Raw genomic sequence first — 72,089 nt, forward strand, 5'->3', positions numbered from 1 at the left:
AAGGAACAGGGATTAAGGCATATAAGGCCCACCAGTTTTCAGTAGGTGAGATGGTCTTCAAGAATAAATGCTCCTTGCTAGGGACCCATGTGATGAGATGCATATATGCATGTGATGGAGAAGTTGCAGTCTGGGTGCCTGGCATTTTTCTAAATTGAATTACATGTTGCTGCTAAGTGCCCTTGAGTTGATTCCAACTCATAGTCACCATATGTACAACAGAACAAAATACTCCCCAATCCTGCTCCATCATCATAATCATTGTTATGCTGAAGCCCGTTGTTGGAGCCACTGTGTCAATCCATCTCGTTGAGGGTCTCGCTCTTTTTCACTGACCCTCTACTTTACCAAACATGATGTCCTTCTGCAGGGACTGACCTCTCCTGTTAACATGTCCCAAGTATGCGAGAAGAAGTCTAGCCATCCTTGCTTCTAAGGAGCATTCTGGCTGTACTTCTTCCAATACAGATATGTTCACTCTTTTGGCAGTTCATGATACATTCAGTATTCTTCACCAACACCATAATTCAAAGGCACCAATTCTTCTTTGGTCTTCCTTATTCATTGTCCATCTTCCACATTCATGTGAGGTAATTGAAAACACCATGGTTTGGGTCAGGTGCACCTTAGTCCTTAAAGTGACATCTTTTCTTTTTAACATTTTAAAGAGATCTTTTGCAGTAGGTTTGCCCAATGCAATTTTTCATTTTGCACTGGGTGAATCTTAGATCTGGTAAATGTGCTAGCTTGTGAAGGGGAATGAATTGTGAAGCAAAATGAGTCTTTGTGGGTAAGGGTAGAAATGACAGAGATTCTCAGTGAAGATTTGAAGAAGGCACAATCAGAGAAGAAGGTAGACCTATGAACAGAGGAGTGAGTTAAAGAACTGGATAAATTTTTTAAGAGGCCTTCTGTGAATAACGTGGAAAAAGTAGCATTAGTATCCAGTTCTGAATATATTTTATGAACATGGTAATTTCCTTTAACCATTCTGTAAGTTCAAATACAACCATGGCAATAATGGTGACTCTCGGATCACACACACACAAAAAGAGTTTCATGTTTTACTATTATATGTAGATTTGGTATTCCATTAACTCATCTATCTGGAGGTGAAAAGAAGATTTACAGCAGGGAGAAAACCAGTACAAGAGAAACAGACTGAGTCCTAAATACAAAGGGCAAATGTAAACTGCTACAATTTAATTCAAATTGTACACTCCTTGTGACTGAATACCTCCATATTTCAGACATAATAATTCTTTATATTTATTAGAACCAATTCATATCCTTCAATTCTTCAATCACCTTGTTAGAGAATGCTTGTTTCTAATCTAAATGTCTGTATCTATGATACCGTACTATTAAAGGGATGCATAAATTTACCCTTAAATTCTTCTATGTTACAATAGACCAGTAACTACAAACAGGATTTACAATAGAATAAATTTGCATAATTTGTAGGTGGGAATTGTTGCTGGAGACAAAGATCTGATTATTTTGACTGCTTTGTTAATTATGTCTATTCATACAAAAGAACGAGAGTATTAAGGAAGCCATTCAGATGTATACTAAGCCAAAATGGAGCTTTCATCCCAAACCCCTAGGTTATTTTTTAGATTAAAAAAAACTTTTGGTTTAACTTAGTTTGATTTATCATAATCAATTACATTACTTCCTGTTCTCTGGGATATTTAAGGAGGATAGAACAATCAGAAGAATTCTGACATACTTCAGCACTAATAAAGCAGTGTTTGTTAGATAATTAGATAATTGATAAGCAATACTGTGAAAATGACATGACCATAGTGAGCTAGATTAATAAACAAAGTAATAACTGAGTTTTGACTGTAGGTATTAATTTCTAAACTTTGCAAAGGTTTAAAATATTTAATAACAAAGAAAAATTTACATATGGTATCTTCAATAGGTTAGGGAACCAGTCACTCTTGTTTATTACTAATTAATTTGTACCCAATATAAATAGAGTTCACTTTTATTTTGAGAGTTTATTTCTAAGAGAGTTTTTTCTATGGCTTAAAACTGAGATTGCTGCTAAAGGATTTTATTTTTGAAACTACACCATTGTATCTGGGCTGTAGTCAAATGCAACCGTTACAGACATTTGTGGGAATAAAGAAGTTCCTGGGTGGAGCAAATGGTTAAGCCCATGTGTAAAAACCACTTAGAGACAGTGTCTAACCTCCAGTAAGTGCCCAAAGGCACCCCTCTTGTCAGTGAGCCTAGGGCCAAAGGTGCTCAGCTCTAGCTCCGTGGGCCAGCAAACCTAGCTCCACCAATTTCTCAGAGGCATCCTACTCCTCCAGCAAGCCTCCTGTCTGAAGACAACTCAGCTTTCTAGCTTCATGGGCCAAGAAGCCCATGACACCAACTCCTGTTGGCCTCTCCTGCTGCCATTTCTCTGCCACCAATTCTCACCATCTTCAGTGTTACAGCTATCTCTCTCTTGGTCTCCTGGTTCCAGGAGCTTCTCAGCACAGGGACCCCAAGTTCAAAGGACATGCTCCACTTGTGGTTCTCCTTTCTTGGTGGTGGTGGGATCACCTCCTTCCTGCCTCTAGGATAGCTCTTTTCAAGCTTAGTGAGATGGCAAAACTGACCAATCCCCTTGGTGAGCAACAATTACCGTATGTGCACAGTGTCACCCAATCTTTTGGGCGGGAGCCACAAGACCGTGGTGAGAAAGGCCATATAAAATTGATCCATCATGCCACAGTGTGACTACTAACTGAAAGTCTGGCAGATCAAACCCACCCAGAAGAGACTCAAAGGGAAGGCCTGGTGATCTGCTTCTGAAAGATTGTAACTTCAAATATCCTGTGGAGCACAGTTCAGTTCTACTCTGCAACACATAGGGTTGTCATGAATCAGAATCAAATCAAAGGTAACTGGCCTGTTTTTTGTTTGTCTGTTTGTTGTTGTTGTTTTTGGTGGGACTAAAAGAGTTAAATTATTTCCTAATTGCCTTAAATTGAAAAATATTTCCACATTGCCTTCAATTGCAAAGTCCATGGTTCCAAGTCAGTTAGATAGCATCAGAGGGGACCATTATAAAGGTAAATGGAGAAAAGATCTATTTTTGTGTTTTGTAGAACAGTCCTTAAGTGCCCTCCTTGGAAAGATTTTCCCACTATACACTCCTACTTATGATGCAGGTCTATCCACAATCCTCAGATTTGTACGTCCTCATGCCATACAGAGAGTAAAATTTGGGTCAGAGTTTGGATAGAACATGGCAGTGATTCCTAAATGCGGTGTTCAGGTAGGCAGAATAGCCATGGGTGCTCTTGGAGAATATAGACCTTACTGCCTTAGGGGCCATTTACATGCAGCAAACTGAAAACTCCCACTGGGAGGCTGGAGTGAGGGGTGGAGGGAGTGTCACACAGATTAGAGGGTCCTAGAAAGCTGCATTTAATGAGCCAGTAACATTCTGAAACCATTTAGGAAATTAACATAAAGTATACATTTATATTTTGCTACATGAAGGCATTAAAAAAAGAAACAATAAATGTTAAGATCACTTTGTTAAAGATAGTGTGTTAGTTACGTAGTGCTGCTATAGCAGAAATACCACAAATGGGTGGCTTTAACAAACAGAAATTTATTTTCTCACAGTTTAGGAGGCTAGAAGCCCATATTCAGGGTGCCAGCTCTAGGGGAAGGCTTGTTTTCTCTGTCTGCTCTGGAGAAAGCTCCTTGTCTCTTCTGAGCTTCTGCTTCTGGGTATCTTCATGTGGCTTGGCATTTCTCCCCCACCCCCAACCCCAATCCCATCTCTGCTTTCTTACTTGTTTGTTTAATCTCTTTTCTGTCTCAAAAGAGATTGACTCAAAAACATACCTGCCTCTTTAACATAACAAAGAAAACCCATTTCCAAATAGCTTTATAACCACAGGCAACCAAAAAATAAAAAACAAAGAAAACCCATTGCCATCCAGTCCATTCTAACTCAGCAATCCTATAGGACAGGATAGAACTGTCCCATAGGATTTCCAAGGAGCAGCTGGTGGATTCAAATGGCTGCCATTTTGGTAAGCAGCCAAGCTCTTTAACCACCACAGGCATGGATCTTAAAATTACAAGACATGTTTTGGGGGCACATAATTTAATCCATAAAACATAGAGTAATAAATATAGAGTTATAAACAGTCAAGAAATCAGACAACACAATGCATTGGGCAAATCTGCTTCAAAAGACCTCTTTAAAGTGTTAAAAAGCAAAGATGTCACTTTAAGAACTAAAGTGTGCTTGACCCAAGCCGTGGTGTTTTCAATCATCTCACATGCATGCAAAAGCTAGACAATGAATAAGGAAGAACCAAGAAGAATTGATGCCTTTGAGTTATGGTGTTGGCGAAGAATGTTGAATATATCATGGACTGCCACAGGAACGAACAAATCTGTCTTGGAGGAAATATAGCCAGAATGCTCTTTAGAAGCGAAGATGGAGAGGCTTCCTCTCACTTAATTTGCACAAGTTATCAGGAGGGACCAGTCCCGAAGAAGGACATCATGCTTGCTAAAGTAGAGAGTCAGCAAAAAAAAAAGGAGGATCCTCAAGGAAGTGGTTTGCCACAGGGGCTGCAATAATGGGCTCAAGCATAACAATGATTGTGAGTACGATGCAGGACCGCGCAGCATTTCATTCTGTTATACATAGTGTCACTGCTACGAGCTGGAACTGATTTGAAGACACCTAATAACAACAACAACAATAAACAGGACTGTTGCAGCTATTGGCTTTTTTCCTCAATCTTGTTAGCTTTTCCGTACCTTTTTTTTTCTACTGTCACCAAACCCTTTCCCCTGGGAATTTCTTTCCCTAGCAGAATGGTGCTCATGGGGCTGAGAATCACAAAGCAGGACATATAATGCAAATTACAGAATTTGCAAATTATAGATAAGAGGAGGGATCTCTCTCTTCATCAACTTATAGAATAAGAAGAGGGATTTCTCTCTTCATTATGCACTATAAAGTCAAAAGGTATAGGCTTAAGGTTGTCAGTGCCTCTGTTTCTTGCTCCATGGAGAGCCTTGATATGCATAAGAAAACAGAGATTAGGAAGACTACTGGTGCAATAGAATATTCTTTCAGGTCTTCATACCTTGTTTATCCTGCTTCTTTTATTCTGTGAGGATGGTTCTCAACTAACTAAGCCAATCAATATTTGTTATGGATGGAATCGTGTGCTCTAAAAAGATATGTTGAGGTGCTAACACCTGTATCTGTGAGTGTGGCCTTGTTTGAGGAAATAGGTTTTTCTTTGTTATCAGTTGGCTCAAACAAAGTCATACTCCAGTAAGGTGGGTCCTAGTCCTAATTCTTCCTGTGTGATGTGTTATCCCAAGGGAATGACACACAGTAATCCATAATAAACAGGAAGGCTACAGCAACTAAAATTCAAAGCTTGACTTTATAGTAGAATACTGAAATGGAGTCCTCAACAAGTTCTTATAACTTGCTACATTTAGTTAAAAAATACTTTATTAAGAGTTTTAATCATTAGATAACTGTAAGATTTTAAATAACTTATTTGGTAAATAAATTTAAAAATAAGAATTTACAAAACTATTTAGTCATACAAACACAAGGAAGAATTTACATTTAATAATCAATTTTTAACCCAACCAGTTGATCCTAATGAAGTTAGGGGAATAATCTGAAAATACTTTATAAAAAGATTAAGATATCCCCTTAGAGTTCAGAAGACCAAGTATCAATATACTCCAGAGCTAAAATATTCCAGAGAGGCCTTAATGTTTAAAACCTGCTTTAGACACTACTATTTTTTTTTAGACACTACTAACAATTCTTCGTTCTAAGAACTAACTCATCTAATTTCTTGCCAATTTGGGAGGAGGTCCTCAGAATTCCCATGAAGACCTAAAGATGAAGCCTCTGGAAATGCTTTAATCCTTCCTGTTATTTACAGAACTTGGGGCACTTTGAATTAGAAGCCTAGAGGCTCACTAATCATCCTTTAGATGTATATCATCCTTGATTCCCATGGAAACATAGAAAAATCCATACAAACTAAGCCTATTCCTTCTCCACTCCATTTCATTAAGTGAAAATACCACTATAGCTCCTGCTGAAGCATCTTCCCTTCTCATTTTGCTTTTTTAGTTATGTAAGTGATTTGCAACCAAGATCACCCTATTCACCATTCTTCCCACACTCACCTCAAATGTTGCTTAACTAAATCCAATTTAACCCCAATTTAACCTTGGATAATTAGATTCTAAGTTAATTCTCACAGAAATCTTTGACCTTCAATCTTTAACAGACTTGAGTACCCTTTTTATATTATCTTATCTTTAGTTTTTTTTATCACTATCTACACCCTCAGAGCACTTAAAAAGCTGTTTCGTAATTATTGTCATTGTAGACTATAAACTCAATGTGAGCAATTACTGTATAACCACCTTCATCCCCAAATCCCTAGTTCTTAGTAAATTTTTTATATAGAGAGTGTTGTTGTCGTTACTTGCCATCTAGTTGATTCCAACTCATGGTCACGCCATGTGTGCAGAGCAGAACTGCTGCATAGGGTTTTTAAGGCTCCATAAGTAAGAAAGAAGGAAAGAAAAAATAGATGAAGGAAGGAAGGAAGGAAGCAGGAACGAAAGAATGAAAGAAATCAAATCTAACACAAGTAAAGGAATGCAAAAATATGTACAAGGTAAATGAGCAATGCAGTTATGGCAAGTAATAGTAACATACCCTCAGTATTAATTTCATACTGAAAAAAAAATGCAGACAAAATGTGCAAACTTCTGCAATCAATCACCAAGAACACATGAGTGACACGGATCAGAAGAAGAGCAGATCATTGAAAAAAGAGGCTCAAAACCATAATTAAAAAGACACCAGTCTCAGTAATATGGCGTATGTGCATTAGAATTAATTAGTCCTCAAAGCCAAACTTAACCTAAAATAGGTTCACATGTACCCCTTCCACCGCACTATTGTGGTGGTTGTTATACATAAAGTCCTGAATTAAGGAATATGTTTAGTCAGATATCACATTTAGGTATTGTAAACTAGAAATACCCAAACCAGAAAACTGGAAATCGCCTTGCAAAGCTCATTGAGGGGCATTAAAACATGTACTGCTGTACCTTTGCCCCTTTTACATGGGTAGTTGAACAAAAAATTCTTCCTGTTCAGGAATGATCTTCATCTTAAATATGCTAAGCTGGATCAAGAATTTGGAAACCCTGGTGGTGTAGCGGTTAAGTGCTACAGCTGCTAACCAAGAGGTCAGCAGTTTGAATCTGCCAAGCGCTTCTTGGAAACTCTATGGAGCAGTTCTACTCTGTCCTATAGGGTTGCTATGAGTTGGAATCAACTACACGGCAGTGAGTTTGGTTTTTTTTGTGTTTTATATCAAGAATTTATCTTGAATATACTAAGTAAGTATTGTCCATTTCTTCCAGTGTTTCTTTCTGTGGTATAATAAGCTTTCTGTCCAAGGTAAAGTGATGTTTATTTTCAAAATGTTTAGGTTAATATATGTTAAAAATTTTGATCTCCTTCATTCTAGTTTATTAGCAATATTTTTACAAGTTAAAATATCTTGTTGTTATAGGGTGTCATCCATTCTAGCTCATAGCAACCCCATGTGACAGAGTAGAACTGCTTCATAGGGCTTTTTTCACTGTAATCTTTCCAAAAGCAGGTGGCAAGGACTTTTTCCTAAGGAGCCACTGGGTGGGTTCCAACTACCAGCCTTTCAGCTAGCAGCTGAATGCTTGTCCATTGCACCACCAGGGCTCCTTAAAATATATAACCTTTAAAATTGGCTAATTTATGCATTTTATTCTATTTTCCAAACAGCATTATGCTTTTTCTAGATTATTATGTCAATTCTTTTTAATGGAAAAACCATAGTTTTAAAACACTGGTCCAGCTCAAATCATCACTATATTTGGCTAGTTTTTAAAAATTTATTGCTGGTCACTCAACCATTTATACTACTTACTATAGGCTACTCAATTTAATAATTTAATAGTTTATGGTTATAAAATACTGTTACTTTTAAGAGGCAAATTATTGCTGGAACAAAGTAATTTATGTTTCAGACATTAGACATAAAAAGATAGTTGCAATATAAGGCACACTGAAAAGCTATTCGTCTTATAAATACTTCCTTTTTTCAATACATTTTCTTTCCCAAGAATAGCATAAACTATCCTTTTGGGCAACTGCTATTAGCCTTTCCTCAACAGCGCAATATATATATTCCCAGCAGGACAAATACTTCAGTGTGTTAACGTATATTTCAAACATTTAGTTTAGGCAAATTTTATTTTCTCCTAATACAGTTGTTTTCCTAACAGTGTTGGTTTATTCACAAATGAGAGACTGCAGATTCAGGTAAAATTTTTTCCCAAATAATAGCATTTAACCAGAACTACATTGAACACCTCTATCACACACCCACTTCACATTTTGTAGGTTATTCTCTCATGTCCAAATGGAGTCATGTGGCTTCATTTGTAATTTCACTTTGTCTTGCTATTTTTTTCCTCTAGGCATTATTTTTCTACAGCTTTTACTAGTTGTCAAAATGTGATTTACCTAAGTGTCCCTTATTGTCCTAGTCGTATTCTTAAGTTGTTAGGGATCTAAGTCCCTACCAATTAGTATTATTATGAGTAGCCACATACATGCTATTATAAGTTAATATGCAGTAATACATAATTCTGGCAATATTCATATTGTAATCTATAATAACAACAGGATATACATGTCTGTCAAGGGGAAAAGAATAAATTATCAAGGGCAGAATTTGCTAAAACAGTGGAAATCAAAAATCAAAGAGTACTTACTCTCTTTCCAACATTATGGCTTATTAAGTGTCTTGACTGATTCCTGATTATCCAAGTGAGTATAAACAGCTAAAATCTTTAGTTAAATTATATTCATTTAAAGCATCAGTGGGCTAGGAAATGAGTAATACTTAAAATTCCAAATGAAGAAAAAGCAGGAAATTAGAAGTGAGACCAGCACTAAAACTGACCTTCACCTTGAGATGAAATTTGAACTTTGGTTTTAGAGTCTCACAGAGCCTAAAGGGTAGAAAAAAAAAAAAAAAAAACTCAGGGCTTGCCAAAGTTAGGAAAATCCATAGGAGATACCCTTTACTAAATTAACCTCCTCCTACCCAAAAAGATAGAGTTCCAAAGAAAGATACACATGGTATAAGGGAGAGCAAAAGATAAATCCAATTTCTTAAACTACTGAAAGCAAAATTGCCTGGCATACACCTTGGTGTCAAGTGGGGAAGGTAAATGAAACTCAATGCCAATATTTCTAACCATATGACACCTTAGCAAATTTGCCACAGGAATTCACTTAGGAGGTATGTCTCAGTCGTCTAGTGCTGCAAGTAGATGGCTTTATCAAAGAGAAATTTATTTTCTCACAGCCTAGTAGCTAGAAGTCCAGACTCAGGGTGTCAGCTCCAGGGGAAGGCTTTCTCTTTCTGTCAGCTCTGGAGCAAGGTCCTTGTCATCTACCTTCCCCTAGACTAGGAGCTTCTCACTGTAGGAACTGTGGGTCCAAAAGATGCACTCTGCTCCTGTCACTGCTTTCTTGGTGGTATGAGGTCCCCAACTCTCAGCTTGCTTCCCTTTGCTTTAAAAAAAAAAAAAAATTTTTTTTTTTTAAATAAAATGGTTCAGGCCACACTCCAGGGGAACTCCCTTTACATTGGATCAGGAATGTGACCTTAGTAAAGGTGTTATCCTAATCCTCTTTTACAGAAACTTATGATCTCAAAATGGAGGACAACCACACAATACTGAGAATCATGGCCTAAACAAGTTGACATGTATTTTGGGGGAACACAATTAAATCTGTGACAAGGTATAAAACAAACAAAAATCCAACAAAACAAAAACAAACAAAAATCAAAACAAATGTCTAATCTAAAATGGTGAAGGAACATATGATCCCCATAGATAGGACCTTATTTTTAAATCATGGTAGAATGTAGAAAGTTTCTCAGCATTTCAGAGATTCTAAAATGATTTTCTTGCTGCTACCACTGGAGTTCAACAAAGAGAACATAGTAGTATAGACATTATCAGAAAATGCTATCATAACTGGAAAAAAAAAAAGTTGTCGTTAATTGCTGTCGAGTGGATTCTGACTCATGGTTACCCCGCGGTGCACAGTAGAATTGTTGCAGAGGGTTTTCAAGGTTTGACCTTTCAAAAGCAGATTGTCAGGCCTGTCTTCCAAAGGACCACTGAGTATGTTTGAACCTCCAACCTTCTGCTAGTGGTATGCTTAATGGTTTGTGTTACACAGGTACCCAGGGAAACAAGAGGCAGAGAGAAACTCAGGGTAAGTGGAGTCTGGCCATATAAAACATCTAATTCACAATTTTAATTTCAGGATCATTGGGGCCCTGGTGGCAAAGTGGTTTAAGAGCTCAGCTGCTAACCAAAAGGTTGGCAGTTCAAATCCACCAGCTGCTCCTTGGAAACTCTATGCATCAGTTCTACTCTGTCTTATGGGGTCACTATCAGAGACAGCAGCCATGTTTTTGATTAATAGACCATCTAATTTGTATTGAACAATAGCCTGATCCAAAAGGCTAAGAAATCAGGCTGCATAATGAGGTCTGAGCATTTTTCAGTGGATAGGCCTGACTTCATCAGTTTATTGAATATAAATGAACTAAACTTCAGTTTGTTTAACATGAAATTAATGCGCTCTCCTAGAAGTTGCAAGGGGCAATTGCGTTAAAAATTTTTATTCCTTAAAAATACGCAAGTCCCCACACGATATAGGAGAAGTCAGCACAACTGGACTAAACCAAAAGCAAAGAAGTTTCCTGAATAAACTGAACCCTTCGAAGACCAGCTTAGCAGGAGGGGGGTTTGGGGACCATAGTTTTAGGAGACATCTAGGTCAATTGGCATAATAAAATCTATTAAGAAAACATTCTGCATTCCACTTTAGATAGTGGCTTCTGGGGTCTTAAATGCTAGCACACAGTCATCTAAAAAAAAAAAAGCCATCTGAGATGCATCAACTGATCTCAACCCACCTGGAGAAAAGGAGAACGAAGAACACTAAAGATACAAGGTAATTATGAGCTCAAGAGGCAGAAGGGCCATATAAACCAGAGACTACATCAGCCTAAGACCAGAAGAACTAGATGGTCTCCGGCTACAACCGATGACTGCCCTGACAGGGAACACAACAGAGAACCCCTGAGGGAGCAGGAGAGCAGTGGGATGCAGATCTCAAATTCTTGTAAAAAGACCAGACTTAATGGTCTGACTGAAACTAGAAGGACCTTGGTGGTCATGGTCCCCAGACCTTCTGTCAGCCCAAGGCACGAACCATTCCCAAAGCCAACTCTTCAGACAGGGATTGGACTGGATGATGGGATAGAAAATGATACTGGTGAGGAGTGGGCTTCTCGAATCAACTAGACACATGAGACTACGTGGGCAGCTCCTGTCTGGAGGGTAGAGGAGAGGGCAGAGGGAGTCAGAAGCTGGCTGAATGGACACAAAAATAGAGAGTGGAAAGGAGTGCGCTGTCTTGTTAGAGGTAGAGCAACTAGGAGTATATAGCAAGGTGTATATAAATTTTTGTATGAGAGACTGACTTGATTTGTAAACTTTCACTTAAAGCACAATAAAAATTAAAAAAAAAAAATACACAAGTCCCAAAATCCAGTTTTAAAGATGAAAGAATGTATTCAGCAAAACCGCAACATATGTAACATTGTGATATGAAAGTGTTAGGAAAGTTTTCTAAATTTCTAACTGCATCGTAGTTTAGGCTCTGAAATAATCTGGCTCATTAAAAAATTAAGTCTTTTTAATGAAAACCCAAGACTAACTAAATACTCTTTTCTTTGCGTCTTTATTCATTCTTTTGGCACAAAATTAAGAACAAAGGGAGCGTCTTTGATTAATGACCTCTGCTAATCATTTCAGTAGAACACACGAAGACATTTTTTAAAATTTTATTTCACTAACAAATTAAGTTTGCGTTAATCGTAAATGTCACTCACAAGCAAATTATGCATAAATATTCAGGGTGATCTATATTTTATCAGTAGTAACAGAAAGCTTGCCAGTCAGTGTGGGTTTAAACAAGCAATTAGTGCATAAGTTATTAAACGTTTTAAAGAAATGGGTTGCATCAAACCCAAATTAGGAGAGTTCAAAGAAATGTAACAGGATCTTGATTGCACAGGTGTCTGAACTGCTAAGATTTTTTGCATTTATAAAAGATAAAATGGGTTAGTTTTACATATGTTATAATCCTCTTTTGAACCCTAGTCTTTTGGTAATCATTTTTAAAAACCATTATCATAACTTAAGTCTCTTCTGTCGTCCCTTTTCTTATGTTTATAGCTTCTGGGGAATTCAGGTAAATAAAGAAAGTCCAAAAAGGATCAACTTTTCAACTAGAAGGTACAAACCAGGATTCCAATCACCAGGTTTATTTGCTGAACTTGTAGGACTCACGGAAGACCGGGGTTTGTTGAATGATGGCACTATATTGTAATCTGAAGTTTTATTTCTTTCTGGGTTCCTTTAAAAAAAAAATTTAAAAAGCTTAATTCAAGATGCCAAACTTCTGTACTTCCTTGGTATATTTTATTTTTAAGAAATTGTGTGTCTCCTTGGAATACACCCAGGGATGATAACTCAGGCTACGAAATAACTAATTATGACCATTCTCTTAGTAGCTGGGATAATCATATGATTTGTTATCCCAAACTAGAATAACTTTGAGAATGAAAAAGGTATGAAAATTACTTAAATTATTTCTCAATTATTTATTGGCCAACTAATACATTTAATTTACTGGTGGAATTATAAAATACTTCTATTCAAAATTATGATTATTCCTAAAAATAAAAAATAACATATATCTGTTTCCCTTTATGCCAAACATTATTTGAATTTATTACCTGAACATTAAAAATTACATAAATAAAAGTAAGTATCCTTGGTACATATGTAAGTAGTTTCATATTGTTTCTGTCTCTAATACTATATCACAGTTATTTTTCCTGAAGAAAATATTTTAAGATAATCTATTAGTTTTGTTTTTATAAAATTGCCTCCAATTTTTTTCCAGTGGCATGTATTGATTAATGCATTTTAAATTATTGAGAACCGTAATTTGCTTTGTAAATGGCGATATTTTTAAATCAAAGAGTATGAAAATATGCTCTCTGAAGATTTTGAGGTAACTTGTATGCTCAGAGCAGTTCTAGAGGATATTCTCAATTCTAATTCTTTTTAAAAAATATCTAAATACTTCAGTCTAAATTATTTTCACTGAGTTCTTTGTCTTCTTCTTTAAAAGAAATAAATAAATACGTTGTCTTTATACCTACCTACCTCTCATTTATCGGCTATCTTGTTATCCGATATTTTGCATTTACGACGATAGTAAAAGATCTACTATCTGACTGTTTTGTGCATTAGCAATGTACTTTTGGCAGTGACAAACTCTGAGGTGGGAGGTGAGAGTAGCAATGGCTGTGATGGTTAAGGTTATGTGTCATTTAGGCTGGGCCATGATTCTCAGTGGTTTGACAGTTATGTAATGGTGTAATTTGGCAGTTATGTGATGACGGAGTCATCCTCCATTTTGTGATCTGATGTGGTCATCTATCTTCACATAATGCTGATTTTTGCATAACAACCTGCTCTTTGGAACCTAACCATGTTGATAGGTGATGAGTGGGTGTATTTGTGATCACTTTGAATGTTTTGCCAAATTTAGAGGTTGCAAAATGTAAAATTTATTAAATTTTATCCCATTTTATCACAGAATATAACTATAACCAATTAAAAATGTGATCTCTATCAAAAGGCATCTACCACAAGATATTCTAAAGAGTAATTATAGAATTTTAGAATTTAATTTTGTATACTGTTTGAGTGATAATCATTGATTTTATTACAGTTTTATTGTGTTATATTTCATCTTCCTGTTTACAAATTTGATTTCAACAATCCTTTTTTTCCTGAAGATTTTTGTATTCTCTTTTATTAAATATTTTTATTATTAAAGATTTCTAACAGATTTTGAACATAAATGCAAACAAAAGTCTTAAGACACATTTATAAAAAGTTCAGTGCCACTGTAGAACATATAGGGTGATTTACAAAGTAATCCTTTAATGGCTCAAACATTTCTAACAGCTGATTGATTATAAGCAATAAAGAGAGAGAACATATACTGCCATAGTAAAAACGGCAATTTTTCCTATTGTTTTCCAACATCAGCCTCAATAACAAAAAAAAAAGTATTTCAGTTACTCTTAATGTGGTAATCATAGCTTCTATTTTGATTCATAAAAAAATAACATTGCATCTTATTTGGATCAGTTATGAATTTTGTGTTTAAAAAAAAAACTACAACAAAATTCTAGTACACTTGTGATCCTTAAATTTCTGAACATGGTCAGGAAATTCTCTTTACTATGACACTGTGCTCCAACAAAATTTGTTTCCGTATGAGCACCACAAAGCAAACATTTTTTTTCTCTTATTAACAGCTTTATTGAGGCATAATTGGCATATCATAAAATTAACACATTTTTAGGTCACAGATTGATGAGTGCTTATAAACTTACAGTTGTAGAACTGTCACTAAAATCCAATTTTAAAACACTTCTACTGCCACACTATGTTTCCTTGTATACCCCAAGTAGTCAATCCCCACCCCCACCCACAGGCAAACAGTGATCTACTTTGTCTGTAGATTTGCTTTTTATAAAAGTCATATCCCCTTGTATAGATATACCACATTTTGCCTATTCATTCACCAGTTAATAAGAATCTGCATACAATTTGTGCAGATATTTCTTTTCATTTCACTTAGGTAAAAAAAAAAATACCCAGAAATAAAATTACTTGGTTATATGGAAACTGTTTCAATTTTTAGGAAACTGCCAAGCCATTTTTTTCAAGGTGGATATACCACTTTACAATCCCATTAGCAAAGGGTTCCAGTTTTTCCACATCCTTCTCAACACTTGGTATACTCAGCCTTCTGGATTATAGCCATTCTGATGAGTGTGAACTCATTGTGTTTATAATTTGCATTTCTCTAAACAATAATAAGGTTGAGCATCTCTTCACATGCTTATTTGCCATGTGTGTATCTTTATAGTGAAGTGTCTATTTAAATTTATGGCCACATGATTTATTGAGTTGTAGGAGTTCTTTATACATTCTGGATACAAGTCCTGTATCAGATACATGATTTGGAAGTATTCTCTCATTCTGTATTTTGTATTTTCATTTTCTTAATAGTGACTTTTGAAGCACAAAAGTTGTTAATGTGGATGAAATCTACTATCATTTTTTTCCTATTGATTATGCTCTTGGGATCATATTTTGGAAATGTTTTCTAACTCAAGGTCACAGAAATTTCCTTCTATGTTTTCTTACAGGAGCTTTATACTTTTTTTTTTTTCTTTTTTTACTGTACTTTAGATGAAGGTTTACAGAACAAACTAGTTTCTCATTAAACAGGTAATACACATATTGTTTTATGACATTGGTTAACAACCCCATGACACGTCAATACTCTCCCTTCTCAACCTTGGGTTCCCTATTACCAGCTTTCCTGTTCCCTCCTACCTTCTAGACCTTGTCCCAGAGCTGGTGTGCCCCTTTAGTCTCGTTTTGTTTTATGGGCCTGTTCACTCTTTGGCTGAAGGGTGAACCTCAGGAGTGACTTCATTACTGAACTGAAACGGTGTCCGGGGGGCCATACTCTGAGGGTTTCTCCAGCTTCTGTCAGGCCAGCAAGTCTGGTCTTTCTTTTTGAGTTAGAATTTTGTTCTACATTTTTCTCCAGCTCTCTGTGGGACCCTGTATTGTGATCTCTGTCAAAGCAGTCAGTGGTGGTAGCCGGGCACCATCTAGTCGTACTGGGCTCAGTCTGGTGGAGATTGTGGTAGATGTTGTCCATTAGCCCTTTTAACTAACCTTTTCCTTGTAGCTTTAGTTTTCTTCATTTTTCCTTGTTCCTGAAGGGGAGAGACCAGTGGAGTATCCTAGATGGCTCTTCACAAGCTTTTAAGACTCCAGACGTTCTCACCAAAGTAGAGTGTAGAACATTTTCTTTATAAACTGTTATGCCAGTTGAGCGAGATGTTCCCCAAGACCATGGTCCCCACAGCCCTCAGTCCAGAAATTCAGCCCTTCAGGGAGTTTGGATGTGTCTATGGAGATACCATGACCTTGCCTTGTACAAGTTGTGCTGGCTCCCCCAGTAGTGTATACTGTTTTATCCTTCACCAACATTACCACTTATCTGTTATCTGTTCAGTGTTTTTCCATCCACACCCGTCCTCTCCCCTGTAACCATCAAAGATTGTTTCTTTTTGTGTGTAAACCTTTTCATCTGTTTTTACTGTAGTGGGCTCATACAATATTTGTCCTTTTGTGATTGACTTATTTCACTCCTCATAATGCCCTCCAGATTCATCCATGTTATGATATGCTTATAAATTCATTGTTTTTCTTTAGTGTTAACGTAATACTCCATTGTGTGTATGTACTACAGTTTATCTGTTCATCTGTTGGTGAGCATCTAGGTTGTTTCCATCTTTTGCTATTGTGAACAATGCTACAATAAACATGGGTGTGCGCATGTCTATTTATGGGACAACTCTTATTTTTCTAGAATATATCCCTAGGAGTGGGATTGTTGGATCATGTGGTATTTCTATTTTTCTAAGGAAGAGGCGTATCCTTTTCCAAAATGGTTGTATCATTTTGCATTCCCACCAGCAGTGCATAAGAGTTTCCATTTCCCATAGCCTCTCCAACATTTGTTATTTCCTATTTTTTTTTGATTCATGTCAGCAATGCTGGGGTAAGATTGTATCTCATTGTGGTTTTGATTTGCATTTCTCTGACGGCTAGAGGTCGTGAGCATTTCCTCATGTGTCTGTTGAGCGCTCGAATGTCTTCTTTGGTGATGTGTCTGCTCATTTCATTTGCCCACTTTTTACTTGGATTATTTGTCTTTTTAATGTAGAGGTGTTGGATTTTCTTGTAGATTTTAGAGATTAGACCTTTGTCCGATTTGTAATAGCCAAAATTTTTTTCCTAGCCTGTAGGTTCTCTTTTTACTCTTTTCGTGAAGTCTTTTGATGAGCGTAAGTGTTTAATTTTTAGAAGATCCCAGTTATCTAGCTTATTTTTGGAGTTTGTGTGTTGTGGGTTGTGGTTTGTATCCTGTTAATGCCATGTATTAGGACCTCGAACATTAATCCTGTTTTTTCTTCTATGAAATTCATGGTTTTTGGCTTTATATTTAGGTCTTTGATCCATTTTGAAAATTAGTTTTTGTATATGGTGTGAGATATGGATCCTCTTCAATTTTTTTTGCAGATGGACATGCTGTTTTTCCAACACACTTTGTTAAAAAGACTGTCTTTTCCCCCATTTGATGGACTTTGGGCCCTTGTCAAAGATCTGGTGACCATAAGTGGATGGATTTACACCTGGGTTCACAATTTTGTTCCATTGGCCTATGAGTCTGTCATTGTAACAGTACCAGGCTGTGTTGACTCCCGTAGCTGCATAGTAGGCTCTGAAGTCAGGTAGTGCTAATCCTCCTGCCTTCTTCTTCTTCAATAGTGCTTTGCTTTTCTGGGGCTTCTTCCCTTTCCATATAAAGTTAATGATGTTTTTCCACCTCTTTAAAGAATGTTCAAAGTAAACAATTTAATCATTACAATAATGTCAGATGCTTAACATTCAACAAAATGAACTTCAAAACCACTCTGATTCCATGAATTGGATTTAGAAACAAAGAATTATTGTTGAGATTAAATTTTTATTTGAAGTATCCGATGACACTGGTCTAAAACTGGCATAATTTAACTACTTAGGAAATTCTTCTGCCTCTAATGAAGCCAGCATATTAGTGACTCTGGTTTTCTTTCCCTACATGTACAAAAAAAAAATAAAAAACTTGGAATCAAAATCAAGCAAAATTATTTTATTAAAATAGTCACTTGATGGAAGTGAAAAATCAGGCTTTACAAAGTGATCTATAAACATATCTTCTGCAGCTACTTCTGTTAAATTATCATCCCTAGACATTATCTTCTTCAATAACTGATAAATGTGGAAGTAGATGCTGCTCAGTCAATAACTTTTCGTCCTTTGGTTTTTATATGGTCAGTGAGTGATATGCCTGCCCACCACCATGGGGGATAGTAGATATCAACAGACATTTTGTACTAGTTACAGGTTCGCTGATGTATAAGATATGGAGATCCATTATTTATTTTTTCTTTGCACGTGCAACTTTGATAGCTAGTTGCTAAAATTAGAGCAAAATAAAAAAAGCAATAATAATTAAAAAAAAAAAAATTTGCTGCAGAGTCAATTCTGACTCACAGTGACCCCATATGACAGAGTAGAACTGCTCCATAAAGTTTCTCAGGAACAGCTGGTAGATTTGAACTGCTTACTTTTTGGTTAGCAGCCTGGGCTCTTAACCACTATGCCATCAGGGCTCCAAAAAAAAAAAAAGTAATAGCAAAGAATAAAATAAAACATGAATTTACATAAACCCCATACGACGAATGACAAGAGTACTCTAACTAGAGCTTTTAAATGACTTTCTACCTGCCCTATGGCAGGACTGATCAACCTCTATCTCTTGCATATATTTTGGCTACACTGAGCTTCTAATTATTCAATTTTCTATTGACCTTAAAGCTGGGATTCTGACAGCTCACTGCATCACCTGGGTCATGGCATGATCATGGGTAAATGACTTTTATGCTCATTGGCTGCAGAAGCAACAATATCAAATAATTCTCCTACCACTACTCAAAACAAGAAAGAGTTAGCTAACCACTCTTGCTTACTTTGCTTTATCAGCAAATGCCCTTCATGTCAACCTTGAAATGGGGTGTCAACCACTATATCTGGGAATGCTCAGCAAATGAGAAAGAAGTTACTGCTTTGCTGTACAGTATTTCAGATTTAACCACATATTAAAGAGAGAACATTTACTTCCCCACACTTGCGTTTTAAATCCTATGAAGCTAGGCCAAGGCCAATGGTGGAGCTAAAAAATACAGGGCTATAAGAACCATTCTGGCTTATTTTAATGCACTTGTTAATAATACTTCGTTAAAAATAACTTAAAAATTCAGACAAATTTGTAATTGGATGGGACATCAGACCAAAAGTATGAATTGGGACTGTCAGGGCCAAGCCAAAAACTCTGGCACCCTATGAAGAGCTTTGTTTCCAATCAGAAACTGCAGCACTGAGGAAAGATACCTAGGAACATTATCATAAGCAGAAAATGTACCAAATAAGAGCTCAGAGAATAGATGCATCTGCCAAAGTCAGATGAATACTATACAGGAATCCTGGAAAACAGAAAAAAATACTGATTTTTTTAATACTGAAGAAGGAAAAAATCTTGATGTCTCTTGACATGGACTATAGGCAGAATTATAGGGGAAAAAAAGAAAATAGGAAAAAAAGTTTACAGTTTTTGCAAAAAAACTAAGAAGAAAAAAGGTTTTCATTTTGGGCTAACCTTTATCCCCACTCTGTCATAGACATGTCCTCTCAAAGAATTAATTTAAAATTTCTGAGTCCAGTCCCAATATTTGAATTGCAATAGTTGGACATAATAAAATATCACAAGATTGTTGTGAAAATGATGTTAAGTAAATATAATAAAATTTAAAACAAATGCCTGACACATAAAAAAATAATTCGCTAAATCTTAATTTAGAAATGCAAGGGATATATATTGGAAATGCTAGTGATTTCCTACCAGGCCACACTTTCCTAGAAAATATGACTTGTCCAAACCTTAGAAAAAGAGTTCTCGATAGTAACCCTGGCTCCATTCTCAATTAGGGCTAGTTAGACCAGCTATGTACTCCTGACTCAATTTGGAGTAATTCCATTCTCTTTTCAGAAATTCGGGACAGGTCTTGAGACTAAATTAGTTAGGTTTAGGGTGTCAAACTGGAAGCTCTCTTGCTATCTTGGAAACTCAGCTTGGCCCTTCTTGTTGGTTGTGATGGAGCATCTACAGACAGGTGAGAGAAAGAGAACCTTGATTGAGAAGACAGAAGAAAGAAGTTGAGAGAACTAGAGGAGCAGAGATGTTGGAAGGAAGGAGAAGAAGGAGGGAAGAGAGGAAGAGACAGAGAACAATTTTCTAATATTCAGATGCTATGAAGCCTAGCTATATTTCCTTTATTTGGATTCCTTATGATTCTCCTGTACTTACATAAGAGCCTCCTTTTCATTGAGCTTCTCTCAGTAGGTTTCAGCTCCTTACAAGCAAATTATTCCTGGTGGTTCAAATCCACCAGATGCTCAGTGGAATAAACATGTGGCAGCCACCTTTACAGCCTTGGAAACCCCATGGGGCAGTTCTATAGGGTTGATATGAGTTAGGATCAACTTGATCACAGGGCATTTGGTTTTTGGTGGGCTTAGGGTCTATTAAGGGGCTCTAGTGGTGCAGTGGTTAAGTGTTCAGCTGCTAACAAAAAGGTCCAAGGTTCAAACCCACCAGCCGCTCTGCAGGAGAAAGACGTCACAGTCTGCTTCTGTAGAGATTAAGCCAAACCACTTTGCCATTGAGTCTATTCAGACTCATAGCAACCCTACAGAACAGATAGAGCAGAACTGCCACATAGGGCTTCCAAGGAACAGCTGGTGGATTCAAACTACTGACCAAACGCTGCTTATCTGTGGAGATTACAGCCTTGTAAGTACTATGGGGTAATTCTACTCTGTTCTGTAGTGTCGCTGTGAGTCAGAATGGACTCGATGGCAACAGGTTTCGTTTGGTTAAAGGCAGGTTAGACACTTACACTTAAATAAAAACACTTAGATTAACAATAAGTTTCCAGCTGGTACTCTTCCTATTTTTTTTTTAAATAATTTTTTTGTGCTTTACATGAAAGTACAAATTGTCAGTCTCTCACATAAAAACTTATATACACCTTCTACATACTCCCAATTACTCTTCCTCTAATGATACAGCCCGCTCCCTCCCTCTACTCTCTCTTGTCGTATCCATTTTGCCAGCTTCTAACCCTCTCTGCCACTTCATCTCCCCTCCAGGCAGGAGATACCAACATAGTCTCAAGTGTCCACCTGATCCAAGAAGCTCACTCCTCACCAGCATCCCTCTCCAACCCATTGTCCAGTCCAATCCCTGTCTGAAGAGTTGGCTTCAGGAATGTTTCCTGTCCTGGGCCAACAGGTCTGGGGGCCATGACCACCGGGGTCCTTCTAATCTCAGTCAGGCCATAAAGTCTGGTCTTTTATGAGAATTTGGGGGTCTGCATCCCACTGCTCTCCTGCTCCCTCAGGGGTTCTCTGTTGTGTTCCCTGTCAGGGCAGTCAACGGTTATAGCAGGGCACAATCTAGTTCTTCTGGTCTCAGAATGATGTAGTCTCTGGTTCATGTGGCCCTTTCTGTCTCTTGGGCTTGTAATTACATTGCGACCTGGGTGTTCTTCATTCTCATTTGATCCAGGTGGGTTGAGACCAATTGATGCATCTTAGATGGGCGCTTGCTAGCATTTAAGACCCCAGACACCACTCTTTAAAGAGGGATGCAGAATGTTTTCTTAATAGATTTTATTATGCCAATTGACTTAGATGTCCCCTGAAACCATGGTCCCCAAACCCCTGCCCCTGCTATGCTGGCCTTCGAAGCATTCAGTTTATTCAGGAAACTTCTTTGCTTTTGGTTTAGTCCTGTTTTGCTGACCTCCTCTGTACTGTGTGTTGTCTTTCCCTTCACCTAAAGTAGTTCTTATATACTATCTAATTAGTGAATACCCCTCTACCATCCTCCCTCCCTCCCGCCCTCGTACCCACAAAAAAATGTTTTCTTCTCAATTTAAACTATTTCTCAAGTTCTTATAATAGTGGTCTTATACAATATTTGTCCTTTTGCAACTGACTAATTTCACTCAGCATAATGCCTTCCAGGTTCCTCCGTGTTATGAAATGTTTCACAGATTCACCACTGTTCCTTATCATTGCGTGGTATTCTGTTGTGTGAATATACCGTAATTTACTTATCCATTCATCCGTTGGTGGGCACCTTGGTTGCTTCCAACTTTTTGCTATTGTAAACAGTGCTTCAATAAACATGGGTGTGCATATATCTGTTCATGTAAAGACTCTTATTTCCCTAGGATATATTCCAAGGAGTGAGACTGCTGGATCTTATGGGAGTTCTATTTCTAGCTTTTTAAGGAAGCTCCAAACCAATTTCCAAAGTGGTTATACCATTTGACATTCCCACCAGCAGTGTATAAGTGTTCCAATCTCTCCACAGCCTCGCCAACATTTATTATTTTGTGTTTTTTGGATTAATGCCAGCCTTGTTGGAGTGAGATGAAATCTCATCGTAGTTTTGATTTGCCTTTCTCTAATGGCTAATGATTGTGAACATTTCCTAATGTATCTGTTAGCTACCCGAATGTCTTCTTTAGTGAAGTGCCTATTCATATCTTTTGCCCATTTTTTAATTGGGTTATTTGTCTTTTTGTAGTTGAGTTTTTGCAGTATCATGTAGATTTTAGAGATCAAGTGCTGATCAGAAATGTCATAGCTAAAAACTGTTTCCCAGTCTGTAGGCAGTCTTTTTATTCTTTTGGTGAAGTCTTTGGATGAGCATAGGTGTTTGATTTATAGGAGCTCCCAGTTCCCTAGTTTTTCTCCTGCATTCTTAATAGTGTTTTGTATACTGTTTATGCCATGTATTAGGGCTCCTAACGTTGTCTCTATTTATTCTTCCATCATCTTTATTGTTTTAGATTTTATATTTAGGTCTTTGATCCATTTGGAGTTAGTTTTTGTGCATGGTGTGAGGTATGGGTCTTGTTTCATTTTTTTGCAGATGGATATCCAGTTATGCCAGCACCATTTGTTAAAAAGACTGCCTTTTCCCCATTTAACTGTTTTGGGGACTTTACCAAATATCACATGCTCATATGTGGATGGATTTATGTCTGGATTCTCAAATCTGTTCCATTGGTCTATGGATCTGTTGTTGTACCAGTACCAGGATGTTTTGACTACTGTGGCAGTATAATAGGTTCTAAAATCCGGTAGAGTAAGGCATCCCACTTTGTTCTTCTTTTTCGGTAATGCCTTACTTATCTAGGACCTCTTTCCCTTCCATATGAAGTTGGTGATTTCTTTCCCCATCTCATTAAAGAATGTCCTTGGGATTTGGATCAGAATTGCATTAAATGTATAGATCACTTTTGGAAGAATAGACATTTTTATAATGTTAAGTCTTCCTATCCACGAGCAAGGTATGTTCTTCCACTTATGTAAGTCTCTTTTGGTTTCTTTCAGAAGTGTACTGTAATTTTCCTTGTATAAGTCTTTTACATATTTGGTAAGATTTATTCCCAAGTATTTTATCTTCTTAGGGGCTACTATAAATGGCATTGATTTGGTGATTTCCTCTTCGATGTTCTTTTTGTTGGTGTAGATTAATCCAACTAATTTTTGTATGTTTATCTTGTATTCTGATACTCTACTGAACTCTTCTATTAGTTTTAGTAGCTTTCTGGAGGATTCCTTAGGGTTTTCTGTGTATAACATCATGTCTTCTGCAAATGGAGATAATTTGACTTCTCCCTTGCCAATCTGGATGTGCTTTATTTCTTTATCTAGCCTAATTGCTCTGGCTAGGACCTCCAACACAATGTTGAATAAGAGCGGTGATAAAGGGCATCCTTGTCTGGTTCCGGATCTCAGTGGGAATGCTTTCAGGCTCTTTCCACTTAGGGTGATGTTGGCTGTTGGCTTTGTATAAATGCCCTTTATTATGCTGAGGAATTTTCCTTCTATTCCTATTTTGCTGAGCATTTTTATCATGAATGGGTGTCGAACTTTGTCAAATGCCTCGGCATCAATTGATAAAATCATGCGATTCTTGTCTTTTTTATTGAAGTGATGGATTACATGGATTTTTTTTTTCTAATATTGAATCCCTGCATACCTGGTATGAATCCCACTTGGTCAAGATGAATTATTTTTTTGATATGTTGTTCAATTCTATTGGCTAGAATTTTGTTGAGGATTTTTGCATCTAAGTTCATGAGGGATATAGGTCTATAATTTTCTTTTCTTGTGGCGCCTTTACCTAGTTTTGGTATCAGGGATATGGTGGCTTCATAGAATGAGTTTGGTAGTATTCTGTCTTTTTCTATGCTCTGAAATACCTTTAGTAGTAGTGGTTTTAACTCTTCTCTTAAAGTTTGGTAGAACTCTGCAGTAAAGCCGTCTGGACCAGGGATTTTTTTGTTTGTTTGTTTGGAGTTTTTTGATTACCTTATCAATCTCTTCTTTTGTTATGGGTCTATTTAGTTGTTCTACCTCTGTTTGTGTTAGTTTAGGTAGGTAGTGTGTTTCCAGGAATTCATCCATTTCTTCTAGGTTTTTAAATTTGTTTGAGTGTAGTTTTTCATAGTAATCTGATATGATTCTTTTAATTTCATTTGGGTCTGTTCTAATACCACCCATCTCATTTCTTATTTGGGTTATTTGCTTCCCCCCCTGTTTTTCTTTTGTCAGTTTGGCCAGTGATTTATCAATTTTGTTGATTTTTTTCAAGGAACCAACTTTTGGTCTTGTTAATTCTTTCAATTGTTTTTCTGTTTTCTATTTCATTAGTTCTGCATCTTGGATAGATATCTTCTCATCTTTCACGATATCAGGGAAGTTTTCTGCCAACAAATCTTCAACAACTCTTTCTGTATTTTCTGTTATCCCTCCCTGTTCTGGTACTCCAATCACTCATAGGTTATTTCTCTTGATAAAGTCCCACATGATTATTAAGGTTTCTTCATTTTTTAAAATTGTTTTATCTGATTTTTCTACAGATATATTAGTGCCATGTGATTTATCTTCGTGTTCAGAAATTCTGGCTTCTACTTGCTCATTTCTGGTCCTCTGACTTTTTATTGAGTTGTCTACTTCTGCGATTTTATTGTTAATCTTTGCAATTCCTGCTTGCTGTGGGTCTATGGATTTTTCCAGCTTATTAAACTTCTCATTATGTTCCTGAATAATCTTTCTAACTTATTCAATTGCTTTTTCTGTGTGTTCCTTGGCTTGTTCTGCATATTGCCTCATTTGCTTCATGATGTCTTGAAGGGTTCAGTATATTAAACTTTTGTATTCTGGCTCTGGTAATTCCAGGAATGCAATTTTGTCTAGAAGATCCCGGGATTCTTTGTGTTGAGAGTTTGTTGAGGTGATCATGGTGTGTTTCTTTATGTGACTTGATATTGAGTGTTTTCTCTGAGCATCTATAAGTTATTGTATTAGTTTATGCTTGCTTACTGTGTCGTAGCTGCTTGCTTTGTTTTGTTTTTGATATACCCAAATGGGTTGCTTTAGTGAGCTAGCATGATTATTTTTGTCTTGTGAGCTCTGACGTCCTGTCTCCAGATGGCTAGAGCTGTTTTCAGGTATATCAGTCTAGGAGCCCATTCACTTTTCTTGTATGAATTCAGCTCAGGTGTCCTGGTAGCTGATCATCCAGTGTGTGATACAGGCTCTGTCTTACAGTCTTAAAGGGGCAGGGGTGATTGGGGTACATAATGGTATCTGACTGCAGCAGGGGGTCATGCTCTGAAAAAGGCAGGGGGCTGAGACCCAACCTCCAAGTGTCTCTGAGGAAAGCATGTCCCTGTTCCCTGGAGCATGCAAGTGGGTGGGTTCTGCAGACGGACCATAGGCACCCAATATTTTTGGTTGTATGTACTGGAAGGTACCAGTCATCTCTGGACCCCTGTTGCGGGTGGCTGGTTCAACTGAGTGAAGCTGCCAGTCTTTAGGTTCCTGATGTGGGTAGGTGAGAACCTTGCTTAATAGGCAAAGCATTGCCAAACAAACACCCACCTCTTCACCGTACAGCTGAAATAGTTGGAGTCTGCCAACAAGGGCCTATTCTCCTGAAATAGGCCCACACAGGTCCATGCAGAGGAGAACGGTGCTCAAAGTCCACAGACAGTTTATGCCTGAACAGGAGCCTCTTCTGTCCTGAGCTCCCCTGGTTAGTGGAGCTAGCAAATTATCTTTTCCCCCAACTGCAGTTTTTTTCCTTCCCCAATACTGGGAGGATGGCTCTAGGTGCTCAACAGTGCCTTTCTCAGGCCCAGGGAATTCAGCCACTGAAGCCAGCTTGGGAGTGGGGAGGGCACATTAAAATACACACAAGTACTTAGTTTTTGCTGAGAGCACCGTTCTTCTCTGGTTCAAGAGGTGTGAGTAGGCTGTGTGGCTGTCTGCTTCTCCTTGAGGAAATTGCAGCTGAACGCTAGTACCAGCCTGCTGCTGCCACTCCGGGAATGGTGCCTGAGGGCTTCCCTCGATTCAGGTCCGGTAACTCCTCTCAGCTTCTGAATGGTCTCTTCCTCCCCCTGGCCCTCAGTTTGTGTTTCTAAGCTTGCCTTTGAAGCTGAGGACTACCAGCTTGTCACAAATATACTCGTTTCACTTGTTTTTTTGAGTCTTTGTTGTGTAGAGGGCTCACCAGAAGAGGCTGTCTGTTACGCCATGTTGACAATGCCTCCCTACTCTTCTTATTCTTGATAAGAATTGAGCAGTGTCTTCACTTCTGATATATAAGTGGTCTGTGAGGATGCAGGATAAAGAGCAGAGCTATGCCAGTCAGCAGTTAATAAAATCATTTCAACTTGGAAAAATGTGAGTAAATAAGAAATCGATCCTAAGCTTATGTGTATGTAATTTGAAGGTCTGAATGGTCTTTAATTGCTAAGGAGGAAGCTGATGGCCAAATTTTACATTCTGATTCATGAGTTTTAAATTACAGGAGAGTGGCGGAGGTCTGATTATCCAGACACATTCAGTGTGAGGATTTCTTATGTATTTAAGTTGTAACTTGAGAAAAACCCAGGTTTTTTTTTTTTTTTTTTGGCTTGGTTTTAGATGAGTGAAAGCAGAGTACAGCATGATCACTAATGATTACAGTATGTATTGAAGTAGAAGAGACAGATACGAGGCATGTAACCATATTGATTTATACCATGTTCCCCAGTAGCTGAAAGCTTATGTGAAGAAACGCCCAGATATCAGCTTATTTCCAACCGTGTCCACTAAGTTTTGAATTACCAGAACAGATTCACTGATATTTTGTACCTGTAGGCTATTTTATAGCCCCATTATACTGTTTTTAACTTACACACTCAGTGAAACTATTTCTTTTCATAAAGACCCAGCACAGACTGTCTTAGAAAAACATAGAAACTTTTGTATAATTCAGCAGGTATCTTTACAGACAATGACAACAAAACCATTTCATAAGCAAGATTATTTTAGGTCCTATTCAAACTAAATCATGGTCAAACTTTGTAATTTAGACAGTCCAGAGCAAAGTGATTAAATTTTCTGATTCTGGTGGTACCAAATTATCCTTGGCTGTTGTTGTTGTTAGGTACCTTAGAGTCAGTTCCAACTCACAGCAACCCTGTGTGCAACAGAACAAAACACTGCCCTGTGTTGTGCCACCCTCACAATCATTCTTATGCTTCAGCCCATTGTAGCCACTGTGTCAGTCCATCTTGTTGAGGGTCTTTCTCACTGACCCTCTGTTTTACCAAGCATGATGTTGATTATGGAACCAGGTAAATAGAAATCCTTGACAGCTTTAACCTTTTCTCCATTTATCAAGATGTTGTTTATCAGTCGAGTCGTGAGATTTTTGTTTTCTTTATTTTAAGGTATAATCCATACTGAAGGCTGTAGTCTTGGATCTTCATAAATAAGTGCTTCAAGTTCTTTTCACTTTCAGCAAGCAAGGTTGTGTCGCCTGCATATCATACATAGGTTGTTAATGAGTCTTTCTCCAATCCTGATGCTATGCTTTTCTGCATTTATTCTAGCTTCTCGGATTATTTGCTCAGCATATAGATTGAATAAGTATTGTGAAAGGATACAACACTGACACACCTTTTCTGACTTTAAACCATGCAGTATCCCCTTGTTCTGTTTGAACTACTGCCTCTTGATCTATGTACAGGTTCCTCATGAGCACAATTGTTTTGGGATTCCCATTCTTTGCAATGTTATCCATAATTTATTATGATCCACACAGTCGGATGTCTTTGCAGAGCCAATAAAACACAGATAAGCATCTTTCTGTTATTCTCTGCCTCCAGCCAGGAGCCATCTGACATCAGCAATGATATCCTTTGTTCCTCATCCTCTTCTGGATCCAGCTTGAATTTCTGCCGGTTCCCTGTTGATGTATTGCTGCATCCTCTTTTGAAATGATCTTCAGCAAAACTTTACTTGTGTGTGATATTAATTATTTTGTCCCATAATTTCCACATTAGGTTAGATCACCTTTCTTTGGAATAGGCATAAATATGGATCTCTTCCAGACAATTGTCTTCCAAATTTCTTAGCAGAGAGGCAGAGATAAGTGAGTATTTCCAGGCACTGTATCTGCTTGTTCAAACATCTCAACTGATATTCCATCAGTTCCTAGAGACTTATTTTTTGCCAGTGCTTCAGTGCAGCTTGCACCTCTTCCTTCAGCACCACCAGTTCCTGATCATGTGCTACTTCCTGAAATGGCTGAATGTCCACCAATTCTTACCGGTATAGTGACTCTGTTTATTCCCTTCCCTCTTGTTTTGATTTCTGCCTCGTTTGATATTTTCCCCTAGAATCCTTCAATATTGCAACTCTAGGCTTGAATTTTTTCTTCAGTTCTTTCAGCTTGAGAGAGGCCAAGTGTGTTCTTCCCTTTTGGTTTTCTAACTCCATGTCTTTGCACATGTCACTATAATACTTTATTTTGTCTTCTCGAGACATCCTTTGAAATCTTCTGTTCAATTCTTTACTTCATACTTTCTTCTTTTGCTTTAGTATTTGGCATTCAAAAGCAAGTTTCAGAGTCTCTTCTGGCATCCATTTTGGTCTTTTCTTTCTTTCCTGTCTCTTTAGTGACTTCTTGCTTTCTTCATGTATGATGTCCTTCCACAACTCATTTGGTCTTTGGCCATTAGTGCTCAACACTTCAAATCTATTCTTGAGATGATCTCTAAATTCAGGTAGGATATATTCAAGCTCATATTTTGGCTCTTGTGGGCTTGTTCTAATTTTCTTCAGCTTCTACTTGAACTTGCATCTGAGTTATTGATGGTCTGTTTCACAGTTTGTCCCTGGCCTTGTTCTGAGTGATGATATTGAACTTTTTTTTATCATCTTTTTCCACAGATGTAGTTGATTTGATTCCTGTGTCAACCATCTGAGCAGTTCCACGTGTAGAATCACTGCTTATGTTTTGAAAAAGTATATTTGCAATGAAGAAGTCATTAGTCATGCAAAATTCTGTCATTCAATCTCAGGCATCATTTCTATCACCAAGGCCGTATTTTCCAACTACTGAACCTTCTTTTTTGTTTCCAACTTTTTAATTCCAGTGACCAGTAATTATAAATGCATCCTGATTGCACATTTGATCAATTTCAGAATGTAGAAGTTGGTAAATATCTTCTATTCCATCATCTTTGGCATTAGTGCACCTGTTCTCATTTTGAGTCATGCCACATCAGCAAATGAAGTCCCGAATGCTTTACTCCCCCATCCATGTCATTAAGGTTGATTATTTCGAAGAGACTGCTCTTCCCTAATGGTATTTTGAGTATGTTACCACCTGAGGGGCTCATCTTCCTGCACTATATCAGAAGATGTTCCACCGGTATTCATAGGGCTTTCGCGGGCTAATTTTTTCAAAAGTAGACTGCCAATCCTTCTTCCTAGTCTGTCTTAGTCGGAAGCTCAGCTGAAACCTGTCACTATGGGTGACCCTTCTGGTATTTGAAATACCAGTAGCATAGCTTCCAGAATCACAGCAACACCCAAACCACCACGGTAAGACAAACTGACAGACCTGTGGGGAACACAATACCTTTTGAAGGGATACTGTAGAGCAAATACAAATTGTAAAGGTTTTAAATCTCCCCACCGAAAATGAGGAAAGAGGCACCCCTCCTCCTTTGCTCTTTCAGAATTCACTTGTAATTATAAATTCTTCCTTGTCTTTGAAAAGTATGTAAATCTAAGGTGTTGTCTCAAGGACCTGGCAGGCACCCTCTTAAAATGTAACTTCAGGTAATCCTCTTCAAAATTCCAGTGTCCTGGAAGAAGATTAGCATAACCTCAGGTGGTCCAAAATTGCAAATCTACCTCCAGCCATAAAAGCACAAGAAAATTAGCAATTTTATCTTGAAAACATGAGTGTAATGGGTCGTATTCACTCAGCTATATAAATGGTAAGATTTCTTTCTGTCTTTACAATCTTTTTAGCAGATTGTCTATAGCACATCACTTTTTGGTTTAACGCCCATTCAATAGGAAAACTTTTCTTTCTCTTCCGTTTTTTTTGGAGAGACTTTCTAGGTTGGGAGTAGATTGTTTTTTTCAATTGTATTTCCCCAATGGTGTCTAGCTTAGTGATTGCCTAGCAGAAATCATAACCCTGGAAATGAATGTTACCTATCTCCCAATTTTCTTCTTTTAAAATTATTATCTCTAAATAATTTTAAGCAGAGTATGTTTTATAGCTATCCCACTCCAAATACAATAACATGAATTTGTTCATAATATTTATTTCAGTTTCTTGCATAATTTAGAGGATAGAATTCTAAGGGCAATTGAGAACTTACTGCTCAAACCAACTCATAGCTATGTTATGGCCTACCACTTTCTCTCTCTGACTCTCTTACACACACACACACACCCGTATTCTTACAAAATTGTAGAAAGACTAGAGTCAGGAAGTCAGTGATCTGGTTTCATGCAAACAACTGTGTCATTGTATTGGAGGTCCTATGCATGTTTTGAAGAAGATTCATGGCATAATGTTGAATGGAACTTTTTGGATGCGTACACTACTTATGGTCACTGTGCAAGGGAAAATTGGACTTAATTTCTCCTAGTTCACTATGGTATCTAATACATAGTTTGATCAAATGAACAAATGTCGCTGAATAAGTGTATACATACTTATTTGAATTTGTGAATGATACTGAATAAATACTTCATAAATATTTATGAAGGGATTAACTCAAGCACCTGCTTTCTGTTAAAATCTTTGTTGACTAAGAGTATCTGTCTCAAATTACACACAACTCACATTTGGTAATGTACACGGGTGGCCATTAGCAAGGAGACATGGGAGCAAATTTAGTCAGTTGGTTTGAGAAAAATAAGTGAAACATTTGAAAAAGTAAATTTGTGAAATAGCAAACATTTTAATAAGGAAATCACATCTAAAATATATTAAATGAGAATATAGACTTCATAAAATAGATTCTGTGGAAGAGTTTATCTAGGTTGTTATTAAGCAAATGTGGTTTATGGGATTTGTTTTCCTCATATTAAATATGCAGCTTTTTCATACTCTAAAACATTTCTGAATATTGACAGACTTATTTCAAGTTATTAAGTGTCAGAAAAGTGTCCATGACCAACATGAGAAAACAGACTCTTCATGCTTTTCAATGCTCAAAACATATTCAAATATAAAAATCCAATAATTTAATTGCAATAACAAACTCAGTGATGTGTGTTTATCTTGCTTTTACACACAGGGATTTACTAGAAATCACCTTATGGAAAAGTAGTCCTATGTGCTAAAGCCCAAACTCAATGGAGCACTACACATAAAAGTTATTAAAATCAAATGGTTCTTTTTAAACTTAAAAATTAAACCCAGAGAGCTAGATAATCCAAAAGGAAATTAAGGGAAATGTCCTTCTGGGAAATAGACTACTGCATTGGAGGAAAAAATGTTAAGTGATAGTACACCAACTTTGAACAAAAGAAAATCTCACATTTAGGAGGAGGAATGATATTTATTCATGTGCATTGGAACCACACAAATTTATTTTAATAATTAAATTAAAAGCCTTATATGATGTACTTAAATGAGAGGTTCATTTTTTCTGATATTCTGTGTTTATATCATTACTAATGTCAACTTTTAACACAATTCTTAGTATTAATAATTTCCAAATATAATTCCAGCTTCTTACGATAATAAATAGAATATTATAAAATGCTCCTTTCACAATGAACAAGTCCTGAAGAGATTTGTAGCCTTTAATTTATAGTATCCATAATTCATTTTCTATAAGCTTTTAACAAGAAATTAACAGTGAATAGAAAACAGCAAAAATTATAATTAAACATGATATCACATCATATTTTAAAATCAGATTTTTGTATTTTTATATATATAGTTATACATAGTGTTCTAGTTATCTAGTGCTGCTATAACAGAAATACCACAAGTGGATGTCTTTAACAAAGAGAAATTTGTTTTCTCACAGTCTAGTAAGCTACAAGTCCAAATTCAGGGCATCAGCTCCAGGGGAAGGCTTTCTGTCTCTGTCAGCTCTGGAGAAAGGTCCATCTTATCAATCTTCCCCTGGACTAGGAGCTTCTTCATGCAGAAACACTGTCTAAAGGATGCACTGTGATCCAGGTGCTTCTTTCTTGGTGGTATGAGGTCCCCAACTCTCTGCTTGTTTCCCTTTCCTTTCACCTCTTGTAAGATAAAAGGTGGTGCGGGCCACACCCCAGGAAAACTCCCTTTACATTGGATCAGGGATGTGACCTTAGTAAGGGTGTTACAATCACAATACTGGGAATCATGGCCTAACCAAGTTAACACATATTTTTGAGGGACACAATTCAATCTATGACACATAGTATTTAACTTTTGAGGCTGGCTTAGAATTTTTTTTAAAAATGTGATAATGTACTATGCCAGAAAGAATCCCACCACCGATACTTAAAAAAGAAGCCATATTCAAACCATTAAGTAGTAGCATTAGAAATTAATAGAGAAAAAACAAAGAAAGTCACATCAACTGAATGCTAAAAATTTTCTTTCAAGTAACTATAGTGTCACACAGAGCGTCATGCACCCCAAAATGTGTTAAATACTTGGATATGTACTAAACTCACAGCATCAAAAGCTAGGACATTTACTCAAATGGTACTCAGAGGTAAATTATTGGTTTTATTCAACTTAAAAATTTATAATACTGAGTGTGAAATGTTGGCAAATATCATTTATCTATCTGTCTAATTTTCAGTAGTTTAGAAAAGGATATATGGCCTTATAAACTGGTGAGAAAACAAATATATACATACTAATCCATTGTCATCGAGTCAATTCTGACTCACTCATATATATACTAATAACAAATAAATACTATATTTTTAATTATAAACCAATTACTTACCTTATCAAAATATTGGATTACCTTATAAATGTTATAAAAATGTTAGAAACCTTATAAAATGCTGGAAACATTTATATATGTTGTTGTTAGGTGCCACTGAGTCAGTTCCGACTCATAGCAACCCAATGTACAACAGAAAAAAAAAAAATACTTCCCAGTCATCCACCATAAATATATGAAAGTATCTAAGTATTCTTAATAGGGGAGATAAGCCCAGTAATAGACCCTACTTTTTTCAGTAATTTAGAAAAGAATATATGACCTTATAAACTGGTCAGAAAACAAAGAACTCTACCTAGCTTGCATAGAAATATACATGTTGTTTAGAGTGTAAGGTTTTTTTGTTTGTTTGTTTTTTTAAGTGCTTGTTGTTATCCTTAGGTGCCATCAAGCGAGTTCTGACTCATAGAGACCCTATATACAACAGAAGAAAACACTGCCTGGTCCTGGACCATCCTCACAAATCGTTGCTGTGTTTGAGCCTGTTGTTGCAGCCACTGTTGTCAATCCATCTCTTTGAAGGTCTTCCTCTTTCTCACTGACCCTCTACTTTACCAAGCATGATATCCTTTTCCAGGGACTGGTCCTTCCTGATAACATGTCCAATGTACATGAGATGAAGGCTCACCATCCTTGCTTCTAAGGAGCATTCTGGTTGAACTTTTTCCAAAATAGATTTTTTGTTCTTCTGGAAGTTCATGGTATATTCAATTTTCTTCACTAACACCATAACTGAAAGGCATCAATTCTTCTTAAGTCTTCCTTATTCATTATCCAGCTTTCACATGCATATGAGGTAATTAAAAATACCATGGCTTGGGTAAGGTGCCCTTTAGTCCTCAAAGTGAAATCTTTGCTTTTCAATACTTTAAAGAGATATTTTGCAGAAGATTTGCCCAGCACAATACATTGTCTGATTTCTTGACTTCTGCTCCCATGGGCATTGATTGTGGATCCAAGTCAAATGAAATCCTTGACAACATTAATCTTTTCTCCATTTATCATAAGGTTTCTTATTAGTCCAGTTGTGAGGATGTTTGTTGTCTTTATGCTGAGGTGTAATCCATACTGAAAGCTGAAGTCTTTGATCTTCATGAGTAAGTACCTCAAGTCCTCTTCACTTTCAGCAAGCAAGGTTGTGTCATCTCTATAATGCAGGTTGTCAATGAGTCTTCCTCCAATCCTGGTACCTCGCTCTTCTTCATATAGTCCAGCTTCTCAGATTATTTCCTCAGTATATAGATAGCTGAAAGGATACAACCCTGATGCACACCTTTTCTGATTTTAAACCACACAGTATCCTCTTATTTTGTTCAGATGACTGCCTCTTGGTTTATGTACAGGTTCTCCATCAGCACAATTAAGTGTTCTGAAATTCCCATCTTTTGAAATGTTACCCATAAAATCTTGTAATAAAATATAGATTGAATATTTATTGTAGACTAGGTGAGGACTTTCTATTTTTCAGATTGATGGAAGGAATCACAGAGATACGATAAATTGATCTATACACATCAACCAAAAAAACCATTGCCGTTACGCTGATTCTGACTCAAAGCAACCCTATAGGACAGAGTAGAGCTGCCCCATGGGGTTTCCAAGGAGCTCCTGGTAGATTCAAGCTGCCGACCTTTGGTTAGCAGCCAAAGTCTTAACCACTACACCGCAGGGTGGTCTTTTAAATAAAAAATACCCACTTTAAAAAGAGAGAGCACAATTTTCAATAACTAGTCAAGTTGCAATGTGCTGTATTCATAAGTTTTTAGTCAAGGCTAGAGCAGAGCACAGAGCAGACACTGTTCAAATGTCAACTGACTTTTATTACTTACAGAATAAACAGGACTGGGATGATAGAACAGAATACATCATCATCAGCCAAGGTTTCCTGAAGTTAGGCTTCTGTCCCAGGGTGTGATCTGATGATTGCATCCAAGGGTGCCCCATCTTACACCGTGGAAAATGAATGCCAGAGCCCCTCTCTCCCAAGGTTAATATACTTAATGGGATAGTCAAGTCCATGTGCCAAATAGCATGCACAGAGATCAAGTAGGGGAACAGTTAATTAAAGGAGTAATAAAATGCAAAAGGGAGTAATAAAGGTGGAAGTCCCCTTGCCAGTAATGGATATTAGTCATTGCCCCTGTTTTTGATGGGTGACCATTTCCAGATGGGTATTCTAGCTAGATTTACTGATACCAGGAGCATTCCTTTCCCTTTATCCCACAGAGATAGCTTAACAGACTCCTGGGTTTCTTCAGAGGGTGACCATCTGTCCATAAAGTGCATACTTTACTTTGTGTCCATTAACAGCAATTATGTCCTTTAATAGCTACGGGGATTTTGAAAAGAGATTCCAGCACACCAGTGTGTCCAGCACAAGTTAATACACTATTTTCTGAAATCCAGCACCTCTACATATGATCATGCACCACAGAAAGAGGAAGATATGGAAAGATATTTATTGTAATATATAGCATTCAGCATTTTAAATTGTTGAAAAAAGAAAACAAATTAATTGTTCATATATAAGAGAATGGTTTATTCTTACAATAGACTATAATATATCAGGTAAAAAGAATGAGCTAGTTTTATATGTAACAACATGAAGATAGCTCAAAACTACAGCACTGAGTGAAAATAATAAAGCATAAAACAAACATAAAATATAATGTTATTATGTTAGTTTTCTAGGGCTGCCATAAGGAAATACCATAAAGTGAATGGCTTTAAAGATCTGAAATTTATTGTCTCACAGTTCTGAAGGCTAGAGTCGAAATCAGGGTTTTGGCCATTTTGATTCAATTCCTTCTGAGGGCTCTGAGAGAATAACTGTTCTATGACTCTCTTCTAAATTCTAGTAGTTCCCAGAAATCCTTGGCATTCCTTGGCTTGTAGATATGTCTGTCTCTGTCATCACATGACTGTAATCCTGTGTCTATCTCTGTCTGTCCTCATCTTTTATAAAACATCATTCAGATGAGATTAGGGCTCATCATGTTCCAGTAGGACTGCATAACTGATAACATCTCTAAAGACCCTATTTCCAAACAAAGTCATGTTCACAGGTACCATGGGTTAGTACCTTAACATGATTTTTTTGTTGTTGCAGGAGTGGGGCACAATTCAATCCATAACAGTCATTTATATAATTTTTATGACACACAAAATACTACATAATTATATATAAGTATATATATGATACATAAGTATACTTGATATATGTGTTTTGTACATATATACATGTAAATACATGTGCATACATACCTATATCTATAAAAGCGAACTATATTTACATGAGAATGGTATACAGCAACATCACTATATTGGTTACCTCTGGGAAAGGAATGAGAAAGTGTGAAGGAGCCTAGCAATATCCATAACATTTTTTTCCTCAAAAATAAAGACAGACATCTGCCTTAGTTTCTTAGCGCTGCTATAACAGAAATATCGCAAGTGGGTAGCTTTAACAAATAGACATTTATTTTCTCACAGTTTAGGAGGCTAGAAATCCAAATTCAGGGCTCTGGCTCTGGGGAAAGCTTTCTCCATCTGTCAGCTTTGGGGGATGGCCCTTGTCTCTTCTCAGCTTCTGTTCATCCTTTCCTTGGTGATTTTCATCTGGCTTCTATCTAGCCCTCCCTTTGAGATTCCCTTTCTGCACCTGGCCTGCTTTTTCTATATCTCAAAGGTGATTGAGTTAAGACTCACACTACACTGATATGATCTCCTTAGTATAACAAAGAAAGTCTTTTTCCCAAATAGAATTACATCCACAACTACAGGGATTAGGATTTACAACACATATTTTTGGGGTTCACATTTCAATCCATAACAACTGAAGAAAACATGGAAAAATTTTAGAAACCATCATTCACATGTTGATGTTTTTCTATTTGGTCCATTTTTAAAATCATTTATTCTTCATAATAAAATATCTTCCTCTTCATTGTCAACTGATCTAAACCAAATTGATGATGTAGAGTTGTTAGGTTCTTTTAAATAAATAATGGATTTCATCCTGAAATTTGAGAGTGGAGTGGCTTTCTAAATTCTTGATTCCCCACAATAGAGATTTTTTTTAAGTACTTTAGCCAACCCACCTAATTTGTTGTTTTTATTGTTAAAATAGTGCTATCTAATTTGTTGTTTTTATTGTTAGGTGCCATAAAATAGGTTCTGACTCATAGAGAGTTATGTATAACAGAACAAAACACTGCCTGGTCCTGCGCCATCCTAACAATTGTTATTATGTTTGAGACCATTGTTACAGCCACTGTGACAATCCATCTCATCGAAGGTCTTCCTCTTTTTCACTGACCCTCTACTTTGCCACCTGATTTAAGCACTATTAATTTCACCAACAAAAGGCCAATTCTGACTTTTAGTACCCTAATTAATAAAACTCCGAGCATTGATCATAGATTAAGAGAACTAAAACTCTTGGGCTAGGCAATTTCTGAGTGTAGCCTTTTGATTAAATACTACCTGAAACACCATATGTAAATGCTAGAGCACAATTCTACTCTGAGACACATGAAATAGCCATGAATCACAATCAAATTGATGGCAACTGGATTGGACTGAATTAATAGTATTCACGAGATCTTTAAAATAATAACACAAGAATAGGACTAAATACTATGAATTATTGTAGAAAGTTGTAGTTATATTTGTAGTCATACTCATGAAAGCTACTTATTGACAACTGACTCTCATCTCATTGCTGGCCATACTGTGGTCAGGTGGGTCATGGCAAGTACTCCTAGCCAATGCTGTGGGAGCAAAAGTTGTGTGGATTTCCAGCATGGCACTTTCCAGAGTTGCCTTTGGCTGTTGTGGTGATTATGGAAGCACCAGTCAAGATGACACCTCTGTCATTCTGGATGCTTGAATATGATAGCAGAGCCTCCTTTGAACTCATGTTGGACTTGATATGCAAGAAACAAACTATCACCACATTCAAATTTAAATCATTTTAAATATCTTGGTTATTAAAAAAAAAATTGATATAGTTGCTAATAAACAGTTTACATGCTGTAACTTGTAGAGTATGCATTCCATATCATAATATTTATAATATAGCATGGCAAAGAATATGGCGCAATAACAAGATTTGTGAAGGAAATGCAAACTTTACAGTTAAAAAAATAAGGTAACTGTTTACTAAGTGAGGTAGAGACTTAAAGGTTGAAGAAAAATAAGGAAGAAGATGAGGGTTGAAACTTCATTGCTTATCACTGATTGCAAAAGTGAGAGTGAAGTGGAGATGATAACTAAAGGCTGACTTTAAGCCGCCTATGAAACTTAGAGGAAGTGGTAAGAGAGAGGAGTCTACACAGATTATTGAAGACAAAGGATTTTCTAAATCCAAAGGGGAGGTGATCAACACTTTAGCATAAAAATTATTGGAACTGAGGCTTTGACTACATTCTTGTTGCTTACCTTTGTAAACTTCTTTGGTGCTATAAGTGATATCAAAAAGCCCTGGTTAAGTACTCTGCTGCTAGCCAAAATGTTGATGGTTCAAACACATTCAGTGACTCCAGGTGAGAAAGACCTGATGATCTGCTCCCATAAAGATTACAGCCTAGAAATCCCTATGGAGCAGTTCTACTCTGTCCCATAGCAACACGGGATTGCTATGAGTCAAAATCCACTTGATGGCACCCAACAACAACATAAGTAATATTATGGGTTCCTAGGTGGTGCAAATGGTTTGCCCTCTACTGCTAACAAAAAGTTTAATAGTTCAAACCCACCCACTGGCACTGAGGAAGAAAAGGGCTGGCAATCTACTTTTGTTAAAATGACGGAAGAGAAAACCTGATGGAGCAGTTCTACTCTGTAACAAATTGTATCTCCATGAGTTAAAATCAACTCTATAACTAACAACAGCAACAACAACCTAGTGATATTAGGCCACTTTTGAAAGACTTTTCATTGTAGAGGCACACTGGATGCAACCTTGCAATGACTGTCTTATGGCCAGTCACATTCATGATGCACTTGTTCTTTGTTGATATTAAGAATGCTTTTCAAAAAAAACGTAACTATGTGGTTTGGAGGTTTAGGGCCACGATTTCATGGGACATCCCAATAAATTGGCCTAATAATGTGTTTAGTGCTCTGTTCTACCTCCACGTTCAGTGTTTAGTAACTGGGGTCTTAAAAACTTCTAACTGGCCATCCAAAGTACAACAATTGGTCTCTATTCACCTGGAGCAACAGAAGAAGGAGAGTCAGGACTAGAAGAAGGATATGGAACATGTGGCTAATTGTCTTCATGAACAACCTTTTCTTATGCGTGAGACCAGAAGGATCAGGTGGTACCAGCTTCTGTTACTGAATATTTTGGTCAAAGATCCCATAGAAGAATCCTGATCAAAAAGGGGAAAATGTAGAACAGAACGTCAATTGCTCATGAACTCTAGACTTCCTAGAGCAATGGAGGGTGGGTGAATCTCTGAAGCTATTGCCCTCAAATAATATTTAAACCCACAACAAAAATATCCCTGGGAGACTTCTTAAAACCAAACAATAGTTTAGCTTAACTACTAACAAAGGTCTGGTTTGAGCATTATGCTATTTTAAGAACTACCTATATGGGATCAAATTGACAACAGCAACTGGAAAGATTAGATAGGAACCTTAGGGGTAGTGAGGTTATGTTAATGGGGGGAAAACAACTCATAAAAGGAGAGTGAGAATGTTTGCACAAACTCAAAGAACTTAATCAGCTTCACTGAATTGTACATGTAGAAACTGTTGAATCGGTGTATGATTTGCTGTGTATATTCTCAAAAACAACAAAATTAAAAAAAACACGTAATTATGATACTGATGTATTTAGAATATAGCAAGATGTTTTTTTAAAAATGTACTGTGATTCGGAGATACAAATATAAGATACGTAATACCTGAAAAATATTGTTATAAAGAAAACTATGTTATACGAAGTGTTGATATTGAAAAACAGGTGTCATTCTACTGAGAAAATATTAACTGGAAAGATATTCTGTGGGTTATGCTTTTAGTCCCCTATTGTTGGACACTTAGACTATTCCTATAATTTTTATTATTGTCAAAAATAATTCAATAAATATATCTGAAATAAATATATAAAAATAGCCTTTTTCTGTATCACAGAATATTTATTATTTCTCAAAGAGGAATTATTGTGCCTGTGTGTAAAAAACACTGTTAGGCTTAAAAGAAAAAAAGTCAAAATTTCTTTCCTGGAGCTTGTGTAATGAGACATTCTGTGGAGCCTAGCAGGAAAAACTGCCAATTTCGAAGTCATAAGCATTTTACACCACCTAAAAAGAAGATCAGAATTTACTTTTTCAAGCTAACGGCTCCTTTGTATTGGGAGAATCACCTTATCAGGTTATTTAATCAAGCAGATTTAAAGTAAATGCCCACTATTGTCCTTGGAAAAGATTGGAGTGGTTTGAAAGTAAACCAAACAGAGAGTATTTAAATGTATATGTTAAATGTTCTGCTTAGTAATGAAATTAGGTACACTCCTCAGATTACACAAGAGAAATATTCAGTGTTGTTGTTAACATTTTTTTTTTATACCTGATTGAAACTCTGATGGAGTAGTGGTTAAGAGCTATGGCTACTAACCAAGCAGTTGGCAGTTTGAATCCACTAGGTGCTCCTTGGAAACTCTATGGTACAGTTTTACTCTGTCCTACAGGGTAGCTATGACTCACAATTGACTCAACGGCAACGGGGTTTGGTTTTTGGGGGGTTTATGCCTAGATGCTGCATGCAAAAGCTAGACAATGAGTAAGGAAGGCTAAAGAATTGATGCCTTTGAATTATGGTGTAGGCAAATAATATTGAATATTCCATGGACTGCCTGAAGAGTAAACAAATATGTCCTGGAGGAAGTACAGCCAGAGTGCTCCTCAGATGCAAGGATGAGGAGACTTCATCTCACGTACTTTGGACATGTTATCAGGAGGGACCAATCCCTGGAGAAGGACATCATGCTTGGTAATTAAAGGATCAGCAAAAAGAGGAAGACACACGACAAGGTGAATTGATCCTGTGGCTTCAATAATGGGCTCAAACACAGCAACCATTGTGAGGATGGTGCAGGACCAGACAGTGTTTTATTCTGTTGTATATAGGGTCACTATGAGTCAGAACCGACTTGAGGGCACCTAATAACAAGAACAACATGCCTGAAAATTATTGTTTATTCATAAGGGATATGATCTGTGCTGACAGAAGTATGTGAGGGGTGCTGACCACCTCAGGCAGGAATGATTGGGCTGATCCCTTACATAGGAGGAATGACCATGAAAGTCACAGGGCTGTGATGATGGCTGCATAAGTGGTGTCATTTAACACTGTATAACACATACTCAGGCTATTGTAATTGTCAATTGTAGGTCAAGAGGACATATATTTCTTTTTAAATAGAGGGCAAGCCTTATCTTGAAAAGAATGGATGTGTTTTCTGACCACCTTTCTTTGGCAGAAACTAGATAGGTGCCGTATTGGGGGGCAGAAGGTGTACATCAGAAAAGAGGGGGAAAAAAACTTTTTTTTTTTGATCAGAGAGTCAATTGTTCTGATATCCAAGGCATTGAGGTGGTTTAGAGCAGTGATTAATGAACCTAAATGTGCAAGAGAATCTTCAGAGAGGAAAAATCTGGAAAATTCAGAAGTTTCTTTCCGTATCATAGAAAAAAGGCTTTGGTATATTGATTATGATTGTAGCATTTGACACTACTAATAAAAATGTGTAAGAATGTTCATTTCACTTACCAGACTGCTTTTCTTTAATTAAAAATACAAAACTAAAAAACATTGCATACTCATTTTCAGCAGCAAGGCTTAGTACCCACGAATTTGCATGAGAAAAAGCACACATTATTTCTCGCAAATGGAAATTAGTAGTGTAAAATAATACTTGATTACAAATAGATATTAGAAGATTGATAAACTATGGTTCTAAAGTTATATAGGACTCAAATTCAAATCACAGATCCCTGAGAGCTCTATTTTTGACCTATATTATTTTAAAGACTCCACAATTCACACAGTAGTCATATGGCTCTGGATTAATAGTGATTGTAGATATACCTCCAGAGTTACATTATTCTAATATTGCTGTCTTAGAATATGCAAAACAATGATTAACATTAATGATGAAAAAATCTCAGTATTATATGGTCTTACATAGTATCAGTAAGAGAGGTACAGAATTAATATTCAATAAAAGTCCAAAATATCATGTCACACATCTCTTAATGAAGAAAGAGAGTAATTTCACACTATAACATGTTATATTTCCTGTGAGTGTCTGTTTTTAGGAAGAAATAGAGTAAAACTCTTATAATGAGATATTTAATGATGGATTAAAACCTAGCCAAAAGATAGTGAATGGTTTTTTAAATGAAGCCCTCTCCAGAGTGAGTATTGTATGCAGTAACTAGAAGGATTCCATTCTACACAGCGCCATCTTTGGGGTAATATATCATCTAAGAATCTTTTTCTGTTGATGTATTACTCAAATGCATCATCAGTCAGATCAATGTTTCTAATGATTTATAAGTCTACTAAATCATTAGAGTGAGGCACAGCAGTGATATAGTATTCAAAGATGGTTCCAGATGGACAAAAAGGATTCAAGGGTCAAATTTCAGAAATCTGCAATGCAAAATCTGACAAAACAGCAAAAGTAGAGTGTGCTGAATATCACACCACTTATTTTTAAGGAAAAGTACATTATTTTTTAATTGTTTAGTGCCACAAAGTAGCAACTACTGATTAATGTATTATTTCCATAAGTACTTTCTGTCAGTAAATATAGAATAATACCTTAATGATTGACTCTGTAAATGATTAACAAGAAATGTGAAAAATTGTGTTAATAAAATTTTCAATAAAAAAAATACAAATTAAACATACAATTTTATTTCTTCTAGACCTAGAGAATATTGATAAGCTATGGTTATAAACAGTCTTAGAAATCAGAAATTGTATAGTTTTAGTGCAGTGTCACTTATACATTGGAGAGAAAACCAGTTTGATGTGTTTTTAAATTAGTTTTTAAAACTATAATTTTTCTACTTTTAAAAAGATGTACAAAATTAATATATGTGAATTTTAAAACCAAATTCAATAATACAGAAGTACTTAGATTATAGATTATCAATCTCATTTACAAACTTAAACTATTCAAAGAAAGGCATTTTGTTGTATCTCTACACATAAAGACATATTTTCTATACATATGCTGGCATAGAATTATGTTATAGATATTTTTACATGACATGATTTAAACAAGAGATATTTCTTGGCAGAGCCAAGATGGCAAAATAGATAGATGCTTCCAGTGAGCCCTCTTTACAACAAAGCCCCCCAAAAAACATGTGAAACGAGTATATTTATGACAAGGTAGGAGCCCTGAGCATCAAAGCCAAGCTTATAAAATGAACTGAGGGGCAGGGGGAGGAAAAGACGGTTCAGAAGCAGAGAGGAATTACCGGACCTGAATCGCAGGGAGAACTCAGGCACCATTCCTGGAGCAGTGGCAATGGGCCTCCACTAGCGTTCAGCTGCAGTTTCCTCAGGGAGAAGCAGCCAGCTACACAGCGTACTCACCCCTCTAGAACCAGAGAATGGTGCTCTTGGCAAAAGCTAAGTGCTTGCGTATATTTTACCGCACCTCCCCAACCCCCAAGCCAGCTTCAGTGGCTGAATTCCCTGGGCCTGAGACAGGTACTGTTGAGCACCTAGAGCCATCCTCCCGGCCTTGGAGAAGGAAAAAAATTTGCAATTGGAGCTTAAGACAATTTGCCAGCTCCACTAACCAGGGGAGCTCAGGACAGAAGCAGCTCCTGTCCAGTCATAAAAAGCCCATGGACTTTGAGCACCTTTCCCCTCTGCATGGACCTGTGTGGGCCTGTTTCAGGAGAATAGGCCTTTGTTGGCAGACTCCAACCATTTCAGCTATGCGGCAGAGAGGTGGGTGTTTGAAGTTTGACATTGCTTTGCCTGTTAAACAGGGTCCTCACCTATGCACATCAGGAACCTAAGGACTGGTAGCTCCACTCAGATGACCCAGCCACCCACGACAGGGGTACAGGGATAACTGGTACCTCCTAGTCCTTACAAACAAAAGCACTGGGTGCTCTTGGTCATTCTGCAGAACCCATCCACCTGCATGCTCCAGGGAACAGGGACACGCTTTCCTCAGAGACACTCAGGGATTGGTTCTCAGCCCCCTGCCTTGTTCACAGCATGACCCCCTGCTGCAGTCAGATACAAGTACATACACCAATCACCCCTGCCCCTCTAAGAGTGTAGGGCAGAGCCTGTACCACACACTTGATGATCAGCTACCTGGAAACCTGAGCTGAATTCATACAAGAAAAGTGAATGGACTCCTAGATTGATATACCTGATAACACCTCTAGCCATCTGGGAACAGGACGTCAGAGCTCCAAACGCAAAAATAATCAAGCTAGCTTACTCAAGCAACCCATAGGGGTATACCAAAACAAAACAAAGCAAGCAGCTACGACACAGTAAGCAAGCATAAACTAATACAATACCTTACAAGTGGCTCAGAGGCAACAGTCAATATCAAGCCACATAAAGAAACAGACCATGATCACCTCAACAGGCTCTCAAAACAAAGAATCCAGGGATCTTCTAGATGAAAGTGCATTCCTGGAATTACCAGAGGCAGAATATAAAAGGTTGATATACAGAACCCTTCAAGACATCATGAAGCAAATGAGGCAATATGCAGAACAAGCCAAGAAACACACAGAAAAAAGCAATTGGAGAAATCAGAAAGATTATTCAGCAACATAATGAAAAGTTTAATAAGCTGGAAAAATCCATAGACAGACAGCAAGCAGAAATTCAGAAGATTAACAATAAAATTATAGAAGTAGGCAACTCAGTAGAAAGTCAGAGGAGCAGAATTAAGCAAGTAGAAGCCAGAATTTCTGAACTTGAAGATAAATCACTTGACACTAATATATTCAAAGAAAAATCAGATAAAAGAATTAAAAAAAATGATGAAATCTTAAGAATCATGTGAGACTCTATCAAGAGAAATAACCTGTGAATAACTGGAGTTCCAGAACAGGGAGGGATAACAGAAAATACACAAAGAATTGTTGAAGATTTGTTGGCAGAAAACTTCCCTGATATCGTGAGAGATGAGAAGATATCTATCCAAGATGCTCATTGAACTCCACATAAGGTAGATGTTAAAAGAAAATCATGAAGACATATTATAACCAAACTTACCAAAACCAAAGATAAAGAGAGAATTTTAAGAGCAGCTAGGGATAAATGAAAAATCAGCTACGAAGGAGAGCCAATAAGAATGAGCTCAGACTACTCGGCAAAAACAAACCATGCAGGCAAGAAGGCACTGGGAAGACTTATTTCAAAAACTGAAGGAAAAAAAATCCCTAATCAAGAATCATATATCCAGCAAAACTGTCTCTTAAATATGAAGGTGAAATTAGGACAGTGCCAGATAAACAGAAATTTAGGGAATTTGTAAAATCCAAACCAAAACTACAAGAAATAATAAAGGGAGTTCTTTGCTTAGAAAATCAATAATATCAGGTATCAACCCAAGACTAGAACACTGGACAGAGCAATCAGAAGTCAACCCAGACAGGGAAATCAAAAGAACAATGCAAGAATAATAATAATAAAAAAGCTCAAAACAGGGTAACAGCAATGTTATGGTATAAAAGAAGACAACATTAAAACAATAAACAGGGACTAAGAAATGTAATCATAGATCTTCTGTATGGATGGGAAGATACAGCGATACAAAGATATAAAAGTTAGGTTTAAATTTAGAAAAATAGGGATAAATAATAAGGTAACCACAAAGGAGACAAACTATCCTACATATCAAGATAAAATACATGAAAAATATAGAGGCTCAGCAGAAACAAAATCAACAACAACAAATATGAGGAAAGGACAATATATAAAGATAACCTACTCAGCAAATTTAGTGGGAAAAAGAAACTGTCAACAACACACAAAAAAAGACATCAAAATGATAGCATGAAATTCATATATACTCACAATTACGCTGAATATTAATGGACTAAATCCACCAATAAAGAGACAGAGAGTGGCAGAATGGATTAAAAAACATGATCCATCTGTATGCTTCCTACAAAAGACACACCTTAGACTTAGAGACACAAACAAACTAAAACTCAAAGGATGGAAAAACATATACCAAGCAAACAACAGTCAAAAAAGAGCAGGAGTGGCAACATTAATTTCTGACAAAACAGACTTTAAAGTTAAATCCATCGTAAAGAATAAGGAAGAAAACTATATAATGATGAAAGGGACAATATATACCAAGAAGATATAACCATATTAAATATTTATGCATACAATGACAAGGCTGCAAGATACGTAAAACAAACTCTATCAGCATTGAAAAGTGAGATAGACAGCTCCACAATAATAGTAGGAGACTTCAACACACCACTGTCGGTGAAGGACAGAACATCCAGAATGAAGCTCATTAACGACACAGAAGATCTTAATGCCACAATCTACCAACTTGACCTCATAGACATGTATAGAACACTCCACCCAACAGCAACTAAGTATATGTTCTTTTCTAGTGCACATGGAACATTCTCTAGAATAGACCACATATTAGGTCATAAAGCAAGCCTTAGCAGAATCCAAAACATTGAAATATTACAAAGCATCTTCTCTGACCATAAGGCCATAAAAGCGGAAATCAATAACAGAGAAAAGAAATCAAACACTTGGAACCCGAACAATATCCTGCTCAAAAAAGACTGGGTTATAGAAGACATTAAGGTTATAAAGGCATTAAGGATAGATTAAAGAAATTCATAGAGTCCAGTAAGAATGAAAACGCTTCCTATCAGAACCTTTGGGACACAGCAAAAGCAGTGCTCAGAGGTCAATTTATATCAATAAATGCACCCATATAAAAAGAAGAAACGGCCAAAATCAAAGAATTATCCCTACCACATGAACGAACAGAAAGAGAGCAACAAAAGAAACCCTCAGGCACTAGAAGAAAACAAATCAGAAAAATTAGAGCAGAACTAAATGAAATAGAAAACAGAAAACAATTGAATAGTAAACCAAACCTGAACCCAGTGCCATCTAGTCGATTCCGACTCATAGCGACACTATAGGACAGAGTAGAACTGCGGCAGCCGCAGCACTTAACCGCTAAGCCACCAGGGTTTTCAATAGTATAGTAATAATGGTAATTTTTTAGTTTTTATAATTGCACTTGAATACGTAAAATGGTAAATTTAGTGGAAGCTATGTGAGGGATAAAGAGATATCTCTGTACTGGTTTTGAAAATTTCCTCTAAGTCTAAAATTATTTCCAAATAAAAAGTATTAAATAAAAATGTCATTGGTGAGGCCCAAGAAAGTAGTTTCATTTGTATGTCACAGGTGGACATTTTAGCTACGGTGTAGGGAAGAAGAGGCACTGAATACCAGATCTTGCCATGGTGGAGGTGGTGGAAAATACACAGCCTTCAGAAAAGTTAACATTTCCGAATTGCCAAAATATTTGAATGAAATAGGGATAATAGTACTTACCTTTCAAGTTGTTATGAATATTAAAACTAATACAGCTGACAGCCTAGGTTTTCTTTGTGAAGAAAGAAGCAAATTATTTGGTGAACATGAAAGAGGCATTGGAGTTCAGGGCTTGAGGGGGTAGTGTAGGTTTAGAAGAGATGTCATGGGAAAAGGGAATTCAAAGCATAGCCATGAAATAAAAGATACTCCCAATGAACTCCATGACCAAATAAAATCCCGAAGTAGTTAATTTGCTTGCATCAAACCTAACCATAAATGCTTTTTCTACCATTTGTAATTCAAGTTTCTTTTTGTTCTTTTATTAATCTGAAATCAAATATGCAATGTGGTATTTATGATACCTTGGCCTCTATAAACTAGACAATAAAGACCTTCAGATATTTGACACTGAGTTATCTAATTAGTGTCAGTGAAACTTAAAATATTCACAATTCACACTATATAAGATGTTAAGAGATAATTTTTAGAAAAAGGTAAAATTATAACTTTCATATAGATATAAAAATAAACAGTGTTAAAGATTATATTTAACTCACTAGGCAGATGTTATAATTGGTTCAAAGGAGAATCTAGAAAACAAAAACATTTATAGATCAGGAATATTTAAATGAATATGCAAATAGAGGCAACACTGGTTTTTCCACAGGGTGGGAGGGAAGACAATTGAACCTTGTTTACCAGACAGGACAGGATTTGCATGTCTATAATTACCTATGACTTACAAAGAGTATTAAATTCCTTCAAAAATGATGAAAGACTAAAACAGGTGTCCGATAGATAGTGCATACATGTTTTTTCAAAACATAATTTTTTCTACACACCTAGATAGAGATTCTAATAAGCTTCTTCTTAAATGAAGTTTTGGAACCTGGGGGATCAGATATTTTAATGTACACATTGACCAAGAAAGTTGAAAATAGTTTCAATGTGGCATATTTCAACGACTTCCAAGTTACCTTCGGAAGTGATCTCTCTCAGAGCCAATGTCATTTTTCTTCCTATAAAATGCATAATGGTTTAGATATTGGTGGTGTAATTTCTGTAGAGGCTTGTTATTAATTTTATTAATAATCATAAAATAAATCTGAAAGGTAACATATAAATATAAAACTGTACATCAGAAGTTTATTCAATTAGAGAATCAAGATATATTTCTTGTTCTATGAGAAACATTGCAAAGTAACTAAAAAAGGATACATTGGAAAATAGAGCCTCTGAGAAAAGGTTCAAATAAATTGATTTTGTTTTAGGCTGGGGAAAATAAAGCTAAAATAAGACTCTGACATATATCAAAAGGAGCATTGTAGTAAATTATTTTTCATAGTTATGAAGAGGAAAAAAAATCAGCTCATATTCCTTCTGAAAAATGTGTGTTAGAATTTGTTGATGTGCCAACGTTGATTTTTAAAATGCTTAGTGAGTGGAGTAATTGACTGTCTTCCTTACTTTATATTTGAAAACAGAACAAATTGGAATCTATCCAAGATGACGAAGGAACAAGCAGAGGATGGGCTGGAAAATTAGAAACACCTGGGGAAATTTATAAATATTGCAAAGACACATCTTTGAATATTCTGACTTAACAGGTCAGTGGTGAAGCCTAAGAATCTGAATTTTTACAGAAGTTTTTAGGTGATTCTAATGTACCTCAATATATGAAAACTATTTCACAAGATGTCCTTGGACCTTTTTTTCTGACATATCGACCTATGAATCTCTTGTATCATTTGATTCAAATAATTCTGTCCAGTATAGCTTCAGTGAACAGTGAAGTGGTAAAGGAAGAAATGTGTTAGTAATTCCTGGATTTTCAAGCCTCAGAAACACATTACGATTCAAAATGCAAAAGTTATGCCCCTGGAATAGAAGATAAGAATGTCTTCTTCAATAAGGCGCCTTCACCTATGTTAGGTATGTGTTTCCAAATAATTTATCCACAGTTCCATGAGACCCTGGGAATATTGGCAATCTAGCTTTGTCTTCCTATGTTGTGTTCTTGTAAGGTTCTTATTTTATTCTTTAGCTTTAGCAGGTCACAATAATTTGTTTGCTATTCATAGCTCCTCAGGGTTCACCTACTTTGCTAATAATGAAGGGGTTTGTTTCAATCACCAATAGCTATTAGCCTACTGCATTTGAAATGTTTGTTGGTATTCCCTCTTTCAGTACTTTTTTCTCTTGCTCTGAAAGTGATTATTTTTTAAAGAAAGGACAAACTATTACAGTTGCCATTTGATGAAGAAGTCATAATGGTAAGAATGTTCCACATTATATTTTACTTAGTGTTTTGTTTTTAAAACATAACAAGTGAGTTGTTGACCTTAGAAAATAAGAGTTTAACTGTAAATTTTTTCTCATTGTATGTATTCAGGACAACAAAATTATCAAAAACAACTAGGTAATTATTATTATTTTTTTAACCTCATGAATTTTGAAGTTTTTTCCTTATTTTCTATTTTTTTTTTTAAATTTGTGGTTTAGGAGGAAATTTACAGCACAAATTAGTTTCTCATTCAAAAATGTATACACAAATTGTTTTGTGACATTGGTTGCAATCCCCACAATGTGTCAGCACTCTCCCCATTTCACTTTACACCCCCGGGGTTCCCCATGTCCATTTGCCCAGTTTTCCTATTTACTTCCCAATTTTAGTCTGGTTCACTTAAAAAATGGAAAATAAAATGGTATTAAAAGGATAGCAAAATTGAAAGGGAATGAGCAGTTCTGACAATAATAATATAAACACTCTGTGAAAATAGGTGATAGGTTTATTACTAATATTAAAGCTGCAATTCAAAATAATGGGCACAATTTCCAATAATAATTTACCATAATTACATATATGTAGAAACTTTTAAGACAGGGAACAGAGGCCCCCCCAATCTACAAAACAACAAGAAATGGGCCAGGGTGCAGAAACAAAGCCATTCCCCAGAACAATGGGGAAGGGTATCAGAAAATAGCCCTAAAACTTCTTTAAAGTTGTCTTTCAGAAGCAGCTGTAGAAAACCAGCCCCAGGGACATGCGCAGAACATCCACCTGTGACCACTGTGTGACCTTCCACCAGGGGCAATGAGGGGCTGCAGCAGCAGCCAGGGAATCGAACCCGGGAAGCAAGAGACTGCATAGGCATGAAGCCCCGTAAGAAGTCCTGCTACGAATTCCAGAAGCCTCCAGGACAGGAGCCATCTGGGAAGGCTGCTTCATGAGCACTGTATTTAACATATCCCCACCTATGCCTGTGAATAAACATGAATCCTTTCCCACCCAAGAACTTTTAAAAACCCAAGCCTGTCTTTTGTTCTGTGAGGTGTGGGTATGCGTTGCTTAGCCCCTCCTCATCTTGGCTAGCAAGCCTCTTCAATAAAGCTTTGCTCATGTGGAACACTATGTGAGTTACCTGCTAATTCTTGACCAGTGAGAGGCAAGAACCTTATTCTGGTAACACTTCCACTGTCTCTACTAATGGCAGATTGGAGGGTACTGAAGTTAACATTTAAATGAAAACAAACTTCAGTGTAGGACCACAGTGCAGTTGTGAATAACTTGGCCTCAAATGAGATTCAGTTGAGGAGTTGTTACTGTATCCAGAGTCGTGGTTTCACCTCTAATCTTCCCTACGAATGCAAGACTTCTTTGGTAAAAATTGAAGCCTTAAGCAAAGGAAGACAGCTCCGTCATGCTCAGAATGGCATTCCTGGGTTTGAATTTGCTTCCTTTTAGACTTGGAGACAAATCAGATCCCAAAGTGGAATCATACCCACCTCAAAAATGTTAGAAAGAAGAAATGAGTTAATTTATGTAAAGTGCCTGGATGAGAATAAAAAATCATTGTATGGTGCCTGTTTTTAATATTTGTTAATATGCTCTTCCTTTTTCATTTCTGGGAGTTGCCCCAGGTAAAACAAAGAAACAGACAAAACCAAAAAATAAAACTAGCATACAAACAAATGAAACAAAAACCCTCTTTGTTGAAAGAACTCTGCAGGAAGTCTTGCCACTGGGATTTTATTACATCTCTAGGAAAGACCACACCACTCTCTTATTTTTAAAGATTTCGTTGTTGTTGTTGTTGCATGCCTTCAAGTTGATTCCAACTCACAGGGACCCTACAGGACAGAGTAGAATTGCCCCATAGGGTTTCCTAGGCTGTAAACTTTATAGGTTAAAAAACCAAAGTTAGAAAATGAAAAGGGAAGAACGCACATGGCATTTCTCAAGCTGAAAGAACTGAACAGAAAACTCAAGCCCTGAGTTGCACTATTGAAGGATTCTATGGGCAAAATATTAAATGACACAGGAAGCATCAAAAGAAGATGGAAGGAATACACAGAGTGACTGCAACAAAAACAATTGGTTGATGTTCAACCATTTCAGGAGACAGCATATAATCAAGAACCAATGGTACTGAAGGAAGAAGTCCCAGCTGCATGGAAGGCATTGGAGAAAAATAAGCCTCCAGGAATTGACGGAATACCAACCGAAATGTTTCAACAAATGGATGCAATGTTGGAAGTGCTCACTCATCTATGCCAAAAAACACAGGAGACACCTACCAGGCCAACTGACTGGAAGAGATCCACATTAGTGCCCATTCCAAGGAAAGATGATTCAACAGAATGTGCAAATTAATGAAAAAGATCATTAATATCACACACAAGTAAAATTTTGCTGAAGATCATTCAAAAGCTACTGCAGTACCTCAACAGGCAACTGCCAGATATTCAAGCCAGATTCAGAAGAGAACGTGGAATCAGGGATATCACTGTTGATGTCAGATGGAGCTTAGCTGAAGGCAGGGAATACCAGAAAGATGTTTTTCTGTGTTTTAATGACTACACAAAAGCATCCAAGGGTGTGAATCATAATAACCTATGGATAACATTGTGAAGAATGAGAATTCCAGAACACTTAATTGTGCTTATGAGGAACCTGTACCTAGACCAAGAAGCAGTCATTGGAATAGAACAAGGGGATACTGTGTGGTTTAAAATCAGGAAAGGTGTGCATCAGGGTTGTATCCTTTCACCATATCATTAAACCTATATGCTGAGCAAATAATCCAAGAAGGTAGACTATATGAAGAACACAGTATCACAATTGGAGGAAGACTCATTAACAACATGAGACATGCAGGTGACACAACCTTGCTTGCTAAAAGTGAAGAGGACTTGAAGTACTTATTAATGAAGATCAAAAACTAAGGCCTTCAGTATATATTACACCTTAACATAAAGAAACAAAAATCCTCAGGACTGGACCAATAAGCAACATCATGTTAGACATAGAAAATATTGAAGTTGTCAAGAATTTCATTTTACTTGGATCCACAATCAATGCCCAATGAAGTCAAACCAAAAACCAAACCCAGTGCCTTCGAGTTGATTCTGACTCATAACACGAAAACCTCCACTGATAGATGTGTAATGATTGCACATGAGGTCCATTGGCTAGAAATTGAATGTGGTCTCCTGCATTAGAAGGCTAGAATCCTACCACTTAACCACCACTGTCCTCTCAAGGCCAGTTGATAAACAACCTTAATTCTGCTGCATTTTCAATTCCCTTTGTCATGTAATTAACATACTCACAAGTTCCAGGTTCCAGGAAATTAGATTGTGAACATCTTTCATGGCCATTACACTGCCTACCCACCACAGCAAGCTTTTAGAAAAGCCAAATTTGGCATGTCCAATATCAATTCCACTGTTTTCACCTATCACCGACTTTTTGCCAGTTTTGCTCCTGTCTCTAAATAAATACCAAAATCCCAACCTATACGTCACTCTTAATTCCTCACATGAACTTTATCCAATAAATTCAGTTCTGTAATGAGTGTTGTAAATACTATTTCTTCATAATCTCTTGAATCTATTCTCTAATTTTAATCCCCACTGCTAATACTTTAAAAGGATCCCTGGTGATACAGTGGTTAACAGATGCTAACTGAAAGCTTGACAGTTAAAACCCACCAGCAGCTCTGAAGGAGAAATATGTGGCAATTTGCTTTCATAAAGATTTACTGCCTTGGAAACACTATGGGACTGTTCTACTCTGTCCTATAAGGTTGCTATGAGCCTAAATCAACTAGATGGCAAAGGTTTTTTTTTTTAATCTTTTGTTACTGCTTTAGTAAAAACTCATATTCTTAATACTCTTACTGCACATTTCTACACAACAGTCAGAATATATACTGACTGACTCTAATATATACTCTGATAAAGTCTAATATCATAGTATTATTTCCCTGGTAAAAATCCTACACTGGTTTACCATTCCTGTAAGAGAATGGCGTAACTTTATCCCTTTTTAATAGTCCACTTTTCTTCCCATTCTTCACTTTTCTATCTCCTATTCAACATCCAATGCTTGTATCATCTATTACACCTTTGAGGAAGGTTTTGCATTCCTCAAGTCTGGGTAGGGTGATCTCCTTATCCCTTCATACCTTCATATATAACTCTCTCACTATATTTATCACACTCTTGTTGATAGGTGGCATCCAGTAGGTTCTGACTCACAGTGACCCTATATGTACAACAGAACAAAACAGTGCCCAGTCCTGAACCATTCTCACAATTATTGCTATGTTTTGGTCCATTGTTGTAGCCACTGTATGTCCATCATGTTGAGTGACTTCCTCTTTTTTGCTGACCTTCTACTTTATCAAGCTTGGTGTCCTTCTTCAGGGCCTAGTCCTTCTGACAACACATCCAAAGTGTAAAAGGTGAAGACTCACCATCTTTGCCTCTAAGGAGGATTCTGGCTGTACTTCTTCCAAGACAAATTTTTTCCTTCTTCTAGCAGTCCATGGTGTATTCAATATTCATCGCCAACACCATAATGCAAAGGCACCAATTTTTCTTTGGTCTTCCTTATTCATTGTCCACCTTCCACATACATATGAAGTGATTGAAAAAACCATGACTTGAGTCAGGCACACCTTAGTCCTCAAGGTGACATCTTTGCTTTTTAACCCTTCAAAGAGTTCTTTTGCAGCAGATTTGCTCAATGCAATATGTCTTTGATTTCTTGTCTGCTGCTTCCATGGGCATTGATTATAGGTCCAAGTAAAATGAAATCCTTGACAACTTCAATATTTTTACCTTTTATCATGATGTAGATTATTAGTCCAGTTGGGAGGATTTTTGATTTCTTTATGTTGAGGTGTAATCCATACTGAAAGCTGTCAACTTTAATCTTCATCAGTAAATGCTTCAAGTCCTCCTCACTTTCAGCAAGCAAGGTTGTGTTATCTGCATATCGCAGGTTGTTAATGAGTCTTCCTCCAATGCTGATGCCCCGTTTTTCTTCATATAATCCAGATTCTTGGATTATTTGCTCAGCATGCAGATTGAACCATATGGTAAAAGAATACAACCCTGATGCTCACCTTTGTCAACTTTAAACCACGCAGTATCACCTTATTCTGTTTGAAGGACTGCCTCTTGGTCTAAGTACAGATTCCTCACGAGCACAATTAAGTGTTCTGGAATTTCCATTCTTCACAATGTTAGCCACAATTTGTTATGACCTACACACTCAAATCCTTTTATGTAGTCAGTAAAACACTAGTAAACATCTTTCTGGAATTTTCTGCTTCAGCCATGATCCATCTGACATCAGCTATGATATTCCCTGTTTTACATCCTCTTCTAAATCTGGCTTGAATTTCTGGCATCTCCCTTTCGACATAGTGCTCCAACCCGTTTTGAATGATCTTCAGCAAAATTTTACTTGTGTGTGATGTTAATGACATTGTTCAATAATGTCTGCATTCTGCTGGATCACCTTTATTTGGAATGGGCATAAGCATGGATTTTTTCCAGTTGGTTGGCCAGCTAGCTGTCTTCCAAATTTCTTGGCATAAACAAGTAAGCGCTTCCAGTATTGCATCCATTTTTGAAACATCTCAATTGGTATTCTATCAATTCCTGGAGCTTTGTTTTTGCCAGTGCTTTCAGTGCAGCTTGGACTTCTTCCTTCAGCACCATAGGTTCTTGATAATATACTACCTCCTGAAATGTTTGAACGTCAACCAATTCTTTTTTAACAGTGATTCTGTGTATTTCTTCCATATTCTTTTGATGCGTCCTGCATCATTCAACATTTTGCCCCTAGAATCCTTCAATATTGCAGCTTGAGGCTTGAATTTGTCAGTTATTTTAGCTTGAGAAATGTCAAGCATGTTCTTCACTTTTGATTTCTAACTGCAGGTCTTTGCATATTTCCTTTTAATACTTTACTTTGTCTTCTCAAGCCACACTTGGAAATCTTCTCATCTGTCAGTTTGTTCTACTCTGGTAGTTTGCAGGTTGCTGTGATGCTGGAGTTATGCCACCAATATTTCAAATATCGGCAGGGTCACCCATGGTTGGAAGATTCACCCACGGTTTTCAGACTAAGAAAGATTAGGAAGAAGGATCTGAAGATCTACTTCTAAAAAAAAAAAAATTTTTTTTGATCGGTGAATACCTTATGAATTACAGGAGAACATTGATATAGTTCCAGAAGATGGGCACCTCAGGTTGGATAGCACGCAGAATATGACTCGAGAAGAGCAGCCTCCACAAAATAGAGTCTACCTTAATGACACGGATGGAGTAAAGCTTTCAGGACCTTCATTTGCTGATGTGGCACAACTTAAAATGAGAAGAAACAGCTGCAAACGTCCATTAACAATCAGAATGTGGAATGTACAAAATACGAATCTAGGAAAACTGGTAGTTGCCCAAAATGAAATGGAATGCTTGAAGATCAATATCCTGGCCTTTAGTGAGTTGAAGTTGACTGGTATTGGCCATTTTGAATCAGGCAATTATATGCTAACCAAAGGGTCGGCAGTTCGAATCCGCCAGGAGCTCCTTGGAAACTCTATGGGGCAGTTCTACTCTGTCCTATAGTGTCGCTGAGTCAGAATCGACTCAATGGCACTGGATGGGGGTGATGATTATGCTAGGAATGACAAATTGAAGAGGAAGAGTGGCACATTCATCACTAAAAAGAACATTTCAAGATCTATCCTGAAACGATGTTGTCTGTGACAGGATAATATCCAAATGCCTACAAGTAAGACCAATTAATATGACTATTATTCAAATTTGGAGCCCTGGTGGCATAGTGATTAAGAGCTTGGCTGCTAACTAAAAAAGGTCAGCAGTTCAAATCCACTAGCTACTCCTTGGAAACCCTATGGGGCAGTTCTACTCTGACCTATACGGTCACTATGAGTTGGAACTGACTCCATGGCACCTAAAAACAACATTATTCAAATTTACGCACCAATCACTAGTACCAAGAATAAATAAACTGAAGATTTTTTACCAACTTCTGCAGTTTGAAATTGATCAAACATACTATCAAGATGCGTTGATAATTACTAGTGATTGGAATGTGAAAGTTGGAAACAAAGAAGCAGGATTAGTAGCTGAAGAATATGGTCTTGGTGCTAGAAATGACGTCAGAAATCATGTGATAGAATTTTACAAGACCAACGACCTGTTCTTTGGTACTACCTTTTTACAACAACATAAATGGCGTCTGGACTTTTCCAGATGGAATACACAGGAACAAAATCCACTACATCCGTGGAAACTGACAATGGAGTAGCTCAATATCTTCAGTCAGAACAAGGCCAGGGTCTGACTGTGGAACAAACCATCAGTTGCTCATGCAAGTTCAAGTCGAAGCTGAAAAAAGTTAAAACAAGTCCACGAGAGCCAAAGTACAACCTTGAATATATCCCACCTGAATTCAGGGACCATCTCAAGAATAGATTTGATGCATTGAACACTAATGACCAAAGACCAGACCAGTTGTGGGATGACATCAAGGACATCATACATGAAGAAAGCAAGAAGTCATTAAAAAGACAGGAAAGAAAGATAAGACTAAAATGGATTTTAGAAGAAAATAAAACTTTTTTCTGAAAAATCACACTGTTACCATTATCAGTTTTCTTTTCTATTTCTTCCAATAGATTTTAAGCTCCAGGGAAACAAGGATCATGCCTTTTATCTTTGAGCCCTGGGGTTCAATTTACAGTATGTCTCTTAGGAGGTAATAAATGTGTGTTTAATTAAGGATTAATAGTAATGAAAATTATAGTTCACAGAATTCTTGTGATTTCAAAGAAGAAATACATTAGAAAGCTACTTGTAAAATGCATGCTACATACATAGTTTTGTAAATATTTTAATTTACAAAATAAAAGATTTATAGTGAGTACAGGTAGTCCCCAATTTACAATGTATTTGAGGTATGATTAACGACACTTATCACTGCCTGTTTTTTATTTATTTTTTTGTACATCTTATTGTTAGTAATATGTACTACACACAAAGTAAAACAAAAAACCCAAGTAGTAGTGCATATGTTCTCATTCTCAGATGTTTACTGGCAGAAGTTCAAAGATCAGATTTATAAAGATACTGATAATAAAAGGAAATAATAATGAAAACTAAAAAAAAAAAAGAATCCACCTTAAATCAGGGACTATCTGTATCATACATTAGCAATCAATTTGATTGCTTTTCTTTCAGGCATACTCTGTACTGCTCTGAAAATTAAAGAGCTTAGAAGATTTTTTTTTGAGAAAATTCATACTGGCCAATCCACAAGCACTGTAGAGTATTAAATTTCAAAAAGCCGGGGGAGATCTGCCATGGCTAACCTACTTTCTCATCTCTCCAGCGTCACCAGTCTCCTCCAAAACTAAAGCATACACCATGTAGTGGTAATCCTGACATGCTGACAACCCATCCCTATTAATTTAATAGTTGAATGAACACCAGTTTAGAAATCAATGAGTACTTGCTCCCCTGTATTTTAAACAACTGTTCCTCTTTAAGTGTTGGCAATGGGGTTAAAATAGACTCAGAGTACCATACAAATAGTATGGGGGCCTGTCTTCTTATTTAAGCCTTGATCACAATTGTGCAGAATTGCTTATAATCTGACAATATCTGAGCACATGATGGGCAGCATAAAATTACTATTTTAGCTTATCCTGAAGTTCATGAGTGTTTCAATAGGGTCATATTTTACCTAAAGGAAAGATGCTTATGGGAACAATCCTTCCAAATGAAAGTTATTTACAAAGTGAATACACCAAAATATAAGAAAACACAATGAAAAAAAGTCTCATCTTCAATAGCAATGAAAATGCAAACTTCTTAAAAATAAACTTGAGAAAATTATAATTTTCTGAAAGTCATGCAGTAAGATTTGTGTAAATGGAAAGATATAGCACACTGATGGATTAGGACTTTTCAATTGCATGGATTCCAATTATCCCTAAAGTAATATTTATCATAACAGATTGATGTTAAATTTCATGGGGATGAGGTGAGCGAAAGTCAGATTATGTGAAACTCTGTGGAAGTTGCAAAGAAAAAGAGAGACGACTTGTGGGTTGAGTCTTAAGAGAGTAGCTGCAACGTATGGAGTTTACTTGTATTCTCAACTGAACAAACAATATGAAGTTTATGAACTAATCAGGGAAGATTGACAGGTGGATAAAAAAAATAGATATGTGATAATGTGGAATATTTTAAAAATTTTAGTTGTGATAATCTTTGAGAGGTACATACTGAAATATTCACTGTTGAATTGAAACAATATCTGTATTTTGCCTTAAAATAATCTGAGTAGTATGGGGAATGGGTGGGAACATCGATGAATCAAGCTTGGTCATTTTTGAAGTTCAATAGTGGATATATAGGGGTTTGTTATTCTTTTTTCTATGTTTTTACTTGTTTAAGTTTTCCATGATAAAAGTTAAAAGAAGAAAGTATCTTATAATAAATATTTTTTCCTTCTATTAACATAAAGGCAAAGAAAAAGAAATTCTAGGATCATTCAAATTACATGATCATTGTTTTATTCAATATTTTACTTTGAAACAAATAATAAAAGACTAATTCTCTAACAGAACTACCACCCACTGAAAAAAACAATAACAGTACATCCACAATTCAGCATGCCTCCCCCAATGAACTGGTAGGCACAAAAATGAGACCATACCATAAAATTAATAAAAAATAAGAAATTATTATGAAAATGCATGTAAAAATGGTGCGATGGTATCATCAGACCTCCTGGTCTAACTTCACAAGGGAGAAGGAGAATCAAGATCAACAGCCTAAGGCTGATTCTTGTAAGGTAGAGGTCAGACATACATCATTTCTCCAAACTTTTTGCCGATTCCTGCACCAGCTGTCCCTCCCACAGTGCTCCCTACTCTTCTGCTGGATTCGATAATTCATTGCAATGGCCATGCAAAACTAACAGACCATATTCACAGTTATGGGGTTTATTAGGGAAATAACAGGTTACAATTCAGGATCAAAAACGACACAAGATACAGTTCTTGGTTCAGAATAGCCCCTTCTTGGCCAGGCCCACAGATAGGCCTTTCTCTGGCCCTCAAACCTTCTGCCCCTTGGCCCTAGCCTCTGCCCTGTTCAGGCAAGTGTTGCAAAGCTCTTTAACTCCACGGATAAGTGCCCAGAGGCACCCCACTCTACCAGCAAACCTTGACCCAAAGGTGTTCAGTTCTCTAGTGCTGTGGGTTGTCAAGCCCGGCTCTGCCACCAAGTGCCCAGAAGCACCCCACTCCTCCAGCAAGCCCCTTACCCAAAGGTGCTCAGCTTCCTCACTCTGTAGTCCAAGAAACCCTTGCACTATCTTCTACTGGTCTCCTGGTTCTACTGCCTCTGCTGCCGCCATTTCTCTGCAGCTGCTTCTTGCCCTCTCTCCTTGTCTAGCACAAGGATCCCAGATCCAAAGGACATGCTCCACTCCTAGCTCTTCTTTCTTGGTGGAATGAAGTCTCCCCTTTCTACCTCTGGGATGGCTCATTTTAAGCTTAGAGGGATGGAAAAATTGACCAATCCCCTTGATAGGGTTCCATATATCTTATTTGCATGGTCTTACCCCCACAAGGTGCCAGGAACCTTATTTACATTTTTAGCAAGCTATCCAATCCCCTTCATGGGACACAGCACATTATTTGCATAATACCACCCAGTCATTTGGTGGGAGTTATAAGACCATGGTGAGAAAGGCCGTATAAAATTGATCAATCCCACCACAGGTCACCCCCTAGTTTTTCTAAACATAGTTCTTTCAGACTTGGAGAGTAACTTCCCCCTCCCAAGTATTTTACCAGTCTAAAACAGTCATTAACAATTAGTCCTTCAGTAAGGCAAAGAGTCCTCAGGGTGAAGTTATTCAGGTACCAGTCATTCAGTTCTGGTGCAGGTATCTGTGTAATCTGGTCAGGTTCTCCAAAGCTTGCCTTGGCGTCACCCTCTCTGGTCTCTGAAAAAATGTACCTGAGAGAAAATTATTCCCTCGCGTTCAGTCTCACGAAGTTTCAGCATAGTAGAACATTTAAGGGACTTTAGGTCTGGCCATGGAAACCCTGGTGGTGTAGTGGTTAACTGCTACAGCTGCTAACCAAGAGGTCGCCAGTTCAAATTCGCCAGGCACTCCTTGGAAACTATCGGGAAGTTCTGTCCTATAGGTTTGCTATGAGTTGGACTCAACTCCACGGCAGTGGGTTTGGTGTTTTTTGGTTTAGGCCTGGCCACTGTAGTCCAGTCCAGCAGGGCCTCCACCTTAGTACACTCTTTCACACTTACAGTCTCTACAATTACAATTTTTACAATCATGACTAACCCTGTTAACAATCAACACTCACAACTGAATCATATAATCCTATCAGTATCTTTCCCCACCCTCTCTTCTGCAGACTCATCAGGAAAAGAGGAAGCTATTCAATAAAGATTCTCGCTTTTCCCTTTCACATTGAGCCTAAGCATACCCACAAAAGCATGTAAACCAGCCACTCCATGCCTTTATCTAACCTGCATTTTAGATAGCCAATGTTTTAATTGCCCATTCCTATCAAACCAGTACTCTGAGGTGACAAACGTGTTCCTTGACCTAAAGAATCTTCTGTCCCAGTTGGAACTTTGAGCATCTACATCCATAAGCAAAGTCCAGTCCAGAGCATGCCATCAAATTAAAGCAATCTATATCAACTCTTGGTGTCAAACATCTTTCTCTTCATTTGTTCAGGTTCTAGTCAGCTCCTCAATAGCCACTGTGGGCTAGGTCAGTGGGTACCAGCTGTAGACTCAGTAGTCTACACACCTCCCCTGCACTTCAGACCAGCCAGGCCTTTCTCTTTCTCTCATCTCTTGCCAGTGGAAGATGTCTAATCCCAGCCCATCTCTTCATTACTGCACCTCCTACACTTCCACTCATTGCGTGGACCCAGGCAGTCACCACAAGTGAGAATACCAGGCTGTCTACTCACCACCTTCTTTTAACTTCCAGCCCTGGAAGAGGGTTCTTCCGGTGAGCACTGACTTTTCCTGCCTTAATGCATCCAATGCAAACCACTTGTTCAAAATTCAAAATGAAAAAGTCTTTTTTTTTTCTGTAATTCCTTCCTTCAAATGTAAATTTCCACCTCTCCCAGCAGTTCTGGATGGGCCTGCATGTCTTTTCAAATGCAAATTTCTTTATTGGAGATATTTGGGTGAGGCTTAGGTTTTTGACCTAAGCTCCCAATACCCTATGCAGAGGGCTACTGCATTCAAACTAACAGCCCGTGATTATTTGGGGCAAATCCTAGTTTCCCTTTCAGCATATGCAATCAAGTATTGGCTGAAGACAGAGTTACACACCCTCTGTTATCTATAATACCCAATATCTATTTCCATTATACACTAGGTCGGTTTTACAACACTTGGTGGGAGAAATATTCAATATCCATTGTACATTTAGATAGACACATAAACCCTTTTTAAACATTCCCTTTTCATCTTCTCTTCTCCACGCCTTGACTCTTTTCCCATCCATTTGCATATGGCCTTGGGCCTCTGGCTGGGTGGAACCAAAAGACCCTGGCCTCCTATCAATCATCTTGTTTAACTGGCCTGGCTTTTGCTCCAAGCCACTTCTGATTTTGTTTTTCTCCCCTCAGGTGCAGCATAACATCTCTTGCATTCCTTTCAGCCGTTACAGGTAACAATAACCAAAGTAATCATCTAAGAATCAAAAGTTTCACTTCCACGCCCCTTCATTCCTTCTCTTACAAAGTCCTATGCTTCCATTAATATGGAGCCATTGCAATGAATCCTGCTTCTGACACCAACTGTAAAAATGGTGTGGCAGGAGCATCAGACCTCTTGTTCTAACTTCACAAGGAGGAAGGAGAATCAATTTCAACAGCCCAATGCCTGGCCCCAGAGGAAAGATTTTAGACAACCCGTGTCAGAGCACATACCCGGAACGAAGTCCATGAGGCCTGAACATCTGGCAGGCATCAGGCTGAAGGTATAGAAGGCCTTGCTATGTGCTCACACTTGAGCCCTGTGACATGTGCAACCTGAGGCAATGAGCCGGGCTTTTCATTCAGTCAGCCCTCCATCTGATCTGTGAGCTCCTTACCTCACCTGCCACCACCCACAGAGGGAAACTGTGAAGTGTTTTCAGAAAGTGAACCAGCTCTCATCAAGTCAATTCCAACTCATGGTGATCCCACATATATTAGAGTAGAACTGTGTTCATTTTCTATTCTTGATTTTTTGAAAGTAAATCACCAGGCCTTTATTCTGAGGTATCTCTGGGTAAACTTGAACCTCCAATCTTTCATTTAGAAGCCAAGCATATTAACCTTTCTCACCAAGAGAAGTAGCAGCTCATAAACATTATGATAATGTCAGTTGACTTGAATTGATTCGTATTGCAACACTATGTTGGATTCTTCAGAAAAAGACACTAAAATGGTTGTCCCACTTTAAAGCTGAGGACATTAAGGTGCAGGACAGTGGAACAGCCTACTCTGGGCCAAACCAAGTGGTAAATGAATCAATGACAAGACTATAATTTTTCTGTTTCTGCAAAGCACATTCCTTTCAATTAAAAAATTATGGATATACCAATGTTCATTGCAACATTATTCACAATAGCCAAAAGATGGAAACAACTGAAATGCCCATCAACAGATGAACAGAAAAACAAAATGTGGCACATACATGCAATGGAATACTACTCAGCCAGTAAGAGAAGGAAGCCTTGATACATGCTACAATATTGATGGAGCTGGAAGACATTATTCTGAGTGAAATAAGTCAATCACAGAAGGACAAATATTATGTAACCTCATTTATATAAAAAGATAAGAACAGGCAAATGCATAGAGACCAGAGTTTATTAGTGGTTACCAGAGGCAGGAGGGAGAGGGAGAAGAGCAAGGTTTATTGCTTATGGAACACTGAGTTTCCGTCTATGGTGATGGAAAAATTGCATTGATTAAGAGTAGGGCTGCACAGCCAAATAACATAATTGTTGTCAATAAGTTGTACAAATGAAAAAGTCAGATTGGCAACAGCAACAAAAAGAGTAGTTGCTGAGGCTACTTATGTAGAACTAAACACCGCACGGAATTTGTTTTCTTAGTTCAGAGGTTCCCAGTCATGGTTTCATGGGGCATCCCAGTTAATTGGCCTGATAATGTGTTTAGTGCTTCTGTTCTACCTCCTTAGTATAGTACCTGGAGTCTTGAAAGCTTATGAGCAGCCATCCAAAGCACTACAATTGGTCTTTATTCCCCTGAAGAAACAGAGGAACAACGGGAATCAGGAAGAAATGGAATATGTGGCTAATTGCCTCCATGAACAACTGCCTCCTTTGTTATGAGACCAGAAGAAATTGATGGTGCCCAGCTACGATTACTGAATATTTTCATTAAAGATTCTATGGAAGAATCCTGATTGACAAGGAACAGAATGTTAAAGTCTCAAGGAATCCAGATCTTCTGGATTCATGGAGGCTGGATGAACCCCTTAGATAATCTTTAAACCTTAAACCAAAAATATCCCCTGATGTCTTTTTAAAACCAAACAATAATTTAGCATAGCTAGCAGAGTGTCTGCTTTGATCATTGTGCTCTTTTAAGAACTATCCATATGGAATCAAATTGGTAACAGCAACTCAAAAGATTATATAGGAACTTTAGAAGGTAGTGAGTTTCTGTTAATGCGGTAGGAACAACTCAGAGAAGGAGGGTGAGAATGGTTGCACAACTCAAAGAATGTAGTCAGTGTCACCGAACTGTACATGTAGAAACTGCTGAATTGGTGTATGTCCTGCTGTGTATGTTATCAACAACAACAAAAAATAAAATGAATTATTAAAAAAAAAAGAACAGCCCAAAGCTGATTCCAGTGAGGCGGAGGTCAGACATACCTCTTCTCTCTAAACTTTCTACCGGTTCCTACACCAGCCATCCCTCCCTCAGCACTCTCTACTCCTCTGCTGGGTTCAATAATTCATTACAATGACCAAACAAAAATTACAAACCATACTTGCAATTATCATAGTTTTACACAAATAATACGTTCCTTTCTAAGTTTGTTTGTCAAACATTCCCTCCCTCCTCGAGGTATTTTCCTAAACATGCTATGCTAATTTTTTTTCATAGAAACATTTTAAAAAAATGGCACAGGGGCAATTACAAAATTACCTCATAGGGGGAGGGAGCTGTTGGCAAACAAATGTAGAAGGTACACATTATTTGTGTAAAAATACAATATGGGGTTTATTAGGAAAGTAACAGGTTACAATTTAGGATCGAAAATGACTTAAGATAGAGTTCTTTCATTAGGACAGCCTCTTTTCAGCCATGCCTGCAGGCAGACCTCTTTCTGGCCCTAGGGCCCTCAGGCCCTTGGCCCTGGCCTCTGGCCTGCTCAAGAAAGTGTTACAAGTCTCTTTAGCTCCATCGATAAGTGTCCAGAGGCACCCCACTCTGTCAGTAAGCCTTGGTCTGAAGGCACTCAGCTCTCTAGATCTAGGGTTCAGCAAGCCTTGTTCTGTTGACAAGTGCCCAAATGTACGCCATTCCTCCAGAAAGCCTATGCCTGAAGGCATGGAACATTCTCCCTTTGAAAGCCCACTGTACTATCTCCTGCCAGTATCCTGGTTCTGCTGCCTCTGTTGCCACCATTTCCTGGCTGCCGATTCTTGCTCTCTCGTGCCATTTAGTACAGAGAGTCCAGGTTCAAAGGAAGCGCCCAACTCCTAAGTCTTCTTTCTTCATGAAAATGAGGTTCTCCTCCCTTTTGTGCCTCTAGGATGGCTCATTTTAAGCCTAGCAGGATGGCAAAACTGGCCAATCCCTTTGGTAAGACTCTATGCATCTTATTTACATGGTCCCACCCCTACAAGTGTAACATGCACCTTATTTACATTATTAGCAAGCTATCCAGTCCCCTCGATGGGCTGAAAGTGCTTCATTTCCAAGTACCATGAAGTCGTTTGGTAGGAGTTACAAGAAAGGCCATATAAAAGTGATCCATTCCACTTCGCTGCAGTTGAATAAAATGTACAGAAAACTTCCTTCTCTACAAATAGCCATTCCAAAGGAACACAGAGACATAAGCTGACTAAATCTAAGAGAACAGCAATTGCATATTTTTCAACTACTTTTATTGCAAGAAGAAAGGTGAAGTTGCTACTACCAGTCCATAGCTGTAAAAGCCAAAGTTAAACTGAGTGAATATGATTTATTATATGTTTGAAATTGTTGACATGTTGAAACTAAAGCTAATTTTTGTTAGGTGCCATCTTGTTGGTTCTAACTCATAGCAACCTATGTACAACAGACAGAAACACTGCCCTGTCCGGCACCATCCTCACAGTCATTGGTATGCTTGAGCTCATTGTTGCAGCTACTGTGTCAGTCCATCTCATTGAGGGTCTTCCTCTTTTTCACTGACCCTCTACTTTACCAAGTTTCACCAAAGTTACCACTTTTCTACTACATACTTAGTGCTTTTCTCTCCCCACCCTTCCCCTCTGTTGTAACCATGGAAGGTTACTTCTTTGTGTGTGGGAACATTTTCACGTGTTTTTATAAGAGTGGTCTCATCCAGTGTTTGTCCTTTTGTGAATGATTTATTTCACAGTATAATGTCCTCCAGATTCACCCATGTTGTGAGATGTTTCGCAGATTCATCGTTGTTCTTTGTCATTGCATAGTATTCCATTGAGTGTATGTTCATTTACCATTCATTTGTTGATAGGCACTTAGGTTGTTTCCATCCTTTTGCTCCTGTGAATGATGCTGAAATGAACATGGGTGTGCATATGTCCATTCCTGTGATGGCTCTTATTTCTGTCAGCTATATCTCTAGGAGTGGGATTTCTGGATTTTATGGTATTTCTATTTCTAGTTTTGTAAAGACGTGCCACGTCATTTTCCAAAAATGAATCCTTTTGCATTTCCACCAGCAGTGCATAAGAGTTCCAATCTCCCTGCAACCTCACCAACATTTATTATTTTCTGTTTTTTGGATTAGTGCCAGTAGCGTCGGGGAGAGAAGGTATCTCATTGTAATTTTGATTTGCATTTCTCTAATGGCTAGTGTTGTCTTTGTGTCTAAGGTGTGTCTCTTGTAGACAGCATATTGATGGATCATTTTCTATTTATCCATTTTGTCACTTTCAGCATACAAGCCAATTATATTCAGTGTGATTATGGATAGATGTGTGTTTTTTGCTGTCATTTTTCTAGTGCTTTTTTTTTTTATGGTGGTGATGTTTTCTTTTTTCCTCTTACTCTCCTGAGTTGAGTTCCTTTGTTTGTGAAATTTCTTTTTGTTTCTTTTGTTATTGTAGGTTTTTTGTTTACTGAGGCTTTATGTTTTTTTTTTTTCTTTATCTTGATGAATAGGTTTGTTAACTTTCTTTGTGGTTACCTTGAAATTTACTGTTATCTTCCTAAGTTTGAACCAGTCTTTTATGACTTGATATTGCCTTAACTTTTCCATTTGAAAGTTCTATTGTTGCACCATGTATTCCCTTTTTTATTGTTCTGACGTTGTCATCACTTGCAGACTGAAATCTCTAGTTCCCTGTTTTAAATCTTTTAGTTTTGTTTTACCTTGAGAGTTCATTACTTAGGTTTACAATTGGCTGATACTGACTTGTGTCCTAGAGTCAGGTTGTTGTCTGATGCTGTTGGTTCTCTAACTGAAGGCTTCCCTTTAATAATTCCTGTAATTTTAGTTTGGTTTTTACAAATTCCCTTAATCTCTTTTCATCTAGAAATGTCTTAATCTTCCCACCATATCTGAGAGAGAGTTTTGTAGGATATATTATTCTTGGTTGGCAAGTTTTTTTTTTTTTTTTTTGAAGGTTTGATATATGTCATCCCATTGCCTTCTTGCAGGTTTGGTTTCTTCTGAGTAATAAGAGTTTAGTCTTATTGTTTTCCCTTTGTATATGATTTTTCATTTTTCTCTATCTGCTCTCAAGATTCTTTCTTTGGTTTTGGTGAGTGTGTTTATGATATGACCTAGTGACTTTTCTTGGGGTCTATCCTATATGGGGTTTGATGAGCTTCCTGAATAGTCAGCATTTCATCTATCGTGATTTTGGGGAAGTATTCTGTCAGCAAACCTTCAATGATCTTCTCTGTGTTTTCCATTTTCTTCCTCTATACTGAAACTCCCATCACATGCAGATTTTTATTGTTGATTGTTTCCCACATAGCTCTTAGGTTTTCTTCATTTTTCTCTATTCTTTCTTCTGACTTTTCCTGTAACAAAGTGGCATCCAGGGATTTGTCTTTAATTTCACTGATTCTGTCTTTCATTGTTTCAAATTTGCTCCTAAAACCTTCTACTGCATTCCATTTCTGAAATTTTGTTGTTTATCTTTTGATTTCTAATTGTTGTTTTTGTATGATTTCTAACAGGTTATTTTTTTTTGACTTTTTTTTATTGTATTATTTTCCTGAATTATGCTGCTGTTTGATCTGTGTTTTCCTTGATTTTTGGCTATGTTTTGGTTTAGTTTTGTCTGTGTTACCCATGATTTTGTCTGTGTTTTTCTTGATCTCTTTCCTAATCTCTTGAAAAGCCCTGAATATTACACTTTTGAACTCCCTATCAGGTAGTTAGAAAAATTGACCCCCTTATCATTATGTAAGGAGACCTGGTTGTGCAGTAGTTAAGAGCTACAGCTACTAACCAAAAGGTTGACCGTTTGAATCCACCAGCTGCTTCTTGGAAACACTGTGGGGCAGTTATACTCAATCCTATGTGGTCATTATGAGTTGGAATTGACTTGACAGCAATGAGTTTGATTACTGCCCTGGTGGCACAGTTGTTAAAGCAGTCAACCACTAACTGAAAGGTCAGCATTTTGAAACCACCAGGTACTCTGTGAGAGAAATATATGGCAGTTTGTTTTCATAAATATTATAGCCTTGGAAGCCCTATGGGGTCACTATGAGTATGAATTGATTGGAAGGCAGTTGGTTTTTTTTTTTTTTTTCCTTATCCAGATAGTTTCAGTGACTACTTCTGCTGGAAGGTCAACCAAACTCAAAAACAAATTCACTGCTGTCGAGTAGATTTTGATTCATAGTGATCCTACAGGACAGAGTCGAATTGCCTTTTAGGGTTTCCAAGGAATAGCTTGTGGGTTCAAACTGCAGACCTCTTGGTTAGCAGCCAAGCTTTTAACCACTATGGCACCGGGGCTCCACCAGAGGGTCAACTGGTCCTTTATTCTGGTTGCTTATTGGGCCCATCTTGACCTGTTTGTTTTGTTTTGATATTGTCTGCTACCTCTGAAAAGTTCAGAATTTTATTATTATTATTATTGATTGATCGTAGGTTTGTTTGTTTTGTTCTGTTTGGTTTGATTATATTTGGGTGGGTGAGCCAGGCGTACTTTGTTGCTTGCTATTCTGTGGGCATGATGGTTCTCACCAGTTTGTCCAGGTGTGAACAGCCTGTCACTCAGCTAAAGTGTAGTAGGGCAGGTCCAACTGGGAGGGCAGGTATGGAGATGGGTCATTTATCTGCAGCATGAACTGGGTCATGGGCTGGAGCATGGCTGGGGTGGTCATCCGGTGGGGGGGGTCCCCAAGTTGGTGGGAAGCAGCCTGGCTTCTGGGCTGGGTCCTTTTGGGGCTGCAGTGGGTGGCAGTGGGGGCATGGTGCTGGCAGGGAGGAGCCTGGTGTCTGGGCCCAGTCCCCTCATGGCTGTGGTGGGTGGTAGGAGGAGTCCAGAGCTAGTGGGGAAGTACCTGGGATTTGGATCCAGCTCTCTCAGGACTGCAACAGGTGGCAGGTGGGGCCCAGAGCCAGCTGGAAAGGATCTGGGGTCCAGGACGGGTCCCTTTGTGGCTGCAGTAGGTGGTGGGAAGCATCCAGAGCCAGAGGGAAGGGTTTCAGTCCTTTTGGTTTTTTAACTGCAGGTCTTTGCACATTTCCGTATAATACTTTGCCTTTTTGAGCCACCCTTTGAAATCTTCTGTTCAGCTCTTTTACATCATCATTTCTTCCTTCATTTTAGCGACTTGACATTCAAGAATGAATCTTAGAGTCTCTTCTGATGTCAATTTTGGTCTTTTTCTTTCTTTCCTCTCTTTTTAATGATGTCCTTGAAGTCATTACACAACTCATCTAGTCTTTGGTCATTCAATGAGACAAATCTATTTTTCAGATGGTCTCTAGAGTCACATAGAAATATTGAAGGCTGTATTTTGGCTCTTGTGAACTTGATCTAATTTTCTTCAGTTTCAGCTTGAATTTGCATATGAGTAATTGATGATCTATTGCACAATTGGCCCCTGACATTGTTCTGACTGATGATATTGAGCTTCTCCCTCATCTCTTTCCACAGATGTAGTCTATTTAATTCCTGGTGAGGTTCATGTGTATTGTCATCATTCATGTTGTTCAAAAAGGTATTTGCAATGAAGAGGTTGTTGATCTTGCAAAATTCTATCATGCTATGTCTGGCATTATTTCTATCTCCAAGGCCATATTTTCCAACTACTGATCCTCGTTCTTTTAGAACTTTCTCGTTCTAATCACAAGTAATTACCAGTGCATCCTGATTGCATGTTCGATCAATTTCAAGCTGCAGCAGCTGGTAAAAATCTTTAATTTCCTCATCTTTGGCATTAGTGACTGGTGCATAAAGTTGAGTAATAGTAGTATTAGCAGGTCTTCCTTCTAGGTATAAGGATATTATCCTATCACTGATAGCATTGTACTTCAGGATAAATCTTGAAATGTTCTTTTTGACAATGAATGTGATGCCATTCCTCCTCAATTTGTCATTCCTGACATAATAGACTTTATGGTTGCCTGATTCAAAATGGCCAGTATCAGTCCATTTCAGCTCACTACTGCCAAGAAAATCAATTTGTATGCATTCTATTTCATTTTTGACAACTTCCAGTTTTCCTAGATTCATACTTTGTACATTCCACATTCTGATTTTTAATGGATGTTTGCTGCTGTTTCTTCCCATGTTAAGTCATGCCACCTCAGCAAATAAAGGTCCCAAAAGCTTTACTCCACTCACATCATTAATGTGGGCTCTACTTTGAGAAGGCAGCTCTTTCCAAGTCATGTTTTGAATGCCTTCCTTTTTTTCCAACTTGAAGCACTCATCTTTTGACAGTATATCAGACAATATTCCACTGCATAAGGTTTTCACTGCCGGTTTTTTTTTCAGAAGTAGACTACTAGATCCTTCTTCCTAATCTGACTTTGTTTGGAAGCTCTGCTGAAAGCTGTCCACCACTGGTGATCCTACTGATATTTGAAATACCATAATTCAAAGAAGTCAATTCTTCTTTGGTCTTCTTTATTCATTGTCCTGCTTTTCCATGTGTATAAGATGATTGAAAATATCATGGCTTGGGTCCTGATTACCAAAAGGAAATTAGACTATATTATGTAATGGAGATAAAGAAGAGTATATCTGGAATTCAAGAGATCCCTTAGAGGGTCTTTGTACTACCATACCCTGTGATTAAAGTAAGTGAAAAACTACAGCAACTCAATTCCAACATGACTACTAGTGGCCCAGAACCTTCAGGAATGAAAATTTGTGTCACCTCACCAGACAAAGAACCACAGCTAGTTAAGATGTTTCCTAAGAGAAAAGGGAATGTGGAATGGGTGGTGGAAGAAGGTAGTTAGAAATATCAGGTACGACCACATGACCAGTTGCAAAACAAGGACTGTAATTGTTATGAG

The sequence above is a fragment of the Loxodonta africana genome, chromosome 8 (assembly GCF_030014295.1).
Source record: "Loxodonta africana isolate mLoxAfr1 chromosome 8, mLoxAfr1.hap2, whole genome shotgun sequence".
NCBI classification, from domain to species: Eukaryota; Metazoa; Chordata; class Mammalia; order Proboscidea; family Elephantidae; genus Loxodonta; species Loxodonta africana.